General features: G+C 41.9%; 4 protein-coding genes across 5 annotated transcripts; 2 read left to right on the forward strand and 2 right to left on the reverse strand.

Moving 5' to 3' along the window:
• Positions 1–6193: 6193 nt before the first annotated feature.
• sox17 (SRY-box transcription factor 17) lies at positions 6194–9796 on the forward strand. Its single transcript, XM_084405902.1, has 2 exons — positions 6194–6635; positions 8134–9796. Exons 1-2 carry the CDS (start codon positions 6419–6421, stop codon positions 8748–8750), a joined length of 834 nt encoding a protein of 277 aa, XP_084262028.1. The 5' UTR covers positions 6194–6418; the 3' UTR covers positions 8751–9796.
• A 9284-nt stretch (positions 9797–19080) lies between these two features.
• On the forward strand, positions 19081–36083 carry LOC311287487 (uncharacterized protein; the record flags this gene model as incomplete). Its single annotated transcript, XM_084404357.1, has 4 exons — positions 19081–19206; positions 21755–22434; positions 30810–30960; positions 31297–36083. The coding sequence occupies exons 2-4, from the start codon at positions 21772–21774 to the stop codon at positions 36081–36083; spliced, it is 5601 nt and encodes a 1866-aa protein (XP_084260483.1). The 5' UTR covers positions 19081–19206; positions 21755–21771.
• A 6244-nt stretch (positions 36084–42327) lies between these two features.
• LOC311287387 (kinesin-like protein KIF20A) lies at positions 42328–54445 on the reverse strand. Of its 2 annotated transcripts, XM_084404204.1 has the most exons (18): positions 54224–54445; positions 54046–54141; positions 52614–52733; positions 51966–52104; positions 51196–51380; positions 50502–50592; positions 50244–50417; positions 49311–49422; positions 48758–48820; positions 47997–48140; positions 47762–47924; positions 46547–46723; positions 45948–46087; positions 45529–45694; positions 43849–43960; positions 43417–43487; positions 43224–43343; positions 42328–42660 (listed from the first exon to the last, which is right to left on the reverse strand). In XM_084404204.1, exons 1-18 carry the CDS (start codon positions 54326–54328, stop codon positions 42409–42411), a joined length of 2430 nt encoding a protein of 809 aa, XP_084260330.1. In that variant the 5' UTR covers positions 54329–54445; the 3' UTR covers positions 42328–42408. The 2 variants fall into 2 exon arrangements, with proteins under 2 accessions (XP_084260330.1, XP_084260329.1); XM_084404203.1 differs by having other exon boundaries at positions 47762–48140.
• A 1499-nt stretch (positions 54446–55944) lies between these two features.
• Positions 55945–60743, reverse strand: rps20 (ribosomal protein S20). The gene is made up of 4 exons (XM_084403838.1): positions 60521–60743; positions 59183–59282; positions 58929–59002; positions 55945–56157 (listed from the first exon to the last, which is right to left on the reverse strand). The coding sequence occupies exons 1-4, from the start codon at positions 60521–60523 to the stop codon at positions 55975–55977; spliced, it is 360 nt and encodes a 119-aa protein (XP_084259964.1). The 5' UTR covers positions 60524–60743; the 3' UTR covers positions 55945–55974.
• Between the last annotated feature and the right edge of the window lie 3105 nt (positions 60744–63848).

Here is a 63848-nt window from a genome sequence, read left to right on the forward strand (position 1 = left end):
GTTCTAGAAACTATGAAAAATGTTCCTCTGGTGCGAAAGCCCCTTTAGCTATTGTTTGAGTGCTAACTGCTCCTGGCTCTGTGCTTTCTGCTCCATAGTAGGAGGAGGCGGATCTGTGTAGACCCGATCAAGGCTCCACAGTAGGAGAAGGCGGATCCGTGTAGACCCAATCAAGGCTTCACTGTAGGAGAAGGCGGATCCGTGTAGACCCAATCAAGGCTTCACTGTAGGAGGAGGCGGATCCGTGTAGACCCGATCAAGGCTTCACTGTAGGAGAAGGCGGATCCGTGTAGACCCAATCAAGGCTTCACTGTAGGAGGAGGCGGATCCGTGTAGACCCGATCAAGGCTTCACTGTAGGAGAAGGCGGATCCGTGTAGACCCAATCAAGGCTTCACTGTAGGAGGAGGCGGATCCGTGTAGACCCAATCAAGGCTTCACTGTAGGAGGAGGCGGATCCGTGTAGACCCAATCAAGGCTTCACTGTAGGAGAAGGTGGATCCGTGTAGACCCGATCAAGGCTTCACTGTAGGAGAAGGCGGATCCGTGTAGACCCGATCAAGGCTTCACTGTAGGAGGAGGCGGATACGTGTAGACCCGATCAAGGCTCCACAGTAGGAGAAGGCGGATCCATGTAGACCCGATCAAGGCTCCATAGTAGGAGAAGGCGGATCCGTGTAGACCCAATCAAGGCTACACTGTAGGAGGAGGCGGATCCGTGTAGACCCGATCAAGGCTCCACAGTAGGAGGAGGCGGATCCGTGTAGACCTGATCAAGGCTTCACTGTAGGAGGAGGTGGATCCGTGTAGACCCAATCAAGGCTCCACGGAAGGATGAGGCAGATCCGTGTAGACCCAATCAAGGCTCCACGGTAGGAGGAGGCGGATCCGTGTAGACCTGATCAAGGCTTCACTGTAGGAGGAGGTGGATCCGTGTAGACCCAATCAAGGCTCCACGGAAGGATGAGGCAGATCCGTGTAGACCCAATCAAGGCTCCACGGTAGGAGGAGGCGGATCCGTGTAGACCCGATCAAGGCTTCACTGTAGGAGGAGGCGGATCCGTGTAGACCCAATCAAGGCTTCACAGTAGGAGGAGGCGGATCCGTGTAGACCCGATCAAGGTTTCACAGTAGGAGGAGGAGGCGGATCCGTGTAGACCCTATCAAGGCTCCATGGTAGGATGAGGTGGATCCGTGTAGACCCGATCAAGGCTCCACGGTAGGAGGAGGCGGATCCGTGTAGACCCGATCAAGGCTCCACGGTAGGAGGAGGTGGATCCGTGTAGACCCGATCAAGGCTCCACAGTAGGAGGAGGCGGATCTGTGTAGACCCAATCAAGGCTACACAGGAGGAGGAGGCGGATCCGTGTAGACCCAATCAAGGTTTCACAGTAGGAGCAGGCGGATCCATGTAGACCCAATCAAGGCTTCACAGTAGGAGGAGGCAGATCCGTGTAGACCCAATCAAGGCTTGGACCGTCTCGACCTGTTGACTCCTGATTCTCACAAAGCGCTGCAGTGGTTCTTGGATTTGAACTAATTTTTATCACCATTTGTTGCATAATTATATCCAGATCACTGTAATCTTGCTGGCTTCCACCTCCACAAGGACTCCCTTTCCAAGTCCTCTCAGAATAAGGTTGCTTTTTAGAGGCTGAAGGCTTGTTTCTATTCTGCACCAATTTTATTATTTACAGATCCTGAGTGGCAGCTTGTTGTGGAGGTTGATGCCTCAGAGGTTGGTATTGGGGTGATCCTTTTCCAGCGAACCCTGGGAGATGGTTAAGTGCAATCTTGTGCCTATTACTCCCTTATCTTAACGTCCAAGCTCCAAAAATCTTAAGTCAGATGCCCTGTCCCACCAGTTCACTGGCTCAGATGACAGTCGTACTCCTGAACCTATCATCTAGCCTGAATGGATGGCGTCAGCTGTCAGGACACTGGGTCAGGGAGGCGCTTCTGTCAGCTGAGGTGCCCAGGAGATGATGGAACCTATTATTTGTGCCGAAATGGATCCTGCCCTCCTGTGGAGCCACTCGTCAAGGCTTGCCATCCAGGATTGAAGAGGACACTGAAATGCCAGCAAATGTCATATGCCAGCAATTTTAGGGCCTTCCATTCAGTTTGTTACAGCCTGCTCAGTCTGTACCCAGAATAAATCGTCCAACATGCCTCCCTCATCATCCCCCTCCATCCTTGCTCCCACTTTGCCTTGGAATTTGTCAAAGGCATTCCCCTGTCCTGTGGCAATTCCTTCATCCTTTCAGTGATGGATCGCTCTTCTAAGGTGGTCCACTTTATTCCCCTCCCTAAGCTCCCCTTTGCTAAGGAGACAGCGCTGGTTGCGTAGACCACATCTTCCAGATCCATGGCCTTCCGCTGAATGTGGTCAGGGAGTCTCTTCAAGCTGAGGAACATGTCTGAGGAGAGTTGCTGTGTCCCATCCTGGGGTATTCTGGACCGGTTTCCCCGTGTCTTCGCCCTGCCCTCCTCATTTATTAGTTCCTCTTGTGTGTGCTGTTCCCTGGCGTTGTTTGCCCTTGTTCTCTCAGCATTCAGTCTGTTGCTCTGCCGGCTTGTCTGTTATTGGCTTCAGGATTTGTTGACTGTTTTCCCTGACTGGTCTTGTCAGCCTGATTATGGTCTCTGACCCGCCTTGGACCCTGAGGCCCTGTGTCCACCAAAGCGTTATTTCACGCGGCTGGCGTATTTTTCCAATTGTTTTCAATGGGAGCACTGCGTTTTTAAAACGGCATGAGTGTAATGAGGCGCTGAGTGTTTTTTAATGTTCAACTTTGGGTAAAACGCAGCGCTCATCACTGTCACTTTTTACCCATCCGTCCAATCACAGTGGAGGAGGGGCAGGGCTAATACCACACCGACCAACCGCCACATTCTGCTTGTACAACGTCACCAGATGACAACAACAAGTATAATAACGGAACAAAATAATTTAAAACAAGAGCCAGAGCAAATACTTTACATTGTATCGACATTTTTATATAGAAACAACACAGAAACAAACTATCAGTAAAATGAGATACTAGTAACACTTCCGTGGATATTCCGTATCATAGCAAAGCGTCTCAACTGGGGGGGCGGGGGAACGCTGCACTACCAAAACGCTCTCAAGCGCCCACAGCTAGGCGTTTTCAGCTAAACACGCTGTGGTGGACACGAGTTATCTACCCCTGACCTGTTTCCCTGGTTTCTCCATCTGTCAACCGCCTCTTGTGCTATCTGATCTGCCCATGCTATTGGTTTGGTGTGCACTACTGGCTCTGACCCTCAAAACAAGCCCACCCGCCTCTCCTGCGTTCGGGTCAGACCCGGCGCCAGGACACACGACTTGGGGGGCTTGCGGTTGAAATCGAGTTCTGGATGGGGTTCAGATCATCGCAGGATCACTTTTCTTGAACTCTTCCTGTCCGATTTTAGGGAAAAATCGGATCTATTGAAAACGTAGAATAGATTACTTAAGCGAGCCCAAAGCACACCACAGACAAAGTACAATCAACATGGGAAAATCTCACAGTAAAACTGGGAGCTGTGAAAAATATGATACACTGGTGTTTCGCCAGATGAGAAGTTTTCTGTGTATCATATTTTTACTCTTTTAATTCCTTTTATAATTGTATAATCTTCATGTCTCTTTTAATTTCTTTTATAACCGTTTTAATTTTCCTCGCTTTTATTTTGTGATTATTTTGATTAATTTCAAAGCACTTTGAATTACCATAGTGTATGAAATGTGCTATATAAATAAACTTGAGATCATCATATCGACGTCGAGCCTGATTTGGGTTCTCTCTCTATTACTGGCCTTCATAACACCGGGTCCCGTTATAGTGTTAACATGTTTGTAGGGCACCAGGCGGAGGGGAGACTGGGATGGAGTGAGGGGTGTGTGTACCTACTTTAACATATTTGGGGGACAAATTTGTAGCCTCCCTTTAGGGATGTCCTTATTCGAGAAAATAAATTCTCTGTCAAACGTTGTCTGGGTTATGTTTTAGTATGTACAACTAGCTGTATATAAAAACAGTAGAAGTTTATAAAATGTCCACATTTATATGTGTGTGTGTGTGTGTGTGTGTGTGTATGGGAGAGGTCTCTCACCCTTATCTTGACTATAGTGCTTCAGCCTGCATTTCCTGTCCCTCACAAACTGCTTCCTGTCCTTGGCGTTGGAGCCTTCAGACACACACACACACACACACACACACACACACACACACACACACACACACACACACACACACACACACACACACACACACACACCCTGTCCCCCATGCACAGACAGCTCTACACACAGACTCACATTTATGAATAAACGCACACACTGTCGCCAGGCAGGCCTTTGTGGGGAATTACACAATAGCACTGGCTCCTGAGTGCCGGGGGACTTTACATGAGTCAGACGGAAGCTGTATATGTGTTCGCACTCAACACACACACACACACACACACACACACATATATGGCCCACTGGTTCTTCACAAGTAAAATAGTTGATGTATTACAGTGCTAGTATGGAGGGCGTAACACGCGGAGCGGCTTATGTCTATGATGCTCTTCTAAGCCATTATAACACAAAGAGTTAGAGAGTAAAAACATTCAAATCAAGCTGACCAGAAAATAGGATGTGGTTTTGGTAAAGTTCCCAGTTGCTCCAGTAACACGGCACACGAGCCGACAGGGACATGCTAGTTCTCAAAACGTGAACATGTACCATTTGCATGCACATTTTACAGCATTCATTTAAGCAATAAGCCTCAACAAGCCTTGTATTACCCTTTACCGAGGCAACAGCAATATTATCAGACCCCAATATTCAATAAATAGTTTGTTTTTAATGTTAAAATAATTGATATTAATATTTTATACCTTGCATTAGATATGTTTAAACAAAACACTGTACAGTCTCGTTTTGTACTGTAAGTAAAGCCAGTTCAAGTTTGAAGAAGAACATCGCATTACATGACAACTATTCAGCGACTACCACTTCATTCAGAGGCATGAGAGTTCCTTCACTGAATACAATGCAACACCTTTCTCTTCATTATCAGTGTGTGACAATCCTCCTACTACTGTCTGCAAATTCAGGTTAAATCTTCTGGCAGGATATTAATCCTAAACCAAACATTTATCGCATCCGTAATGCAAACATTTAACTCTTAACACGCGACAACCAACAATTAAACGTTCGCGAATTAAAAGTCAAATCGCTTTACAATTTCACGTCCACTTAGTGATGAATATCATTTCTTGTGTGTGCTTGCGGCCAAACTCTTAATTTAGCTTCTTTAAATAATAGGCCTATGTAGAATAGCTGTGATGTAAGCCTATCTTTTAAAAGTTTAGAGAAAATAAAAGTGTTTCTAGAGCTTGAGTAAAAGTTAAAAGTTAAAGTGTTTATTTATGACTAACGCATTTTAGTCATAAATAAACACTCGCAAACAGAAGCACAAAGAGCTTTTCAACATGCACAAAACATATGCTTTGTCAGGTGATGTGATTATTCCAACACGATCTCATGAAAGTGCGAATCTATAGCACGAATTTTATTTCTCGTGCCATTTATAGGCCAAAAATAGTTTTTGCGTGCACATGACACACACCCACCCCTAATCCTACCCAAGGGGTTTACAATGCGTCTCATTTGCACGCAAAAACTATTTTTGGCGTATAAATGGCACGAGAAATAAAATTCATGCTATAGATTCGCACTTCACCTGACATGTGTGTTGTGCATGGAGAATAGTTTCATGAGATCGGGCTGATTTACTATTCACATGCTTTTACGCTCGAACTTTTTTATCATCATGACAAATAAAAAGGGTCTTAACACATACTAACACATTCGTTTTAAGCATATGCCTCCTAGAAAGAAAATAAAAGTGTGTATAATGCTTGAGTAAAAGTTAAATCACGAGCTATGCAACGCATTTTAGTCATAAACAAACGCGCAAACGGGAACCATAAGGACTTTTAACTCTGCCTAAAACATATGCTATGTCAGCTGATGTGATTATTCACATGCTTTGTATTCGTTAAATATAAAAGTGAAATGTCCCGGGGGAAGAATCGCTGTGAACGCGCAGTGTTTGTGAACGCGGATCTCTCACACCTTCCCCGGCTCGGTTCGGTCCGCCCACACGGGTCACTATTGGTGGAGTTTAAATCTGTGTGCACTTCTGACCTTACTGCTGAATATACTGTATGCGCTCAGCAAAGGGAACCTAGCAGAGGACATCCAGTGAAGGAAGTTTCCAGGCCGCACACAGTCTAGTTTATCACCAGAGATCACCAGAGAAACGCGCGCGCCGCGTGTAGGAGATGAGCAGTCCCGATGCGGGTTACGCCAGTGACGAGCCGAGCCTGACCCGAGCCTGAGCCGAGGCACGAGCTCAGTCATGATGCCCGGCGCGCTGCAGTGCGCGTGGCCGGAGGTGGACGCGCTACACGCGCTCTCGGACGCCAAAGCGAAGCGCGAGACTCCCGCGCGCGGAAAGAGCGAGGCGCGCGTCCGCAGGCCGATGAACGCGTTCATGGTTTGGGCGAAAGATGAGAGGAAGAGGCTCGCGCTGAAAAACCCGGACCTGCACAACGCAGAGCTCAGCAAAATACTCGGTGAGTAGAGACATGTCTGTTATTGGTTTTACTAAACAGAGAGAAGTTCGTTAAATCAGCAGCTGTTGTTCAAAAACACAATTATTCAAATCACATATTCAAGCTTTGTCTTCATTATTACTTCCAGGCTGGATTGTTCAAAGTCAAATTGCACATAAATACAGCTTTAAATATAGTAATGTGGGAAATATGCATCAAAATAAAACAACGCAGACTTTACCATACTCAGTTTATCATTGACCCAAGGTGAAATAAAAGTAGAATCTAATGTCATATATTAACATCATTCGACATGAATGTGTAAAGTGAGAGGCAGCCTACAGCTCGTTTCATGAGTGAAAAATGTTTAAAATATTTCATACAACAGTTTCTACACTTTGTTATAGTAGAATATTGTGTGGTATTACTTAGGCTACATTTTTACCAGAAACATTTTCATACCTTTTAAAGCTGTGAATCGATACAGCTTCGAAGTTAGTGAATAAGCAGTGCTGACAGATCAGATATTATATTTAGTTACTGTTGTTTTATAATAATGTGATTTGCATGTAGAATCAAATGATTTATCAGTAAGTGTAATAAAAGACACATTCTGGAATTGTTTTTTTATCCTGCTCTTTGTTCATGGATATTTTGCTTAATTTTCACAGTAAAAAATGATACGATCAATAATTTGATAAAATGTCATGTTTCTACGTTGCTTTAACTCACCAAAATTAGTTAAACAGTTTTCAACTTTTTAAAGATTCAAGTCATTTTTTTTTTAAGTTGATTGTACGTAAAACTTTACGGCAACTACTTTTTTTTACGTTTTATTTATTTTATTTTACATTGGAGATGTGTGCACTGTAAACTGAGATGAGTTGAGTTAACTTAAAAAAAGTGAACTTCAACTTAAACTAAATAAACTTCATGCGCAATTGAAAAAATTGAGTTATGTGGACTTGTCAACTTACATAATTGAGTTATGAGAAAAGTTTACAATTCCACATAACTTATTTTTTTCAATTACGCATGAAGTTTATTTACTTAATTTCAAGGCAATGGGTTTCCTCACTTTTTTTAAGTTAAGTCAGCTGATCACTGATGATAGAGACTCAAGCACTATTGATAACACTTTACAATAAGGTTCATTAGTTAACATGAACTAAGAATGAACAACATTTCTACAGCATTTATTAATCTTCGTTAATTTCAGCGTTTACTAATACATTAAAACCAAAGGTTGTATTTCTTAACATTAGTTACGAACACGAACAAACAATGAACAGCTGTAAACTATTTTTAATAACTAACATTAACAAATATTAATTAATACTGTAACAAATGTATTGCTCATTGTTAGTTCATGTTAGTTAATACATTAATGTTTACTAATGAACCTTACTGTAAAGTGTTATCCACTCATTTAAAAGCCTCTGAAATGCATTATTATCCGGACTCTCCTGTTATTATCCGGACTCTCCTCTTATTATCCGGACTCTCCTGTTATTTCCAGGAAAGTCGTGGAAGTCGTTGCCGATGTTGGAGAAGCGCCCGTTCGTGGAGGAGGCCGAGCGCCTGCGAGCGAAACACATGCAGGATCATCCCAACTACAAATATCGTCCCCGGCGGCGCAAACCGGTGAAACGAGTGAAGCGCCTGGACTCGGCGTTCCTGCGGTCCGGTCCGGCCGATCCGGGTTTTCCTGCGTACTTCGAGAGCCAAGCGTTCGAGACCTTTGGCTCGACTCCGATGGGATTCGCCGGACACCAGTCTTCATGCAGATACACACACTTTCAGGAGCACGGCGACACACACACCGTCTACACACACACCGATCCACAGCTCAGTCTGATGACTGACACACAGCAGCTTTATAACGAGAGTCTTTGTGTTTATAACTCTTCTTCTCATCACGCGTTCCCTTCGACTGTAGATGTGTTCTCCAAGCGTCAGTACGAGGAATCCTCACTCAAACACAACATGCCTGATCCCGATCCCGATCCTGATCCGGGTCTGATGACGGATGAGTGTCTGGTTTACGGGGTTCCTCATGTTCCTCAAGGGCCCGATCTGATCTCCTCCGCTCTGTCTGACGCCAGCAACGCTGTGTATTATTACACTCATTCCTGAGAGTTTCTGGGCTGGTTTAGAGAAAAACTGAATCCAACTTGATGAATTATTTCTAGCTTTCGATCAGTTCCCCGTAGAGCTGAAGCTTCAGAGGCCCTTCAAGTGTTTTCAAACGCCAGCAATAAAGTATAATTTGAGTTTCAAAATGTACAATCTTTCTCTTTCTGTAAAGCAGGACAAAGAAACACTAATGACAATAAAACTTATGGTGCAATGCTCTCTCGAAAGTGTCCAGCAAATTCTGGGCTCTTAAACCTGAATCCAACTTGAAGAATTATTTCTAGCTTTCGATCAATGAAAGTGTAATCCCCCGTAGAGCTGAGATCTCTGAGACCTTCAGTTGTTTTCACACTGTATAAAGTGTTGAGAGGAATTGAGGAAACCTGTTGCCTTAAGGATATAAACTTCATGCTTAATCGAAACAGTTAAGTAAAGTGGAATTGTCAAGTTCCCATAACTTAATTTTTTCAATTAAGCATTACGTTTATTTACTTAATAAATGTAAGGCAAGGGGTTTACTCAATTTTTTTAAGTTAGTGAACTGAACACTTTTACAGCCGAACCCATTCAAACGGCAGCATTAAAGCATGAGTTTCAAAATGTACAATCTTTCTCTTTCTAAAAAGCAGGACAAAAACACTAACAACAATGGAAATTCTGCTGCTCTCTCGAAAGACTTATTTTAGATTAATCATTTTTAGCTTTTGATTAATGAAAATGTAATTAGAGCTGAAATAAAAATATTAAAAAAAAAACATTTTTAAAGTTCGTTTATTATTACACTTTTAAAATGTACACTCTTTCTCTTTCGGTAAAGCAGGACACAAACACTAATGATAATCATAATTCTGCTGCAATAATGCTCTCTAAAGACCAGCAAATGTCTCATCCTGACTTTCTACTGTAAATATTGTCAGTGTAAAATGAACTGTACAGTAAAACCCTTACAGAATCAATTTTATGTTTATGTTTATTTTTTCTTTGTTTTGTTTTTGTATTTTTGAAAATTAAAAGGAAAGCATCATACTGTGTTTGTTGCTTTGTTCAAATGAATTCCTCCTGGAGTCAAACTCTATTGATCTGAACTATTCTGCTGTATTGTGTGTAAATGATGTTCGTGCTCGAGGTAAAACTTCCCGGTTCTCTCTCTCACACACACACACACACACACACTTCTCCTCTGCGCTACTTCTCCATTGTTGTCCATTCTCCAGTGTAAGCGTGTAAATAAGTTCAACTTTTAAAGAACACGTTTCTAGATCTTGCGTTTTTCCCGTTTCACTAGCCGTGTTTCCATTACCCTTTAAATTGCGCAAATTGAAATTACGAATTGAAAATACGCCCAATGGAAACACGTAATTTTCGCAAAAACTCCTATTAATCGCAAACAAGTTTTCACGCTCGCATGAGGAGGTTTTTCAGGCAATTCGAAAAAGAAATATTTCGCAAAACTGCAATGGAAACAGTTTTTGCGCATTTACAGGTCACCTGACGTAGATGACGCGGTGTGTTTGGACAGAATACGAGACAGAGTTCTTTATTAAATTCATATAAGACAAAAGAATTACAGGAATCATGGATTCTAAACCTCAAATAAATGCCACAATTAAGACCTCGAAGCAGAACTGAGGGAGAAACACCCAGAAACACCTCATATGTGCCGCTCACAAGTATAATCAGGGTCGTTCCTCGCCATTAATGCTTGGAAAACACTCATACATCTCCTTCCATTAATAATAATGCCCAGTGCAGTGGCTGGGATCTGGTAGCCGTTGCCATGGTTTTTGGAATGATTTAACTTAACGCGAGAGGAAAAAAGTTTTAGTCGCATAACATCTGTTAATGGAAACGCCGTCATTTCGCAATAGTTTTTTGTCGACATTTAGAAAAAATCGCAAAAGTTTTGCTTAAATCTGTAATGGAAACGCGCCTACTGACTCGTTCTGGCGTTTTTAACTGTTTGAGGAGGCTCTTTTGGCACACATGACTGAAATATGATCATAATCTGTGAACGCTTACTAAAAAAATATCATTATTAATGCTAGCAATAATGCGAGGAACAGATTCAAAGTACTCGAGCGCAATACACACACTCACACACACTGAGTGTAGAATGTGTAATCCTGTAAATATGTGTCTCCAGGCTTTATCAGGTTCATAAGCTCGTTCTCAATCCCAGTCCAGTTGTGCTGATGATAAATATAGACACACACACTGTATAGAAGCTCAATGACACAACCAGATATTCCTCACACTCATTTACACACTTACATCTATAAATATCTCTGACACACACGGATTCTTTTGTTACTGGTGTGTGTTAGTGGAGTAAATCTATAAATGTAACTGATTGTAACAGGAACACTGACTAAAATTAACTTATTGTAAAAGAATAAGTTTTTCTGTCTGTTTGCAACGTAACTGTGTTGATACAGATCCAGTTTGTGTGTATGTGTGTGTTTGAGTGCGTATGTGTGTGTTAGTGTGTGTTTGTGTGTGTATGAATGTGTATGTGTGTGTTTGAGTGCGTATGTGTGTGTGTGTATGTGTGTGTTTGGGTGTGTTTGTGTGCGTATGTGTGTTTGAGTGCGTATGTGTGTTTGAGTGCGTATGTGTGTGTATGTTTGTGTGCGTATGAATGTATGTTTGTGTGTTTGAGTGTGAGTGTGTGTATGTGTGTGTTTAAGTGCGTATATGTGTGTTTGTGTGTGTATGTGTGTTTGAGTGTGTATGAGTGCGTATGTGTGTGTATGAATGTGTGTTTGTGTGCGTATAATTGTATGTTTGTGTGTTTGAGTGTGTATGAATGTGTTTAAATGTGTTTCACACACACGTCCCAGAGAAGCTTCACACCGATGTTCCTGTTTATCAAACAAGTTCCACATTTGCAGCACCTCTTCTTCTTCTTCTTCTTCTTCTTCTTTTCCTTCTTCTTCTGGGTAGTCCATCGTCGTCCAATGATGACTTCTCCTATAATGTGTGGGTTCTCTGATGTATAGTCTGATGCGGGACGCACACTGTCTTTCACAGACAGGACATGTAAAAGTTTCTCCTGATGGCCTTAAGGGGGCAGGAACAAGCATGGCACACACACACTCGTACACACACTCGCACACACACACACACACACACACACACACACACACACACACACTCGCACACACACTCGCACACACCCTCGCACACACACACACACACACACTCGCACACACACACTCGCACACACACTCGCACACACACACACACACACACTCGCACACACACACTCGCACACACACACTCGCATGTCCTGCTTTCTCTGATGTCGTTTAGTCAGGCGACGTTCACTTCTGTCTTCGTAACTCTGGACTTTGGAGTGTGTGGTTCGCTGCACTGGTCTCCAGGGATGTGAGCTTCATCACACACTTCTTAAGAAAGCCCTTTAGTTGGTCTTTCAGCCTCTGTTTTTGGCCTCCTGCAGATCGGGAGCCAAGATGTAATGGACCGTACATTATCTCACGTGGAAGGCGACTTGGTGGCATTCTCACAACATGACCAAGTCATCTGAGCTGGTGGAGCGTTAGGGTTGCTTCTATACTCCAACAGTTGTTGTATTTCCAGGATCTCAATATGTGGCTCTCGATCTTGCCCTGTCACTTTGAGGATGCGCTGCATCTAATGTGGAAAGATTCCAACATTTTCAGATGTCGAGCGTAGATGGTCCATGTTTCACAGCAGGAGAGTGGTGAGGCAGATTGCCCGATAAACAGCAATCTTTGTGTGTAGACGTAAATCAGTATTGCTGAACGCTCTTTTCCTCCGTCTCCCGGATGAAGATGCAGCCGGACTGATCCTGTGTTGAATATCTACAATCACCAGATCAATAACTGCCAGGATATCTGAAGTGTGTCACGGTGGCGAGTGGGGAATCATGAAGAATAAATCCTGGAGGTTTTTGTAGGGGATCCAATGACCACTGCAACCTCATCTCTTTATACAGCAGCTTTGTAACACACAGTGAGAAGATGTTAAACAAGACAGGTGCAAGAACACAACCCTGCCTAACTCCAGTACCGACTGCAAAGTGTGCCGATTCTAGTCCACCCAATGTTACTTTGGCGGTCATCCCATCATGAAAATGAAAGCTTTAGCTTAAGTTCTGCCAGGAAGACTTAATTACTACGTCATTTATTACCTTCATTTCTATTCAATCACGTCTTTATACTTTCCGTATAAAAGATCGGTACTTACACATGTTTGAGTTCGCAGATGCCGACGCGACAACCTCCACCCTCCCCATCACCACCAGGATGGTCCTGTCCATACCTTCCAGGGGGGTCGGCTGCGCCCCTGCCTTCGTCTTCAGGCAGGAGATGCAGATCCGCTACCCTCGGATTACAAACTATGGACGGGGCCTACGCCAAAGAACTTTATAATAATGCTTGCTGCGCTGTTAATGAATGTATGCTTCGTTACATCATTTTATCTCCCGAGTTTTTCTGGTAGAACTGTAGAAAGACTGTGGTAAACTTTACAGAGCATCCAAAATGCAAACGCACTTTCCATAAGAGGTCACAATGTACAGTATCAAAAGCCTTGGAAAGATCCACAAAAGCAGTGAACAAGTTCTTATGTTGCTCACGACATTTCTCCTGCAACTCTCTCCACTGTTCTCAGACCTGCTCTGAGTCCACTGTGGGATTCTGCCAGGAGATCTTCAGAAGTGGGCATTGACAGGTCGATGGAGCATGACCTTTGCCTGACCTTTGCCTGCAGCTGAGAGAAGTGAGATCCCCCTACTGTTTTCACAGATGGACCTATCACCCTTGTTTAATATAGTGTGACAAAATTTCCCCTTCCATCGTTGGGGAATACTTTCTTGCTGCCACACTAGAGTGATGAACTGACGGATCGCCCTCGAGTCGAGGAACCCTCCTTCCTTCAGGAGCTCAGCAGGAATACAGTCCGGTCCAGGACACACACACACACACACACACACACACACACACACACACACACACACACACACACACGTCTAAAACACTTCTTTTTTCCCCTTTCGTTACGTTTGTATTAGTACAGCAGAGACACTCACAAAATCTGTTCAATTCACGTTTATTTATCACTTTATTTAATACTGATTCCTTCAAAGTAGCTTAACAGTAATACATTATAAATACTAATAAATACCCATTAGGCACTTTATTTCCCCTTTTCATAATTTTCTTAATTTTTATTTAAAATAAACTCCTCTCCGAGCTGAAGTGCGATGAGAAAAGAGAGAAAACAAAAGCCAACATCACCCGTCTTCTGTTATCAGACAGGTTTCTTCCGTCAGTTTGACCAAACACAAACCGGTGGGCGGAGTCACTGTGAACACACACCGGTGGGCGGAGTCACTGTAATCACACACCGGTGGGCGGAGTCACTGTAATCACACACCGGTGGGCGGACTCACTGTAAACACACAGTGGTGGGCAGAGTCACTGTAAACACACACCGGTGGGCGGAGTCACTGTAAAACACAGCGGTGGGCGGAGTCACTGTAAAACACAGCGGTGGGTGGAGTCACTGTAATCACACACCGGTGGGCGGAGTCACTGTAATCACACACCGGTGGGCAGAGTCACTGTAAACACACACCGGTGGGCGGAGTCACTGTAAACACACAACGGTGGGCAGAGTCACTGTAAACACACACCGGTGGGCGGAGTCACTGTAATCACACACCGGTGGGCGGAGTCACTGTAAAACACAGCGGTGGGCGGAGTCACTGTAAAACACAGCGGTGGGCGGAGTCACTGTAAAACACAGCGGTGGGCGGAGTCACTGTAAACACACACCGGTGGGCGGAGTCACTGTAAACACACACCGGTGGGCGGAGTCACTGTAAACACACACCGGTGGGCGGAGTCACTGTAAACACACACCGGTGGGCGGAGTCACTGTAAACACACACCGGTGGGCGGAGTCACTGTAATCACACACCTGTGGGCGGAGTCACTGTAATCACACAGTGGTGGGCAGAGTCACTGTAAACACACACCGGTGGGCGGAGTCACTGTAATCACACACCTGTGGGCGGAGTCACTGTAATCACACACCGGTGGGCAGAGTCACTGTAAACACACACCGGTGGGCGGAGTCACTGTAATCACACACCGGTGGGCGGAGTCACTGTAATCACACACCGGTGGGCGGACTCACTGTAAACACACAGCGGTGGGCAGAGTCACTGTAATCACACACCGGTGGGCGGAGTCACTGTAAAACACAGCGGTGGGCGGAGTCACTGTAAACACACACCGGTGGGCGGAGTCACTGTAATCACACACCGGTGGGCGGAGTCACTGTAATCACACACCGGTGGGCAGAGTCACTGTAAACACACACCGGTGGGCGGAGTCACTGTAATCACACACCGGTGGGCAGAGTCACTATAAACACACAGCGGTGGGCAGAGTCACTATAAACACACACCGGTGGGCGGAGTCACTGTAAACACACACCGGTGGGCAGGGTCACTATAAACACACAGCGGTGGGCAGAGTCACTATAAACACACAGCGGTGGGCGGAGTCACTGTAATCACACAGCGGTGGGCAGAGTCACTGTAAAACACAGCGGTGGGTGGAGTCACTGTAAACACACACCGGTGGGCGGAGTCACTGTAATCACACACCGGTGGGCGGAGTCACTGTAATCACACACCGGTGGGCAGAGTCACTATAAACACACACCGGTGGGCGGAGTCACTGTAATCACACACCGGTGGGCAGAGTCACTATAAACACACAGCGGTGGGCGGAGTCACTGTAATCACACAGCGGTGGGCAGAGTCACTATAAACACACAGCGGTGGGCAGAGTCACTGTAATCACACAGCGGTGGGCAGAGTCACTATAAACACACACCGGTGGGCGGAGTCACTGTAAACACACAGCGGTGGGCAGGGTCACTATAAACACACAGCGGTGGGCGGAGTCACTGTAATCACACACCGGTGGGCGGAGTCACTGTAAACACACAGCGGTGGGCGGAGTCACTGTAATCACACACCGGTGGGCAGAGTCACTATAAACACACAGCGGTGGGCAGGGTCACTATAAACACACACCGGTGGGCGGAGTCACTGTAATCACACACCGGTGGGCAGAGTCACTATAAACACACAGCGGTGGGCAGAGTCACTGTAATCACACAGCGGTGGGCAGAGTCACTATAAACACACACCGGTGGGCGGAGTCACTGTAAACACACACCGGTGGGCAGAGTCACTATAAACACACAGCGGTGGGCGGAGTCACTGTAATCACACAGCGGTGGGCAGAGTCGTTAGGTGTGTTGGACATCGGCTGCGGCTGGATGTAACCGATCGGCGAGAGTAGCCGCGTGCAGGCGGGGAGGAGCTGCAAACCGAGACGTGAAGTCGGACAATTTCCGGTTCCCATAGTGACCGCTAACATGGTGTTTGCATACTTTACCACAGCTGAAGTGAAATAAATGCAATATTTGCCAAATAATACACAGATGTTTCAGAGACATTTTCATTCAATACTTTATGTACTGCTTCATACAGCGCCTGTTTGAACAAGAATAAAGTTCAACATAAGCTACTATCAATGAAGTGGAGTCTACGTTTTTTAATCAGTTTAAATTTGATAAACATGACACAATATAATATAAAAATTTATTTGTGAGCTTTAGAGGAACTAAAGGTGTTCGAATAAACACGAAACACACGTGATCGTTGTCATGCGGTGAATCCGGCCAATCGTGGAACAGCTGTGTCGTCATCAGCCCTCGTGCAGCCCAGTGCAGCCGCTCTTGAGAAGCTGCGCTGGCTGAGTTCTCCGGTTACTCTCGAATCGCTCTCGCGGTACTTTGATGGCATACGTCACAGTCACGCGGCGTCGGCGCTGTATCAAGTCGGACAAAATTTCTAACCGGCATGCACTGCTTCAGGTCAGCCGCCGATCGGTCTGCGCAGAGCTGCATGAAGTCCAAGAAGCCTATTGTTTTGGTGCTTTACCAAAAATATCCACCGGGTGTCACACATTCCACTGATGTTATTATGGGTTCTCCTGTCACAAATGTATACATTTCTGTCACAATATCACTTCTTTCAGAAAAACAATGACCAAATATGGAAACCAGAGTCTCAGACCTTTCCATCGATATGCATTTTGTCAAGCTTAGAAAAGGTTTTGATTATAAAATAGTGCAGTGAGTTTTGTAAAATGAAACATGACTCCGCCCACTCGAGGAGCCGCTAAAAGTACCTCGCAATATAAAATTTCAGAATCGTTTTCTCAAAATGAATACTGAGGGTTTTAACTTTTGAATTATACCTCATTTATGATTATTAATAAAATATGTGATAGGAAAAAGGGCAATATAAAAAAAAGAGCACCAAGCGGCACTCTAGAGTTAAGGGGTTAAATAGAGCCAGAATTGTGTTGTAAATCAACATACCGGAAAAGTTGAATTATGCAATACCAAAGTTGGACAAATGTGGAGATCCAGTGTCGACAGAAACGAGATTTTAATGACATGAGCAGAGAAAAGTTATCAAACTTTACAATCCCTGTGAAACTGCTTTTAAAGAACCCGTTAAAGAAAAATCAAAATTTTTAAATACGCAGTTTTGTTTTTATTGGACCCCATTTGTTCTGCAGTGAGAGTGTCAGAAAGATCGTGTGACACAGCAAGGCTTCATGCTATCCATGCATGTACATTTGTGGGTCCACAGACATATCAAACAAATTCTATGTTTATCCCAAACATGTCTTGGATGTTTTCCCAGTATAAGCAATGCTCGCTCAGGGATCTGAAGCCGGCGCCTGGAAAACTGCAAAGGGTTAAATATAGATCCACACATTCCAGAAGAATATCTCAGCATACATGATGAGAGAAGCACAGGACATCTCTCACAGCAGATCCTGGTGTGTGTGTGTTTACCGGAGGGATTGTTGTGACTCCTTTACACACTTTATAATCTCCTCACGAGTTCTCAGCTGGTCAGAACATCATCATGTGTTCACACATAGAACGAGCAAGATTATTATCTTGACTGATTATATATTTGACTGTTATCAAATATTTACGTCATAAAACACATTTATTTTGTTTTGTTTCTGCGTGTTAACTTTTTCCCCGCCATTGACAGAGTGTTTCATCTAGTCGTGTTTCCTCTGTTATACGGTAGGGGGCGCTGTTACACATCTTCTGAAAGAGAACAGAATCTCCTGATCAAAACACACGTGGAGAAGAAAAGAGGAATCTCATATCGTTAGCCTCATAGCATAATTGCCTAAGTCATTTTTTTTTAAATATTACTTAGGCAATTATGCTATGAGGCTAACGATATGTAAGCAGATGCATGTGTAAAATGATGCGATAATCAACTTTAAACAGCATATAAATCAACGTTTCTGAATGAAATGTCGACCCATGAAGGGTTAACGACTGTGAACCTGTTGATGGACTTTCACAAAACTTAAAAAAAGAATGCATGAATTTTTTGTTTTTTGTTTGTCTAAAAGCAGAGGGTCTGTTCATGTTCAGATATTCATACAAGAAAATATCCTGGGGGCCATGAAACTTGTGAAAATGCTAAAATACGCTGGCGGTGATTAGCAACTTAAAAAAAAAATTTTTAAAAATAAACGCTGGCGGGGAAAGAGTTAAAATGGCCGTGTGAATGCTAGGCGAACCAGGGCTAAATATATGATTTTCTTTTTTGTTCCGGAGCAAAAGAACCAGGAGAACCGAACTAACACATGCAGATGATGGAAGAACATGCCACGTTTTATATACTGATTTAATCATGTTTACTGCTGAATTAATGGGGGAAACGTTTAAATTGACTTGCATGTCCTCGTTTATCATCATGAAATTGTAATGGGTTACAGTTTATGAAAATAAATAAATTTTCTTGATATTATAGTATAATGCTTTCACTGTCTATGAAGTTATAGTTCTTTAGAGATAAATACAGAATTTGATTATTTTTGACAGTCATATTTCAGTAAGAGTCATCATGAATCAAACAGAAGTTACATAAGTGTTTACACTGATATTGTGAACTTAAGAACATTTGTTTATTCACCTCATCCGTTTGTTACAGTAAAGAATATTGAATAATATTTGAAAGGCCATTGAGCAGCTGAGTTTTCTAACTTACCGTGTTATATCTTGTATTGACAAGATATTGCTATAGATCAGTGAAGTCTTTACTCTTACACAAGAGAAGGTGTGTTCGGGTGATGTGCTTAAACTAGCGTGTTCATCTCACACACACACACACACACACACACGCACACCAGCCCTGGTTGGTGAGATTACAAGCGAGAAAAGATTAAGCAAATGAAGTCTGAAGCAGTGGCCCAGAATAACTCTCGTCTCCATCAGGGCTTTTCTGTTCGGCGTATGACGGGAAAATGTTCACGTTAACTCGCTCAAAATGAGGAACACAGTGAGTATTTTACAACCTCTACGACTGTACATGTAATGTTGCGTATTTTAGACTCGTGAAGTGTTTTCTAGAGCTGTTTTGTCGTCACCGGGTAAATCTTCCACGGGTAAATCTGCATTCAGAGTATTAAGGGACATTAGTTATAGGACATAATGTTTTGCTTTCTAAACGTTGAAGAAAGAAAAGCCGATACCGTTTCCTTATAGTAACTTAATGAGAGAATGTTCATAGATTCAATCCTTCTAAGTATCAAAATTTATATTGGATTTTTTCCCCCAATGAATTTATCTTAATATAGTTTACCTTTTAAAGAATGCCTTTTCCACATAAATTCAACAGAAGTTTTGTGTAAGATTGTTGTTTCCTTTTAATAATAAAGTGATTATAATGATGTAGTGGTATTAAGTAGATAAACGGGCTGATTATTTGAGCGTGTCTCTGACTGGCACAGTTCTAGTGATGGTTTAATCCAGACCTGTTGAGCAGTAAACAACACCTGCCATTAAAGGTGATGTACAGTCTCTGATCTGCTGAACGGATCCACAAAAACAGGCTCAAGTTACAGCTTTATGGTGATTTAAAGAAAATGCAATCACAAAGCTTATTTGTAATGTGGTTGAAAACATAATCCAATATTATCTCCAGTTGTAAAAAATCTGCTGAAAATATATGTTGTGTTTGGAAGCTGTAGCAATTAAAGACATAAAATACACTTCCAACTAAAGATCACTAGGAAAAACGAACCTCTACCTACATTTTTGGCAAAACGCAAAAAAAACAACAACAAAAAAACAACCAATACATGCAAATCATTGCAGTTTCCATCTGAAATTAACAATAGAGACAGTAAAACAGCAAGAACTGAATTGTAAGGGCAGATTATTGATTAACTCTTTCCCCGCCACTGATGGATATTTCTGTGTTTTCACTGTTATACGGTAGGGGGCGCTATTACACATCTTCTGAAAGAGTACTGAATCTCCTGATCAAAACACATGTGAAGAAGATGCAGAAACATGCGATATATCACATGTGAGCAGATGCATACGAAAAATAACGCAATCATCAGTTTTAAACGACATATAAATCAAAACCGCGTAATTTTACTGAATGAAATGTCGACCCAGGAAGGGTTAATGACTGTGCAAGCGTTAGGGGTGTTGGTGGACTCGATCTCCTCCATCTGTGTTTTGATCATCGTTCTGAATCTGATCTGGATGTAGTCTTTGCCAAAAATGCTTTTTGCTGAATGTTGCTTTTTTTTAATGAAACTTGCCCACATTCAAGTGTTGAAAGAAAAAAGAATGCATGAATACAGAGGATCTGTTCTTTCTTTTGATATATAATGCATGTTTAGACATTCATACAACAAAATATTCTGGCCATGAAACCTTTGTAAAATTATCAAAAACGCTGACGGTGGCTGGCAACTTTTTTTTTTTAAACGCTGGCGGGAAAAGAGTTAAAAACGCTGGTGGGGAAAGAGTTAATAAAGACTTATTTTCACGTGGTTCCTTGCAAAATACTGTTTTATGATCTTAAAACACTTTTACCATAGTGCATGATTTGCATGTGGTTTGCATCACATAACCAGCTCTGTTTGTCTTTTCTGGCGTAGTAAACTTGCAGCAGTGCAGTCGTGATGTGAAGCGCTTGGGTACGAGAGATGGTACTAAAATGGCATGTTGCTTCAGTAAATGGGTTTTTATCCATAGGTTTTTGTTAACACTATCGGGTTTAGTGTTTAGTGTAAGTGGTGCGTTATTTTCAAACTCCATAAAGCATTAACCATTAAGCCCTACTCAATCCAGAGCTGTCGTGATACGTACAACAACATACGTAATAAAACATTCCCAGATACATCTTTTAGCGCCACCCACTGGACATTTCACTTTGACAATGTCACAAAATGTAATATCATTTTGTAGAAATGCCACTACAGGTATGTTTTTCTCAATGAGTCTGGATTATACATTTCCCTCCAACTGGTGTCTATAATATTAAAGTCCTCCTGTAGTCAATAATTTTATTCCTTTAAACTCATCTTTGATCACCAAAATTTTGAAATCCTTGAAAAAAATGTCGTCTTGCCTTAAAATATCTTGAATGTAACTCGACACCCTTGCCTCATTTAGTATTCGCGATTCTATGAATATGCAAATGAGCCCCGCCTCCACTCACTCACTCACTCAGAGATCCACTGGTTGACGATCACACGTTGATCTGATTGGTTACAAGGTAGTTTGTGACGTCAGAAACACCAGCGATTTCAAAGCGTGTTTTTGAGACTGTCTTTGGTTCACTGCAGTTTTAAGGAGAAAATACTCAGCAATGGTGTCGACTTATGAATTTACACATGGTTTGTCTTAAAGCATATTAAAAACACCAGATAGACATATAAACAACATTAAACGCTGGATTTTCACCACAGGGGCAATGCTTTGACTTGGTCAAAAGCATGATTGCATGGTTTGTTACTATTTAAGTGGCCATAATCATTCTACATTTTTGAGTTCTTTGAGTTAATTTCATGCATTCCTTCATGTAGGATGCGGTTGAATCGTGATGATGATGATGAGTGAAGCTCCGGTTGTGAGGAAGGCTATTCCACCAGCTCATTCCACCGCTAGTGGTCACACTCAGATGACCTCTCGACAGCCATACATCACGGAGAAGACCTCCTCTAAACGCGTGTGCTTTTACAAAAGTGGAGATTCCCAGTTCAGTGGTCTACCTGTGATCATCAACAACCGCACCTTTAAAACCTTCGAGTCTCTCTTGGACAGCTTATCGAAGCGTGTGCCTCTACCGTTTGGAGTTCGCACCATCACAACTCCTCGAGGTCATACGTCGGTTCGGTCCCTTGAACAGTTGCATCATGGCCACTCCTACATTTGTTCTGATCGCAGAACCGTCAAACCCATCGACCTGGAGCGCGCGAGCCGGAAGCCGCCGCCCTGGTACCACGCTCGACCCATTAGCGCCCGGCGATTAGCTTGGTACACGCACAGCCCTGCTCAACACGGAGTCTACAGTGCAAGAAGGAACGAGAGGGTCCTGCTGCATACGCCAAAACAGCTGGTGCTTTTCCGTAACGGAGAGCCAGAAGTGAAACACACACTGACGCTGCAGAGGAGGACGACATACTCATTCGAAGCACTCTTAGATCACATGTCAGAGGTCATGCACTTCCCTGTACTCAAGTTACACACACCTGAAGGAAGAAGGGTAAGGATTTTGCCACCAGATTGCATTAATTTTTAGTTGCAATATTTTATTTTTCATTCAGTTCGGTAACACTTTAAAATAAGGTTCGTTAGTTAACATGAACTAATAATGAACTGCATGTATACAGCATTTATTAATCTTTGTTAATGTTAATTTCAACATTTACTAATACTTTATTAAAATCTTAACATTAGTTAATGCAATTAACAATGAACAACTGTATTCTTATTAACTAACATTAACAAAGATTAATAAATACAATAACAAATGGATTGCTCATGTTTAGTTAATTTTAGATAATACATTAATTAATCCCCCCCATTGAACTGCCACCTTATCGTGGTGGAGGGGTTTGAGTACCCGAACGATCCTGGGAGCTATGTTGTCCGGGGCTATATGCCCCTGGTAGGGTCTCCCAAGGCAAACGGGTCCTAGGTGACGGGTCAGACTAAGAGCGGTTCATATGGCCATTATGAAGCAAATAAAAACAAGGACCGAGACGTCGCCCGCCATGGCGCAGCCGGGGCCCCACCCTGGAGCCAGACCCGGGGTTGGGGCTCGCATGCGAGCGCCTGGTGGCCGGGCCTCCGCCCATTGTGCCCGGCCGGGCTCAGCCTGGAGGAGTGAAGTGGGGCTGCCCTCCCGTGGACTCACCACCTGCAGGAGGGATCGTAGAGGGCCGGTGCATAGTGGATCGGGTGGCAGCCGAAGGCGGGGGCCCCGACGACCCGATCTCTGGACACGGAAACTGGCTTTAGGGACGTGGAACGTCACCTTGCTGGCGGGGAAGGAGCCTGAGATTGTGCGGGAGGTTGAGAGGTACCGACTAGAGATAGTCGGGATCACAGTCGGGATCACCTCCACGCACAGCTTGGGCTTTGGAACCACACTCCTTGAGAGAGGCTGGACTCTCTACCACTCTGGAGCAGGCGCGGATTTATGGGTGGGCCTGGGTGGGCACGTGCCCACCCAGATTGACCGGTGGCCCACCCAATCAGATTAATAAAAACAAATTACATTTTTAATTTTAATAATAATAATAATAAATTAATAAATAATTTCATTTCAATAGTTTCCTGAGGACATTTATGTACAGTAGCTACGAAAAATAGCTACAAAAGAAAAATATTATGTCGGCATATCACGCAACACCGCTCTCCGTGCGCGCATTGACTTAACGTTGTGATAGTCTACATGCGAGTCGCGTAACAGACAGATGAGGTTTAAAGCAGCCGGGGGCTGACTGACATGAGTACAAGGCATAGGCCTATTTAAATTCACTACCGTAGCACCGATCTGCTTCTATAGTTGACATATTTATCGTGTACAGGCGTAATTTGCCAGGGTCGATATTGTCCCCACCACTTTTTAAAACATCTCGCGGCACGAATGTACCAATTCTACAAATAAATAAAACATCTCCAGTTAACTGGCAGAGCATTCATTTCGTTCGTTTTTTAAATAAGAGACGATCTAGCGCTGAAATGTGTTTTTTTTTTTTTAAATCAAGTGATCAAAGTGCTCGTTGCCGCTGCCATCAGTGGCGCGGATACAGTGTTTTCTCGTGTGGCTCGCGCAAAGTTACGCCACTGGTCGTGTATATAAGCTTAAAAAACCGAGGCCCCTCCGTATATTCACCAGGCCCACCCATTAATGACGTTCTGTATCCACCACTGCTCTGGAGTTGTCCATGGTGAGAGGCGGCGGGCTGGTGTGGGTTTGCTTATAGCCCCCCAGCTCAGCCGCCATGTGTTGGGAGTTCACGCCGTTCGCTTCCCTACACCTTTGGCTCGGGGACAGGTCTCTCACTGTTGTGTATGCCTACGGGCCGAACGGCAGTGCAGAGTACCCAGCAGTGCAGAGTACCCGACCCGAGTCTCTGGGAGGGGTGCTGGAAAGTGCTTCGACTGGGGACTCCGTCGTTGTACTGGGGGACTTCAACGCCCACGTGGGTAGCGACAGTGACACCTGGAGGGGCGTGATGGGGAGGAATGGCCCCCCTGATCTGAACCCGAGCGGTGTTCTGTTATTGGACTTCTGTGCTAGTTACAGCTTGTCCATAAGGAACACCATGTTCAAATATAAGGGTGTCCATCAGTGCACGTGGCAACAGGACACCCTAGGCCGGAGGTCGATGATCAACTTTGTGGTCGTTTCATCCGACCTCTGGCCGTATGTCTTGGACACTCGGGTAAAGAGAGGGGCGGAGCTGTCAACAGAAACTACCTGGTGCTGAGTTGGATCCGATGGCGGGGGAGGAAGCTGGACAGACTCGGCAGACCCAAACGTACTGTGAGGGTCTGTTGGGAACGTTTGGCCGAGTCCCCTGTCAAAGAGTTCTTCAACTCCTACCTCCGGTGGAGCTTCGACCGGATCCCGAGGGAGTCTGGAGATATTGAGTCCAAGGCATGTTCTCCACCTCCATTATCGACTCGGCCGCTCTGAGCTGTGGCCTTAAGGTCTCCGGTGCCTGTCGAGGCGGCAATCCCCGAACCAGGTGGTGGACACCGGAAGTAAGGGATGCCGTACTGGAGAGGAGAATTTGGCCGATAGTAGAACCTCGGATTCAGGAGGAACAGTGCGGTTTTCGTCCCGGGCGTGGAACACTGGACCAGCTCTATTCCCTCTCCAGGGTGCTGGAGGGTTCATGGGAGTTTGCCCAACCAATCCACATGTGCTTTGTGGATTTGGAGAAGGCATTCGACTGTTCATAATTTTTATGGACAGAATTTCTAGGCGCAGCCAGGGGCCGGAGGTTGTCCCGTTTGGGGACCACACGATTTCGTCTTTGCTTTTTGCGGATGATGTTGTCATGTTGGCCCCATCAGACCAGGACCTTCAGCATACACTGGGAGCGTTTTCAAAGGCTATAACGATATGCGATATGAAACCGAAATCGCGACACTCGGATCCACGAACCTGTGTCGCGGTGTGAGAAGGCAGAATCGCGACACACCCCTTCCAACTCCCAGAGTTATCCTTCCCATCCAGATCCAATGCTACCACATCTTTAAATTACTATTAGTATTATTTGAAGATAAAATTATAAAATACATAGACCTGCACCACAAAACTAGTTGAGGATAAATTCTTTAAAATTGGGCAATTCCAGCATTATGGATGTGACATTTGCAGTCAAAACTTGAAATATAAATTCTCAGAAAATGCATTTAATACCAATATATTGAAACGTCTGTTTATATATCCATACTCCCTTAATAAAGGAGTCCAGACATTAGAAAAATATCAGTCTACACATGCGTTTTATATTTAATATGAGGGAAATACACATGCAATTTGAACGTGACAAAACATCTTTAACTTTTAAGTGGCAAAATATTTTTTTAGTAATTCTGTGAATTACACTGCACAAACCAAAAGTAATACTACCCACCGGATGAAGAAGGGTCATTTTATTTTATTTTTCTTGTTCGCATTTATGAGGAAAGAACAATGTTAAGGACGTGACCGCTCTGAAAGCGGCACAAAAAGACTCCTTTAAAACTTTCACAGAGACCTCAAACAGAAAGCACAAAGTCTTTCTTTAAAGTGAATTTCGTTTTGTATTAATTGTATCTTAATTTTAATCAATGTTTCACAAACCAATTTCCTGGATTTAATAAATAAGAAGTAAATATAGCAGACAATAGATAATCACGACACGGAGGCGCCGACACATGAACTGGAGCTCGTCTCATATATGAACTGAAACTCAGAGTATAAGGTAGCCTACTCGCCTCACAGACCTGAGAAATATATCTATAGAAAGCTTGAAATGTCTATTTTTAAACAGAACAATTCAAAACGAAAGAAAACAGACTGCTCTCTGCTTATGTAATCCGTATGAAATGTGCATTTCTCTCTGGCGCGTTCACTACTGCGAAGATCGCGAGTCAGCATCGTCAACTTCATCTTTGAAGCTGACACTGACACAGAAAACACTTGTTTATTAATAAACAATTAAAATGTCTCCTTGCTATATTTGACATATTCATAATCATTACTTTTGGTATATCGGTACAGTCCTAGAATCAGCGCATCCAAGGCAGAGGCCATGGTTCTCAGTCGGAAAAGGGTGGCTTGTCCACTTCAGGTGGGTGGAGAGTTCCTGCCTCAAGTGGAGGAGTTCAAGTATCTCGGGGTCTTGTTCACGGTGAGGAAAGGATGGAATGGGAGATTGACAGACGGATCGGTGCAGCTTCTGCAGTAATGCGGTCGATGTACCGGTCTGTCGTGGTGAAGAAAGAGCTGAGCTGCAAGGCGAAGCTCTTGATTTACCGGTCAATCTACGTTCCTACTCTCACCTATGGTCATGAGCTGTGGATCATGACCAAATATGTTACGTCCCCTGTTTGTCTAGGGGTAGCAGGAGAGTAACATATTGTTATAAAAGACAATGTCCACACGGAATAACAACAAAAAAGTGAAAGAACGAGAGAGAGAGTTGGTTCTGTCTGCAATCCCAGCACTCAACACACACACACAGGGTATCTCTTTTAGATTTTTTTTTAATTATCAGTAAAAATCTCTTTTACAGCAGTTAGGAGTAAGGTAAGGAATTAAATACAACTCAAATAAGTACCAGAAGACGCCACATACCTCAGGAGGGGGTTAAAGCCAAAACAACAAACAAAACTAGAAAACTACCTGGGAGTTAGAAAGTCTAATTAACCTATAAAACCAAAAGAATCAAATAAACAACATCTCTCTTACCTGACTTCCTGACTATCCCAAAAACAGGAGAAAATAAGGGGTTAGTAAAAACAAAAGAGGCACCCACCTCCCTACTGCGTCAGCAAGCAACAACAAAAATGGGGCACACCAAGTTTTCTATCACTACAGAAAACACAACAGACTTTCAAGAAGCTTTAAAACACAAACAAGGTCTTTCAACGTTCAACACAGTCTGGGAAAGCGGACAGGCCACACTCTCAATAAAATGAATCCACAATGAGCTGTGGATCATGACCGAAAGGACAAGATCCCGGATACAGGCAGCCGAAATGAGCTTTCTCCGCAGGGTGGCTGGGGGATCCCTTAGAGATAGGATGAGGAGCTCGGTCACTCGGGAGGAGCTCAGAGTAGAGCCGCTGCTCCTCCACATCCAGAGGGGCCAGCTGAGGTGGCTCAGGCATCTGTTCCGGATGCCTCCTGGACGCCTTCCCGGGCACGTCCCACCGGGAGGAGACCCCGGGGAAGAACACTGGAGGGTATATGTCTCCCGGCTGGCATGGGAATGCCTCGGTGTCCCCCCGTAAGAGCTGAAGGAAGTGTTTGGGGAGAGGGAAGTCTGGGCATCTCTACTTAGACTGCTGCCCCCCCGACCCGGCCCCGGATAAGCGGAAGAAGATGGATGGATGAATGGATGGACGTTCATTAATGTTAACTAATGAACCTTATTGTAAAGTGTTAACTTCAGTTCTTTAAATCTATTATTTAAATTGGGTTTTCGATTTAAAGGATTAGTTTACTTCAGAATTACAATTTCCTGATAAATTTACTCTTCCCCCCACGTCATCCAAGATGTTCATGTCTTTCTTTCTTCAGTGGAAAAGAAATGAAGGTTTTTGAGGAAAACATTCCAGGATTTTTCTCCATATAGTGACTTCAATGGGGTCCAACGGGTTGAAGGTCCAAATGTGAGTTTCTGTGCAGCTTCAAAGTCTCGACACGATCCCAGCCGAGGAATAAGAGTCTTATCTAGACAAACCATCTGCTATTTTATAACAAAATAAACATTTATATACTTTTTAACCACAAATGCTGGTCTTGCAATAGCTGTGATGCACCACGCATTACGTAATCACGTTGAAAGGTCACGTAGGTGGAAGAACCGATCCAGTGTTTACAAAGCGAATGTGCAAAGACTAAGTCAAATGCCATTTACAAAAAAATGTAAATAACTAAAAGGTAAAACAATGATGTCGGACAATTTTGAAGTTGAAGTTCATGAACTCATGAAGAAAATGAGTTCTTTGCCCTTCCCTACATTTTCCGCCTATGTCAGTCAGGTTACTGCCTGACCTTTCCAACCTGATTACCTAATGTGTGAAGTCATGGATGTGCAAGACGAGCATTTGTGTTTAAAACGTTTTTTATGTTTATTTTATTTTAGAAAATGACAATGGTTTGGCTAGATAAGAGCCTTATATCTAGGCTGGGATCGTGTAGAGCCTTTAAAGCTGCAATTTGGACCTTCAACCCGTTGGACCCCATTGAAGTCCACTATATTTAATAACATTTATCTTAATTTCTTTTCGACTGAAGAAAGTAAGTCATGAACATCTTGGATGATGTGGGGGAGAGTAAATTATCAGGAAATTTTAATTCTGAAGTGAACTAATCCTTTAATTTGGTCCCTTGACCTGAAAGGATTAAATGTGTTTGTTTTTTTGCACCACTACAGGCATCAAACAGAACTCCAAAAATAACGTTTCTCGACAGGTTTCACAAACACCCCTCCCCTTATTCTCATTAACTTACATTATTACTGTGCCACAATTTAAATGTAAAACAGGACGCGACACCAAGCTACAAAAATACATGCACGCTTGTTTTGACACATCGAAACAAAAAGAAACTATGACTCTATTTCCAGAGTGTTTTATTTGATTAGAGTGGTGACCATGTCAGTTGTGGCTCTGGTGCAAGTAAGCTGGCCCAGTCATAAATAGCATTTACAGACAAGGAAGACCTGCAACCCAGTGATGCTAATCCTCTTTACAATTTCATCCTATTATACTCTGCAATCTGGGATAGAACACAGAAGGGAATAAGAGGCATGGCATTTAGACCACCAAACCAGCTTTATTAATAATGCTAACCTTAAGTGTTCTTCAGAGCATGATTGCTATTTATGGTTATTATTGGCGTACACGTATTATTGAAGTACACATTCAATAGAGTAACCTATATATATATATATATATTCTCAACACTTGGGCAGGACCCCTTGGGCAGGACTTGTTAACGTTATTTTTCCACTTGCAGGTACTTTCAATGAGAAACATTTGGTGTCACACACAGATGCGATGGGAATTGCAAATGTATCGTCATGATGACATTATATATTGGGGTATAATTTTGCCATTATGACATATATGTTGGGGTGTGATTTTCAATCATTATTGTGATTTTCAGCATTATTTTATTTACATTTAATTTATTTAAACCATTTAGAAATGTTTGAGCAGGTAACCCAACCTCTACCCCCTAAATATACCCATTTGTGTATTAGATAATATAAAACACAGGATATAACCAGCAGATTCGACTAGTCAAAATTTATTAAAAAAGTACAAATATTCCAAGTGTTCAGAGGCCAGATGAGTGACTTGTGTGTGAAACAGACCCAAAAACGATCGCCCTCTCCATCCGCCGTGAAGCTCAGATCATGTGCACGTTCAAACATTAGCTGCGAAGTTTAGCATTATGTCAGCTCTGATTGTGAAAAGCCATTGGCTCTCGTGTCCGATCGTGTGGCGGGTGCCGGCGTTTCGCATGCATTCGGCCAAACATTGTACACTTACGTCACTGTTAAAGTTCCTGTTGTGCCATGTTATACTCCACTCTGAAGTAGGAGCTAATTTAGTCCCCTCAAAACGGCGTCATGTGGTGCGAACACCAAAAAGTGTTTACTTACAATAATAGTTATAAGAACTATGATGACGTTTCTGCGGTGTGAAAGCCCCTATAGCTGCCGCCTCTGTGTAACAAGCATGATAAGCACATACTATAACATCTAACCCTGATAAGCAGATGTTAGCCCTTTATTCAAATTTCTCTATAAAATCCAATAACAACTAGGCCTATATTGAGCTGAAGCCCAAAAGGAAGCCATGCTCCTCGTAGAATGAGCCCTAACACCCATTGGTGATATCAATCCACGGACCTCATAGGTGCACAAAATTGCTTTCACCAACTACTGGAATGGCCTTTTGGTAATGGCTACACCCTTGTTTCAATCCCCGAAACAAATAAACAGCTGCTCAAACTCATGCCAATGGCTAGTGCCGTCAATGTAAATCTGCAATCCTCTTACACAACATACACATCCTCTCATCCTCGCCCAAGTCTGTACTCGTTTACTCACCCTTATGTCATTCCAAACCTGTACAACTTTCTTTCTTCTGTGGAACACAAAAGAAGATATTTATTTGTCCATACAATGAGTCTAATAATGACATCGGACCCCACTGGCTTTTATTGAAGCCACACTCTGCTTGAATTTGACTTTGTTAATAACTCCTAACTTTAATAAATGACCTAATCTGACAATTATGAAGTGCACTGTATTCTAGAATGACTACTAACCACACTAATATTTTATCTCCGCTTTGTTGACAAATGATAAAGATGTTTTCACATTATCATAGGTGGACGGGCTTCCAGCATTGATCTTATGCTCTGGGGTATTGGTGGCCACTGGCCGAGAACCCTTCAAAAAAAGCAACTATGATGTCCAGAAGTCATCTCCACCAAAGTGGCTACCGGCTAAAAGACTGGTTCGGCAGCGTCCAATAACCAGTAAGTTTATTCATTCTACTTTTATTCCAGTACAGAGCTCAACTGCTATAATAATGAGAATGTAACTTTGCAGATATTCAATACTTTAAAACATGTGTATTATGTGTTACACTGCATGTCAAGATAATCTATTACTGAGACTGTCTTGAAGCAAGTGCTGAGGCATTCATATCTACTGTAATACCTACCGCGACCTACTTTCTTCAATATGGATTATGGCATACATGCTCCATCTCTAATCTGTGTTCCTATTTTTCCTCACTTGCATTGCTTTCCTGGTGTCCTGACTTGATCAAACAACTCTTCATCTGTCAACATATCACCAACTTTCTAAAGGAAAAAAGAAATCCCGCAGCGCCAAATCTCGTCCCTTCTCCCTATCTTCAGAAAGCTACATTGTGAATCAAATACAAAGCAGTTTGCCTGGAAGTATGTGTGATTTTCCAAGCAACCCAAATGGCTCTGTGGAAGCCGCTCCTGGATATCATCTTGAGTCTGTTTCTGAAACAGAAATAATCACCAGTCTGGATGGTGAGAGAGAGGATGACTCATTCATGCCCTGTGATGATGACATTGAGAAATCCTTTCGAGTCAATCAAGATGGAAGTATGACTGTTGAAATGAAGGTACGCCTCACTATTAAAGAGGAGGAAACAATACATTGGACCACCACAGTCAGTCGTTCCAATGTGTGCAATCAATTTATAGCAGCCACTCTTCCCTGTCCTGACCTGGATGCTAATTTACCTGATAGCTTACCCACTCAAAATGATCCTGCTGCCTTTGAGGTCAGTGAGAGTGAACCCAATGATAGCAGACGGTCCTGCCCTGAGGAAGACTGTAAGGTAAATCAACAGAGTGAGATCAATGGAGGTGCAGCAAGCATGGAATTAGAGCAGCTTTCTTCACCACTTGCTCACAAACAAGGATCCATCGAGAGCATCATAACTGCTAATGATACAGAAATTAATAAGAACTCTTCATACTCTTACATGGAAGATCTAGACAATGGAGAAGTGAAGCAGATCCCTGTTCCCAAGCCTCGATGCACTCTGCCCTCTGATACGAACACCACCACACCGATACAGTCAAGTGACTACAGATCTTCAGAGGTCCTCCAGTTCCAGGACTATCAGAAAAAAACGGTGTTACACATCTGTGAAGAGCAGATTTGTCAAGAGAACTTCTCAGGCAATACGCAACATGGCTATATAGCATCTACTGACACAGTATCCTCAGATAAAACATTCCATTACTTTAATGAAGATATGAGATCTGAGACCTTGGCAACTATCAAATGTCCGTCAATTGGGAAAAAAGATAAACCATATGCTTCCACTTACAAAACAAACACCTCCTCAACACAAAGGGCCATAGTGTCAGTAACACCAGTTACTGCATCCTCAGAAGCCTCGGTATCTAGAGGAGTTATTACTGTTGATACAACCACAAAGAGGAAGTCAGTGAGAGTAATAGTGAAAAAGAATCACTTGTTTAGGTCTGCTTATCCAGAAAGAAAGCAGAGAGATAAAAAAGATGACATCCTGAAAGAAATAAAGAAAATAAGAGCTGAAATATTGAGCCAGAAAGGAGCCATTAAACATTTCAGAGCAAAAGCTGCTCAAAAACTTCTGAAAAGGAGAAATAATAGTGGGAATGGACTAAAGCCTCAAACAGAGTGTGTTCAACTGAGTACAGACGACCCAAGCCCACAATGGGTTGAAAAAGAACAAAACATCCTACAAGTGCAAGCTGATAGTTTCACTCTGCCGAAGGAAAACCTGCATAATGCATCACTCAGCAAAGGTACAATGACACAGCAAACATCAGAATATGTTGAACTCTGGCTACAATCTCAACAGATTCCAGCACAGTCCTGTTTAGAAGCTATACCCAAAAATAACACAATGGTAAAAGCATCACTGTTCAATTATCAATCTTCTAAGACAATACAACCATCAACAAAGGACACATTTGATGAGAAAGGAATCCATGTATATTCGCCAAACACCAAAAAGCCAGTACTTTCAGACAAAGAACAAAGTGATCACTTAACAAAAACAAATGGAAATCAACAGATTTCTGAGCTATTAAGTAAGACCTCCTCGTATGACACAGAAAATACTTTGAGGAGACCAGTTAATATCCAAACAAAGCCTCTAACAGAACTGATAGATCTGCAAGCACAAAAATACTATACAGTTAAAATGGCTGTAAGGCCCGATATGAAGCCAGTACTTGATCAGCTTTGCAATTCCATTCAGTCACTTTGTGAGATCACACAACAAAAGCGGTCATTATGTTTGAAAACATCCAAATGTCTGCCAGATTTTTCTTCATCCTTGGCATCTACGTTTAGCTCTTCCTCCAGGGTACTCCTTGCCTTTCTTTCTATCATGACTTTAAAAGATGGCTTAAGCCATTTAAATACATGTTGTCAAACTGAGGCCAACCTAAGCAGTTCTGAGGCAATTCTCATGCTGCAGTCTCTAAAGGAACTGGCTATAATAGAGGATGCAGAACATCTAAGGATAAGTCTGTCTGACCTCTACAACTCAGCATCTGTTCAGCTGCTTCAGAACTGGAAGGGCTTTCAAGTACTGAGCAATAAAGCAAGAAGTAGCAGTGGGAGTGAGTCCCATCACAGGTCAAGTATAGAGGAGGAAGAACATTCAATCCAAGTGCTGATGGAACATCTAGGTGTTCCTGAGAGGGTTCGAGAGGAGCTGGCAGCCCTCAACCATGCAGATGTAGAGTACATGATTTGCAATCAGATGGAAGACACTGACACAGTAAGTGATTCACTCCCAGAGATGAATATGAATAGCGTTTCAGAGCACGGCTCTAAAGAGCAGATGGTTAGTTTCTCAGAGTTTGTGCTGGAAGATTATGTGAGCATCTATGTTAATTCAGTTATTGATAGAGCTATAAATGCACACCTCACAGCAGGCTCACAGGCAAGACCTGGTATGGACAATCTGGTGATCACTGATAGAGACCAACAAGATTTGAGAAATAAAATATTTTCCAACATTAAGAGAACTTTTCAAAGTGATGCAATACCTGACTCAGATATCTGCGAGGATATGTCATCTAGTGAATCTAGCTTTGGGGCAGAAATGTGCCGAGAAATGGGGTTAAAGAGAACAGGATTGCAAGGAATGGAGAGAGTAAGACGCAAGCGACAAGAAGAAGAAGAGACTGTCAAGAAACATCAAGAAAAGGAAGAAAGACAATGGGAAACTGATGAGGGAAGAGGTACATGGGAAGAAAGTAGTTCTGAAGTAGAGAAGACATTATTAAAAACAGAAGAGGTCATAGGAAAAGCGGTAAATGATATTGAAAAAGACATAGACACTGTTGAAGAGGAAGGAACTCAATTATCAGAGGAGTCACTTATTACCTGTACAGGAAAACTAAACTTCTCTGTGAAAGAAAAGGTCTGCCAAGAGCAGGAGAACGAGAGTGAGATCTTTCCTAAGGAAAGGACTTTCAATGAAGAAGAGAATCTTAGTGTGAAAAGTCCTGAGCCGAAAAATGTAGATGTCTCAACAGAGAAGATATCAGGACATTGGAACAATGAGATTGAGACCATTCAAACTCAAGATCAGGTACACAATAAAACAGAGAGGACTGAGAGGGATGTTGCATTACCTGAGGTGCAAGGTATTTCTCATTTCGTTCATATTGAATCAAATATAGAAGTGGATGAAATACAACATCAAGACTTGTGTATGGAAAGTGGGACTTATTCAGAAGAGGAACAAGTCATCCTAGAAGCGCCAGAATGCTACACCATCTACCAGGAGGACTTTGAGGAGATGTCTAATGAAGCCATAGAGTGTGAAGAAAATGAGATTCATTTTAAGGAAGAAATAGCAAGCAGTGTTGCAAAGCTTATCTGCAGTCTACAAGACCAGGACAAATCAGTGTGTAAGAGACCTTATAATACAGCACAAACATTTGGCAAACAGCTCTTAAACCACATCAGTGAACCAAATCTAGAGTCAGCGGAGATTACCAGAACCACAGATAGGGCATCAATGGATTCAGTCTCTTCCTCATTAGCATTCAGCTATGATTCCAAACACAGTGCTCTGGCAAAAGATTCAGAGGTACACATTCAGGCCAACAAAGTGAAATCCATCAGAGACATGTTTCTTGCTAAGAACACTACAGACACACAGCCGAGACAGACACAGCCGAGAAGCCCAAGCTCTGATTCGGCAGAATACCAATTTGAATCTTCTGACAAAAAAGAACACCAAACCTCAGAGGCATCGAGAGAAGAGGAAGATCCATGCAAGTTGTCCATTGCCAAAGGTTATGTAAAAAGGACTATTGAGCGGCTTTATGGACAAGGCTCTAAAGGATCTAGTTCTGATGAGAAGAGATCTTCTTCAGCACACAAAGTCAAGAAAAGAGAAGGCCTTAAAGGTACAAATTCCCCCAGGCTGCCCTCAATCAATGAGGCTCACACAAACGCCATACAGGATTTGTCATACTTTAATGCCACAAGCACAAGAGACGGCTTCAATGAGCCAACGCACTGCGTTACTCTGAATGCCAGGGTGGGACCAAATGATGCAGTCCTAATTGATAAGGGTCGCTGGTTATGTTGGGAAAACCAAACGAGTCCAAAATCTTGTCCAGAGAATAAAGACACATCCAAGCATTTAAAGTCAGAGCAGGATTCTGGGAAAGAAGACATTCCATATTCCCTATTTGGCCATTCTGGTATAATCCCTGACAAGGATTCGTCTCTCACAGAACAAGGGGAAAATACTGGGTGCCTAGGGAGAACGTTCACCTACTTTCACCTTCCAAATGCCAATGATTCAGAGATACAGCCAGATGAGGAAAAAACTGACACTCCAGAGGGGAAAACAGAGATCGAGGAGAGTCCTTTTACAGAGCCTCCTAAACGTTGGGCTGAACAACACAGCATTGTATCTGTCTTGACACCGTCCTCTAACAAGGTGCATCCAATGACAGATACTACACCTCCCGTAGTTACCCAGCCAACCAAAGGACAAAGCACTGAAGTCACAAGACGCTCTGCAGAACCTGATGTACTGGAGATTGTATATATGTTTTGTGGACAACACTGCCCTATACTCTAAACTTGCTTCAGATTGTGGAATAAATATCATCATTAGTCCTCACCTCGACATTGGCAATGACCACCAACATGAACTCAAACTGAGAAGAACAAATGCTAGCCTGGCTTTGGGCAAGCTTTCAGGTTACTTAAAGAATCTGTCAAACAAAGTTTGGTGGGCAGAACTTTGAAAAAGAAGTGAATGAGTGAGTCTCTTCATTTTTTAAATCTGTGGGTAATCTTACCTTTGCCATGTATGTTCCGAGACAGAATGTTTCTCAATCCCACTAGTTTTGGGCTGGGCATCTCTGGCCCTCGAGATCCACTTTCCTGCAGAGTTTTGCTCTAACCCTGATCAAACTCAGAGCCAAACTCTGCAGGACTGTGGATCTCGAGGGTCAGAGATGCCCAGCCCTGGTCTAGTCTGTCTGTCCCTGATGGAAAGCAGTGGCCGCTGTGCTGGCCGTGGATTAGCGTTTAGGGAAGATTGATTCGCACAGAACGAACTATGACGAGCTGAATGGGCGAAGAGACCATTTACACAGAACGCTTTGAATAAATGCAAGACGCAATGCATTGGAATGGAAAAATGTGCAAGATCTCAAGATGCCTTTTTAAAAGTTGAATTTCTTGGCACACCAATTTTACTCCAGAATAAGACAATTAATGAATGGCATCAATAAGTTTTTATCATGACTCCTCTAGCACGTTATAAACACAGATTATGCTCAAAACCCCCTGGGCTAGGGTTAGGGTTAGGGCTAGGGTTAGGGTAACAGCTCTCCAGCCTTCATTCGCATGACGAGCTCTTTCACGAATTGTGCATTCTTGTTTCCTTTTCCATCAACTAGGATGCAAGGAAGGAAAAATAGGATAGAGAAATCAACGTATTTGTTTATTGAAATATTCATGACCACTTGAGCGCTTTAAGTGTTATCAGCTGCACTCAAGTGATCTGCCCTTATGCTGTTGAGGTTTGGTTATTTAAGAATTTCATAAGAAATATGAATAAAGCAAGATACCCTTTTGAAATATGGTTTATTTAAAGGGCATATCTAGTGGAAATACAGCATATTTAATATTGCGTGTCACGCCTCCCCCAACTAAAACATCACAAACACAGCACTTGTCAGGTAAAATTAGGCTAATTTCAATAAATGTACATATTAGGAATACTTTCAGCTGTGTTGTTATGTGTGATGAGTAAGCAATAGAATTAGCTAACCTTGTCTAGAGTATCTGTACACTGTATCTGCACTGGGCTCATTTCTTGACATGACACGACAACTGTTTGAGTCAAAGTAAACTCTATAAACGGGTACATTTCTCTTTCTGGACGGGTGCATGATTAGTATTGTAGGTGTTGTATTGTAGAGCGTTGCATGCCTTGTTTGCGTTGACGTGTTCAAGACCTTTTTTTAATCTTTGAAGCTCTAAATGCAGCTTGCACTCCTTTAACCAACACTGAATGTCTTTTTCAATGTAAGGTATCAGTCCTGGTCCCACAGAAGCTAAACACCCTCTGGCTCCACAGTTCATGCATTTTTATGCCCAAAGCACAGAACACATTCATGTGATTTCTGTTCATCTAACAGTGTATGTTGTGTGACCACGCTGCCTGTGACCACGAAGGGAAAGTTGGAGATATCACATTTATTTTAAACAATTATAAGTTTGAGTTTGTAAATTGTATTTATTTATTTATTTATTTGTAAATGCAAGGCTTTTTAGAAATGTCGAGAAAACGGTAGATTTGTACAAACTTGTGTTGTTATTTTGGTAGCCGTTATATCTCATGCACTCTTAAAAATAAAAAGGGGGTTTTCACAGCAATGCATTAGCAGACTGTTAGGGTTCAGGTTAGTATACGTTGACATGTAGTTGAAAAGTTACTTATAGTCAGTAAAATGTCTGAAGTGGACCATCGAAATAAAGTGTCACCACCTTTATATATATATATATATATATATATATATATATATATACATATATATATATATATATATATATATATATATATAACCTATACTGCAAGGTTCTTCATAGAACCATAGATGCCAATTAAGAACCTTTATTTTCAAAAGTCTATTTATGAAATATGAGTGTGAAGAAGCTCAATACAGTAAGACTGTGTTGTGTACGGTACAATACGCACAGAAAACTTGTACTGTTTTGTCAAAATGACACTCCTCAATCAATGGCAGCTGATGTGTATTAATAATTTTTAAAACAGAATGTAATAATTTGTTCAGTTAAACATATGTGTTTATTATGTCCTCTTTTTCATGAACTTGGATCTTTCTTTCTCTGCCATAGACTGTAAATACACTCAGTGGCAGCAGAAGTTTCCATAAAATTTTGACATTAAAAATGTTGAATTATTGATTGAGTCCTGTTTCTGTCTTTGTCTGGGATTTTTGTTTTGTTCACATCAGTCTAATTGATACCCACCCATACACGATAACACCAACTAAATTAAATGTGCATAATTATTAATTATTCTTTTAAAGTTTTTTTCTTTATATGCAAGCATTTTAATCAGTGAAGAGGTTGTGTGTAATATTCACACGTTTTATTTGAGATTAGACGGCATGACTATTTAAAGTGGTCTTGTTGAAGGGGAAAAGGGTAATTAGAATATCTAACATTTTAAATAAATGTAAATTAGAATTAGTGGGACATTTAAGCTTCTTCATCATATCCATATGAATGGCTGATCTTCAATTAAGGAAAATTAGATGAATCTGGTTAATAAAAAAGTAAAAGTTCACTTAATGGTAAAAACATTTTTATTTTGTGTTTTATGTGTATTAGTGTATCAAACAATATAAAGCAATTCAAAATAATTGTTACATAACTCTCCCATAACAGCAAAGTGGAACAGGATGATTTAAACTAGTTGGGACAGAATATAAAGTCATTTACAGAGTGACGACACTAAGGTAAGAAACATATCTGTAATTTAGATCCTAATTAAAAGTGTAAGGAAAAGTCAATTTTAAATTGTACCACTTCACCATATCCATATCTCAGGTTATGTCAATTACATAAATTCATATTTATTTTGGCGTACACATAGGCCTGTATAATAATATCACGTCATTTTTCAGAAATTGTGAATTCAGGTCTACAGTTTAATACGCATTATAGAGACACTTCATATTTAGTGTTATCAGATGATTTGTTAATTGCATTTAATAGATGACAGCTTCAATAAAACTGTAGCTGGTTTGTAAGCTGTTTTTCTGCATGTTTTGACTGAGTTGTCGCTGCATTTACACTGTTTGGCCAGCAGGGGTCGCCAGCGTGTGGCGCCAAACAGTGAATCATTCTGTCAAGCAGTTTCAGTTTATTCAAGTTTCGAAACTCGTTTCTCCTGTCACTAAACAGGACTGAAAACAACAAACTAAACAACCACAAAATACTGATCCTGAACCAGGGAAACACAACCGCTGCGTCACACTTCGCCTATGCTACTTAAAGTACAGTTTTGTGAAGAGTATACTTTTGAATGATGAGTAGCATAAGATTTGGCACACACTACATCATAATTGCGTCTTGCACCTGACCTGTCAATCATCTTGTCAAAGTTAAAATCCTCAGCGTTCAATTTGATTTAATTTCCTACCGTTTCGGAGAGAAATGCAGCCGTTGTTGTTGATCTGCCAGTCGTGGGTCTTTCGGAGACTCTCCTCGTGTAATGATGCATTTAATAAAGACCAGCCGTATATTAATTCAAGTTCACAATACTGTTGCAGATAAAATATATTGTAAATAACATTAAATAAATATCCTTTCGTCAGGTCAGATACTGTCACTCAAACCTCTCTACTTTTAACAGGCAGATCCGCCATGTTTGTAGTTCGAATCGAACCCTCGTCTAACGTGCAATGGGTCGTGGGAAACTTTAGTCGACCGGAAACTGTAAACCATATTTAGAATGATCATTGCAACATACCACTATTCGAAACACTAATTCTAATTTCGAATTATATTAAAGGGATACTCCACTTGCTCATTTTACAACTCCCCCAGAGTTAAACAGATGAGTTTTACCGTTTTAGAATCCATTCAGCCGAACTCCGGGTCTGACGGTACCACTTTTAGCATAGCTTAGCACAGATCATTGATTCAGACGAGTCCAGTAGCATTTCTTTCAAAATGACCAAAGAGTTTCAATATTTTTCCTATTTAAAACTTGACTCTTCTGTAGTTAAACCGTGTACTAAGATCGACGATAAATGAAAGGTTGCGATTTTCTAAGCCTATATGGCTAGGAACTACTCTCATTCCGGCGTAATAATCAAGAAACTTTGCTGCCGTACCATGGGTGCAGCAGGCGTAATGATATGACGCAGCGCCTGAAAATAGGTCTAATAGGTTAGACAAACTTAGTCCCGGTCACGTTGGAAGAAGTTACCGAGCTGGGGACTATTTTTAGGCGCTGCGTCATATCACTACGCCTGCTGCACTCATGGTACAGCCGCACAGTTCCTTGATTATTACGCCGGAATGAGAGTAGTTCCTAGCCATATACGCTGATTTCACGCAGCCGCCATTTTGAAATCGAAAGTGAGGCTCCGGTGGGAAAAACCCCGGAAGTAAAGATAAACAACAATGCCTTTGGACTACCAACCTGAAGCTGCTGTCGCGATTTACACTTTTGGATGTTAATATCCAATATAGGATATGTATATAGTTCATTCCTGCTTCTTTTTTTACTTTCTGAATTATATAAAAAAAATATTTTATTTATAAATGAATTTCACTGTATATAGTCTAAAGTATGAAAGAAATGTATGTACAGTTTTAGAATTGACACAACATCATTAAACACAACAATACGCCATCGCATTCACGACTCTCCTATGATTAAAGGCGACACTTCCGGTTTTCTTCCCACCGGAGCCTTGCTTTCGATTTCAAAATAACGGCTGCGTGAAATCAGCGTATAGGCTTAGAAAATCGCAACTTTTCATTTATCGTCGATCTTAGTACACGGTTTAACTACAGAACAGTCAAGTTTTAAATAGGAAAAATATTGAAACTCTTTGGTCATTTTGAAAGAAATGCTACTGGACTCGTCTGAATCAATGATCTATGCTAAGCTATGCTAAAAGTGGTACCGTCAGACCCGGAGTTCGGCTGAATGGATTCTAAAACGGTAAAACTCATCTGTTTAACTCTGGGGGAGATGTAAAATGAGCATATTTCCGAAAAAAGTGGAGTATCCCTTTAAGGGTGGATAGCATGTGAATTGGGACGCAGTAAAAGACTTTAATTCAGACAGGGATGAAAAGCAAACACGCAGAAAACTACAAACCGACTACAATCTTAACAGGAAATTGGAACAAAAACAGAACAAAAGTCCTGAGCAGGGATTGTAACATTAGCATAAACAGCAGTTTGAGGGACTTATTGTATGGCCCCCAAATCTCTTTTACTTTACAGCAGTGGCGTGCGGTCCATATAAGCTCTGCATACCCAAGCCTGATTAACACTATAAATTACTATAAATACCCTTGAATGAGGTGTACCATAAAGCTTACATGATATAATGTTAGTAATATGTAACAGGCAGATTTGAAGAAAATTACTGTCGTTTAACAAATAAATGCCACTCACTGATAGTTCCGGTAAGCAGATCCATAGCAGGGTTTGCTCAGTTGTGTTACTGTCCTGCTGTGAGTGAGTGGAGGCGGGGCTCATTTGCATACTAAATGAGGTAGTTACATTCAAGCTATTTTAAGGAAATTTAAGGAAAAAACATTTAAATAAGTAATTTTGGTGATCAAAGATGAGTTTTAAGGGATAAAATAATTGACTACAGGGGGTATTTAAAACGTACTAAAGTTTTGAACATTCTTAGGTAGTGGTTAATTCCATAGGGGGTGGTGTGGCGCAATGGATAAGACACATGCCTTTGGTGTGAGAGACCCGGGTTCGAATCCACTGTGAGACACCAATGTGTCCCTGAGCAAGACACTTAACCCCTAGTTGCTCCAGAGGCGTGCGACCTCTGACATATATAGCAATTGTAAGTCGCTTTGGATAAAAGCGTCAGCTAAATGAATAAATGTAAACGTAAATGTAATTCTCATCTGATTTCTTGAACAAACCATTTTCAAGACATGTTGCAATCCCAAAGCCAAAATCACATCAGAACACGTTTGAACAGCTGGGCCCTGTTGATCACTCTTACAGAATCACTAATATAAGTTGGAAAGAGTCAAAAAGAGATAATAAATAAATAAAATAAGTGGAAAAAGATTTTAAAATACTTTTATTACACAAATTAAAACCCTTAGTAGAAACGTTGAACAAACACACAGCGCTCCAGCTCATGATCAGCTGGGCTTCTTCCTCAGAGTCGTGGCTCTCACAGACTTCCTGATGGTGCGGCAGAGACTCCCAGTGGACGGAGGAGTCATGGACTCTTTAATGTTGAGCAGAAGACCACACCGCGGACGAGACGCGACACACACACTCGCCCGAGACGACCCGACAGACGCACTCGCACGCTTCACCTCCTCACGCAGACGCCCGATCTCCTGCTCTCGAGCGCTGGCGTTGCTCTCCAAACACTCCGCTTTCTGCTCCTGTCAACACACACACACAGCTCTCAGAACGAGCGGAAACCTTCCCGTCTCTCAACACGGAAGAGACTGAAACTGCAGTTCATCCACTGGCCACTAGAGGCCGGCTGCAGAAGAGACTCAATCCCATAAACCCCCATGTTAAAATGCCCAACTTTACAGCAGAATAAAACATGTTTACAGCCTGGTACAAAAAGTGGTTTTGGTCTATAAAGCTCATTTTGTCCTTCAAGACAACTGAGGCGGATGAATATTTGTATAACTCATCCATTTAAATATTAAGCCTTAAAGTTCTGCATAATTAAGGGCGTGGCCACTTGAGTGACAGGCGGATTGTCGCAGATGTCACTACTAGCCGTTTGTCTGCTGTGTTAGCGTCACCTCAGCTAATTAGCCTTTTTGCCCGTTTCGGTTTCTCCGGGAGTGACGCGCTGCCAAGATGGCGACGGCCGGCTCCGCCCACTTTGGGTTTCACAAATGCTCTTCAGAAACACTACGGGTGACGTCACACCCATATGTTTGTACGGTCTATGGTCAGCGCATAGGTCTCATCTAAGTGTTCTAACCTGATTGGAGAGTCTGTTTTGTAGAGTTTGGACCTCGGCAAGTTTCTCCATATAGCTCTCGCCGGCTTCCTGAAGAGTCTCGTTCAGCTCGCTGATGCGCCGCTCGAGAGACACGATCAGCTAAAACACAAAGCAGGAACTCAGAGGTTTCTGTGGCAGTTTCAGGATTTCTTCATCTCTGTTGTGCGTTTACCTCTTGCTTCTCCACACACAGGTTCTCCACCGCACACTTTTCCTTGTACAGCATCTTATACCTTTCAGCATCTGCACAGTTAATTGAGCATATATAGAGAATCGTTTTTATACTGTACAAGCTGTATATTAGATCTTTACCCCTAAACAATCGTCACAGAACTTTCTGCAGTTTTACATTTAAAAAAAAAAAAACCCATCAAGTATGATTTATAAGCAGTTTTCCTCATGGGGGCCACACAAAAAGAAAAAAATAGAAAAAGTTAAGGACAAAAAGGGTCAGGATTACACACACACCTGAGGAGACACAGGCTGATACACACACCTGAGGAGACACAGGCTGATACACACACCTGAGGAGACACAGGCTGATACACACACCTGAGACACAGGCTGATACACACACCTGAGACACAGGCTGACACACACACACCTGGGTCTATGGACGGCAGTGGGCTTGTCTGCATGGAGTTGTCCTGTTTGAGGGGTTGAGGACCAGAACATCGGCATTTCTGTTCCAACTCAAATACACGTTTCTCAAGCGCCTACAAGTAAAATGATAGTGATTAAACCACTGCAAGCAGTCATTGAGAGGCCAAGCAGACAGAAACGAGAACACATACAAGCATGGCTGAAACATCAGACCGACTGCAACGAGCAATTAAAGACATTAAGATGATTTTAGGCTAAATTCCTGAACAATTATAAATAGTCATTAGTAATGATTTAATGGTTTATCACTTTCGACCAATAGGTGGCGCTGTGACCAAATTGAGAGTGAAGTGACAATGACAAAGTTTGGTGTCAGTATGCCAAAGCATTGCATGAGATAAAGCCTCAGCCGTTTGGGCACCATGCCTTACATTTGTTGTTGTCGAATACAAAAACGGTTTAGTCGATCAACACGAAATCCATAACTGTGTCGGCATGGTCTGGAGATGATACAGTTTCATTGTGAAAATCGGCGTTTGAAAAAGTAGGTTTTTAAAGAATCAAAATGGCGGAAAGTAAGTTTGGCACACTACGGCAGATTGGTATGTGTTCTCGGTATGACCCAAGGAAACTATTAAGACCAGTTTCTTTACAATAGGCAAAAATCCAAAGCTATTAGCATATTTAGAAATTTCATTATAACATTTGACAAGGTAGCACTGCCGCGAAACGTTTTGATTAGCCTCAGGGCATGGTGACGAACAAAGTTTCACAACGATATGGTAATGCGTTCGTAAAAGATTGCTTTTAAGAGAAAATACAAAAAAGGTAGATGCCCAAAATGGCCAATATGGTATTGTTTGATCACTGAATCTAGAGAGACCAGTTTAGTGATTTTTGGCTGAACCGCTCAGAAGTTAAGCAAAAAGAGCATATCTCCTGACCACTAGGTGGCACTGTGCCGAAACTGTGCAGGTGACCTCATGTCATGGCTGTTGTAACACACACCAAGTTTGGCCAGAATACGCTAAAGCGTTGCAGAGATCTAGCCTCACGTCCATTTCGGCGTGCTCCATTTCGAATTCGTTCGCGCATCATTCAGAAACAGTTTGACAAATCAACTGGACTTCCAGAACTTTGGTGGCGTGATCTGGTTAAATTTTCGTGAAAACCGGAACAACAGTCTAGGAGTTTGAAAAAGTAGTGTTTTAGGAAAATTCAAGTGGCGAAAACTGACGTCATGCGGTGCAATCGAGTCGTGAAACGAGGAATCAGAGCCTTAGATTTAAAAAGTTAACAAACATAAGTGACAATTTGTACAGTTGGTGGCGCTAGAGGGATCAAGTTAGAGACTCCAAAATTGCTGTGGTTAAAGTTCACACTGTCCTCTATCGATGTGCCAAATTTCATCGTTTTCCATCAAGCCTTTCTATGGGCTGCCATAGACTTCCAGAGTGGAAGAACACTAGTACCTTTGGTGCTTCGACATCATTAATAAACAAGATTTGTCAATTCATTAATGCCACTAGATTGTTACTGTCGAAAACGCACAAGCATTTAATAGAAATCCCTCCTTCAAAGCGAATCGGTGTAATTTTACCTGCGCAAACACACACAAGCCCACCTCTGCTCAAACATTCCCATCAAGCACTGGGGTTTAGATGTAAAGGTGTGTGTGTGCCTTAGCTCGCTCTTGCTCTTCGCTGTACTCGTCTATCGGGATGTAATCCTCCTCCAGTCTCTCCAGAGCGCACTGGTACGCGTGCTCTTTCAACGCCTCTTTATACATCTCAAACGTGCTGTCCATCTTCTCCTCGTAGCTCTCCTTCAGGTCCTCCAGCTGACGACTGAAAACAGGTCAAGTCTCCATTTATACAGCGCTTTAACAATATAGATGTTTCACAGCAGCTTTACAGTGATAACAGGAGATTACAGTAACATTGTTTAGGCTTTACAGCCGCTCTAGAATAAAGTTATTGTCCAGATAAAGTTAGTTTTGATTGAAACTATCTGGCCTTAATTCATAATACAGTATGGCTGGAAGGTTCCTTCTTCAGGTGAAGCCTCCAGGTGTCCCGGTGACGCGCTGGGGTTGGTCACCTGTGCAGCTCCTCCGCCTCCGTGATCTGCTGCAGCATCGCGTCGCCCATCTCCTTTCGGATCTGGATCTCCTGAAGAAGATTCTTCCTGCGCTCGGCCATCAGCTTCGACCGCAAGCTCTCCACCAAGTTCAGCAACTCCTGCGAAACGACAAACATGGCAGAGCTCTCCATCTCTGCACTGCAGAAAACACTTTTCTTACTTAGCATTGTTGTCTAGTTTCCAGTCCAAATATAAAAAAATATAAAAAAATTCTTAAAGATGTCTTTACTAAAGTATTAAAACTCCATACGATATTGTCTTGTTCTCTGGGAATATAAATTAAAATAAGTGATTTGTTGCTTAAAACAAGCAAAATGATCTGCCAATGGGGTAAGAGAAATCATCTTGTTTCGGTTTACATTAAGATTATTTTTCTTACCCCATTGGCAGATAATTTTGCCTTTTTAAAGAAACAAAATCACTTAATTTTGATTTATATACCCAGAAAACAAGACATATCGTATTTGTAGATAGATATCTGGACTAGAAACAAGACAAAAATACCAAGTAGTGTTTTTGCAGCATGAGCACTGAGTCACGTTGAAGTGCTCCAGCACCTCTTGGGGTAATATGGACACGTCGGCCTCGTCTCCGTCCAGCAACTCTTCCTCTGACAGATATTCATCCACAGCCTGGTCATCAATCACTCCGTTTCTCAGCAACGGCTTCCCATCCAGACCCACCAGACGAGGTGCGAGAGACTCGATTGACCTCTGAGGTATGACCTGTAACACCTGACACACACACACCAGATGGGAGAAATGAGGGCAATGGGAGAAATGAGGCTTTGAAACTTTGAATCATTTTGCCAAAGCAATTCAGAATGATTCACTGATGGAAGCGCCACTCGCTGGCGACCCCTGCTGGTCAAACAGTGTAAATGCAGTAGTCAAAACATGCAGAAAAACAGCTTTTACAAACCAGCTGCAGTTTCATTGAAGCGGTCATCTATTAAATGCAGTTAACAAATCATCTAATACCACTAAATATGAAGTCTATAATAAGTTTTATTTTATTCATTGTAGAGCTTATTGTAAATGAAGAGCTTGGTTAATCAGACCAGTAAGAGACTTAACTACAACTTTATGCCATTAAATGTCTACAAATGTATAAAACTGATCTGAGATCAGGTGAAAATCATATAGACACTGGTTCATGGGTTCACAGAGATCATCGCCCTCTAGCGGCGAATCAATGACATTTGGAAACCGTTAGGTTGCTGACTATTTTCAATGGAAAGTAGCTAAAGCTGAAAGCCGCTAGATGGCGTAATGCGCTAACTGTCGACAGTTTACATCCATTTTCTCTCCTAGTCCGTGCTCACACACTGTAATTTTAATATAGCCGAATGTCCAATAAAGCTGTTTTTGATTTAGTGACTGACTGTTAACCAGCAATCCAAACCATGGCTAGTTGCTTTAAAAAATAAAATAAATAACAAAAATAAACGCTAAATGGGTCTGAGAAGTCGCTAATCTAGGTGACAAAAGTCTGTAAATTGGCAACGCTGGTTATGACGTAACGAAGCATCGTTTACTGAAATCACATGACTTTGGTAGTTTGATACACACTCTGAATCACTGGCTCCAAATAAGTGATTGGAAAAGGTTCAGAAGCTTCGAAATCGACCATCACTAGTTGACGTGGTCAATTTGCTTAAACTGTCTTTAAACTTATGAATCTGTCCAACAAATAAATATTTAGTAGCCAAATTGGCCGGTGAGTGAAAGTTAAGTTTCAAACCCTGGTTATGTCAGTAATCGACCCCAAACCTGCTTGGCCACCGCAGAGAACTTCATCACGTGGAGGGTTTCGTCATAAGTCGAGGCGCACTGGTTGATGTTGACGATCATGCACGCCCGTCCTCGCCCGCAGAACATGCCCTGGAAGAGCCGGGTCAGCTTGCTCTCGCGAAACGGCACGTAACTCTTCATCCTTCGAGGATCAGACACGGTTGTGAGAACAGAAGCGTGTAAACTGCGGTTCTCCGTCTGCGATCGCCAGTACCTGTGGCTCTGGTTCCTCAGCGCTGCGATGCACTTGCCCAGAATCAGCAGCGAATTGTTGATGTTTCCAGCTTCTTTCAGACGCTCCCCAAACGTTTTGGTTTTGTTGCATCTCTCGGAGCCGGCCAAGTCACAAAGTGAAAGACTTCATGCGAGGAAAGAAAGACATTAAAAATTCAGTGAAGCAAATGCTTTGAAAGTGTAAAGTACAATAAACTTGGATTTTCAAGTTATTTCTACTTAAATTAGTTGAATCTTGTATAACAAATGTTGAAAATTGCTTAAAGTCCCCCTGTGGTGATAATCCAGCGTTTAATGTTTATATGTCTATGTGGTGTTTTTAATATGAATTTACACATGGTTTGTCTTAAACTCATAAGTCGACACCATTGCTGAGTATTTCCTCCTTAAAACTGCAGTGAACCAAAGACAGTCTCAAACACACACTTTGAAATCGCTGGTGTTTCTGACGTCACAAACTACCTTGTAACCAATCAGATCAACGTGTGATCGTCAACCAGTGGATCTCTGAGCTGAGTGAGTGGAGGCGGGGCTCATTTGCATATTCATACTACAGGGGGACTTTAAATTTAAGTATAATCAACTTGGATGTTTAAGTCATTTCAACTTAAATTACATTAAACTGACTTTGTATAACTTATCAAAATAAGTCAAGCAATTTTTCAACATTTCTTATGAGATATAGCAATGTAAAAATATGTTTTCATAACTTCTTGATCATATGTTTTACAGTTCACTTACTCCGACAGTCCCTGAACGTCTGCTCCGTCGAGGCGTATCAGTTTGATGGTGAAGATACTGTGACTGTAAAACAGACCAAAGGTTTTGCTTTTGCATGGAAATATATATTCAGTACTAATCAGACTCATGGATCGGGATACCAGACTCATGGATCGGGATACCAGACTCATGGATCGGGATACCAGACTCATGGATCGGGATACCAGACTCATGGATCGGGATACCAGACTCATGGATCGGGATACCAGACTCATGGATCGGGATACCAGACTCATGGATCGGGATACCAGACTCATGGATCGGGATACCAGACTCATGGATCGGGATACCAGACTCATGGATCGGGATACCAGACTCATGGATCGGGATACCAGACTCATGGATCGGGATACCAGACTCATGGATCGGGATACCAGACTCATGGATCGGGATACCAGACTCATGGATCGGGATACCAGACTCATGGATCGGGATACCAGACTCATGGATCGGGATACCAGACTCATGGATCGGGATACCAGACTCATGGATCGGGATACCAGACTGGACTGACCTTCTGCTGGACGATTGGTTCATCTTGGTCGCGGCTGCGCTTCTGTTCTTATTGCCCACGCGTAACACTTTACTGGCCTCCTCAGCGTTCTGCACATTAACCCATCGCAGATCTACAACGAGACACACTTCAGAGTCTTTTAACCCTCTGGTGCTCTTCGTCATTTCTGACTAAATTTTAACATTTGTTTTTGTTCGTTTTTTTTTTTTTTTTTTTCATCAGTACGGTACGAAACTTGAAGGATTTGGCACTTGCTGTGAACAAAACAATCATGGACATGATTCGAACAGGTTAAATGGTCCTGTAAACAATAGTCACTTGTGCTCCTCGGTCAAAAATGAGCGCATTCGGAAGACGAGTTTCCTCTAGTGGAAGCGTTTGGTACTGCAGCCGAACATCATCTCACTGAAAGATCATTTGAGATATCAACCTCAAATTTGTGTTTAGATGTAGAAACTTTCGATTTATGGCTTTGGTTTTTTCAGTTTTAGAGTAAAACATGTTTTTGAAAATATATATTTCACAAAGAGTTATATAAAAATTAATATTTTTGCACATTTTCATAAACGTAAAATTCGGTCATTTTTTTACGTTCACTTTAAAACTTCTCACTTCAGCAATAATCTGCCAAGTGTCGTCTTGGAAAAGTGATCGAACTTCAGTCTGTCGCTCTAAAGCATTCAAGAATTATGAAAGTTGGAAATTTTATTTTCAGGTCTATGCTCAAAGAGAATAAATGGATTATAAATACAGTGAAAATATAATTTAGTACCATAAATCCCCTAAAAAATACAAAATATTAAATAAATAAAAACATGATTGAACTAAAATAGTACATTAATTGAAAAAAAAAACAAAAAAAAAAACACGGTTATTTGTGACGACATGCGGAGATCAGAGGTTACAGGCACACACACTCCTGAACGGACGCACCTCTGATGTAGGAGCTCCCGGTGCTGTCCTCACACACTCTCAGCGCGGGCCGTCTCCTGGTTCTGCTGGCGGGGCCCGGCTGGAGCAGGTCGTACACGTGTTCGTTGTAGATCTCGTAAAACGCCACCCAGACACAGTACAGGCCTTCATCAGCCATGACGTCGCCACTGTCCACTGGGAGACGCACGAGAGATTAAACACACGCTCACACACACACACACACACACACACACGTTTAGCCGTCGCAACCGCTTATACCTGTATGGTCATACGAAACACTGGAGAACGACAAACTGTTGACGGAGGAGTTTGAGCTTCTGCTTCGACTGGATCGTGTGGGTTCAGGATCCTGAGGAGAGAGAAGCCACACAGTGATTAAGCTTTAACACGAGTTTAAGAACCAGTTCATTAGTAGTGATGGAGGAACGTTGTAGGATTACTATATCGAGAAACATTACAACCGGTGCAATTAAACCTGGCCAGTGTCTTCTAGTTAGCCAAGCATTAAAGAACCATCTTTTAATAGAGTACATGTCTCAAACTAGCTTGGACGTTCCCTGCAGGTTATTTTTAGGTTTCATTTTATAACCATATGTTATGCAGAAATGGGTAACAAATTAGGCCTATATTTTGCAACCGTTCATTACAACCTGGATTGGATCAGTAAAAAAAAACATTATAATTTCAGATAAATCCAATTGTATAGCTAAAAATGTTGTGGTATGGAAAGCATACAGATCACAAATATACGTGGGTTTGTAACTTTACTGCGCGCCCATCAATAAATATGAAGAAAAGGTTAATAGGACGTTACGGGAACGTTCTGCAAAACAAAACAACAAAACAAAAAGTTCCCATTTCCATAACGAAAAGCGTTCCTGGCTAACTAAAAACAAATGTTACAAATGCATGTTTTGGGAAAGCAAAAATCGGCTGGTTTAGAAGCTCGCACCTCTTTGAGTAAACTGAAGAGTGCTGCCTTGGCGCTCTTCTCCACTTTGACTTGTTCCGAGTCCAGTTTCTGCACATCCGAGCTCAGGAACGGCTTCAGGTCCGCGTGCTCGTACTGGCGGCCCGCCACGTGCCGGAACACCACATCCAGCGCGCGCGGCAGGATCCCCGGGTCCTTCTGGGAACCTTCAACCGGACCGTTTCACAGGCGATGACGTCAAAGAGTACATGCGTCAAATGGTATGGAAGGACAAAAGGGTCAAAAGGTGCGTGTTTACGCAACAGTTTCACATGTTTTGGCCCTTTTGACCTTCCATAAAATGGTGCATTCAAGTCATGTCGTAAAGATTGCCTCCACAATGTCGTAAACGCGAGTGGGGAGCTCGGGATTTTCCTTAAGCCCCGATCTTTACGTGTCAGTGAGAAACATGGTGGAATACCACAATACTTAAAGGTATTTAGCCGTGATGTTGCTAGAATTTACAACGAAGTAAGCTGATTGCCTGCACAGGACATGATAGTTTAACAATAATTAATTTAACAATATAATGTAACAGTTTACAGTGTCTTCAATTAATTAAAAACAAAAAAAGACACTTGATGCACATTCCTTCATGTTCTAGAAGTAGATTAAGAACCTTGCTGTATTTGTGTGTAATTAAGAGAAAGTACTCCATCTTACTCCGATGAAAGTGACATGACCTTGTAAATACAATCTCAGGAGGACTTGAACACATCAGAAGAATGAGTGTTTATTAAGGTTCAGTTCACCTTGTATGGTGTATGTTTTCCCAGCATTGGTCACTCCGTAACTGAACACCAATGCGTTTTTGCCATGAAGGAACTCGTGCACCTGTGAGCTGATGGTGCCTTCAAAAAACTCGGTCTGGGAGCACTTCGGCCCAAAGATCTGCATTTCGTAAAAAAAAAAAAACACCTTCGTTCACTCAACTCGTTCACCTGCGCGAAGCTCGACTCGTTCACCTGGGCGGCCAAGCTCGACTCGTTCACCTGGGCGGCCAAGCTCGACTCGTTCACCTGCGTGATGAACCTCAACTCGTTCACCTGTGTGAAGCTCAACTCGTTCACCTGCACGAAGCTCAACTCGTTCACCTGCACGAAGCTCAACTCGTTCACCTGCACGATGAACCTTGACTCGTTCACCTGTGTGAAGCTCAACTCGTTCACCTGCACGATGAACCTCAACTCGTTCACCTGTGTGAAGCTCAACTCGTTCACCTGCACGAAGCTCAACTCGTTCACCTGCACGATGAACCTTGACTCGTTCACCTGCGCGGCCAAGCTCGACTCGTTCACCTGCGCGGCCAAGCTCGACTCGTTCACCTGCGCGGCCAAGCTCGACTCGTTCACCTGTGTAAAGCTCAACTCGTTCACCTGTGCGGAGCTCGACTGGCTCACCTGTGTGAAGCTGAACTTGTAGACCTGTTGACCGATTCCCTTCTCGCTGCTCTTCATGCTGGCGGATCCTTTAGGAGCGTGAAGAGAGATGTTCTCCGAGTCCTCCAACACAACACAGCCCTGAGAGGAGAGAAAGCAGTGGTTAATTATGATTTCACTTTTATAACTTTAGTTAGTGTGTGCAGATGTTTATGCTCAAACAGCGACTTTAAAGTTACGACACTCAGTTCAAAGGGAGATATTTTCCTTTACAGAAACAAACAGCTGGCAGGAACTACAACGAGCTTCTTCACGGGTTAGTGACATCACAAACCCTAACATTCACATAATCTATAATTCGTGTTCGGGGGGCAGGGTTATCATGACAGAATATTCAGTAACACTTTAGAATAATGGTCCGTCATTAATAAGTAACTATACAGGATTAATTAGTACTACATTAACACTTCAGCCACTACTATTAACTACTATAGAAACAATAGTAACTAATAATCAGCAAGTAATATTGAATTTATCATTAGGATAAAAATCAGGTAATCATTAAGAACTTTAGTAATTCTTTAATTTGTTATAATTACCATTTATCACAACATTAACATGTCTGAAACGTGAGCAATTGTCTTTTACTCAACATGATCATAAAATGCATCACTAATTACTCAAGTGTTAATCACTATAAGGAATGACTATATTCAGAGTAAAAGTGATGGCTGATTATGTCTCAGACACACGATAATGTTCTTTATAATTTGTCAGGTAGTTAATAGTAATTAATAAGGTTAATATCATTCAGTAATTATTGATTACCTAATAAAGGAACCATCTCCTAAATTTGATATTAGTTTTAGCTTGTTTCTTTATTAGTAGTAGCTGAAGTGTTTATGCAGGAATTAGTAGTGCTACATTATTACTTAATAACGGACTATCAAGCTAAAGTGTTACTAAATATGCTAATCAATGACTAGAAGACAGTTAACTCCACATCAGCTTCATAAATTCATCAACTAACCATTCAGAAATGTCCTGTTGCTTCTACATGTTGTCACTTCTTTTTTAATTTCTCCATCATTGTCCGACGTTTATACATAAAAGGCTAAAACTTTTTGAAATGTTCAGTGTGTGAGGTAATCGGAGCTGCTAAAAAGCTCACACACACGCGCGTGCTCGTGAAGCTCCGCCCTCTGTGTCGGGAGCAGCAGCTCATTTGCATTTAAAGGGACACACACGAAAATTGCATGTTTTTGCTCACCCTTAAAAGTGACCATTTTAACATGCTATAAACACATATCTGTGGAGTAAGTTGAGCTAAAACTTCACATACACACTCTGGGGACATCAGAGACGATATTCTTCTGAAAAGGGCATAGAGGACCACTTTAAAGTCCTACGTTTCCAAAGGCAAACATCATCATTGGATTGAGCTTAACCATACCTGTTCTTCATTGCTTCTCAGCTCTTCTTCACTGAAAGGCCGAACTTTTAAGTAAACTCGAAGCTGCTGTTGCTCAGAGATCTCAGCGCTCTCGCTCTGCACACAAACACCACACAGCGCTACATATAAACATAAAGACGGACATTATGTGTTATAAACGGATTTGCAATCTTACAACCTGTGATGTTATGGAGGAAACTCCGGAAAGTTCTGGAAGAGCCGCATGATGAGGTTCACAAGCCGTCGACTCCATTGCCAACACGGTGTCTTCATTCATATCCATAACCGTCGCCAAGATTATACTGTCCTATAACAGTTATGTTCTTAAGTTTCACAAACTTGACTCATGTGTGTGTCAGTGTCTTAGAGGAGATTAAACGTTTGAAACCGTTTCAGACATGAAAACGAGCTTTAATAGCTCAGGTGAGATCTTACCCAGAATGCATTAGCCACACCTGCTCATCAATCAGCTCTTAAGACATTCAGCACACCTGTAAGTTCATTAGGGTGCAGATTCACTTCAAATCACAGGTGCATTCTGTGCTTTCGTGACTAAAAGTTGTCGATATATTTAGCTTTAAATGTGTGTAATATAATAATAGGATGGTAGGGTTTCCTGAACCTCAAATATTGGCAACACTTTACAATAAAGTTCATTAGTTAATGTATTAACTATCATGAACTAACCGTGAGCAACACACTCGTTACAGTATTTATTAATCTTTGTGAATGTTAGTTAATAAAAATACTGTTGTTCATTGTTAGTTCACAGTGCATTAACTAATGTTAACAAATACAATCCTTGATTTGAATAATGTATTAATAAATGTTGCAATTAATATGAAATGTTTAATAAATGCTGTAGAAGTATTGTTCATTCTTAGTTCATGTTAACTAAAGTAACTAATGAACCTTATTGTAAAGTGTTAACGAAATATTTATATTTTTATAAATTCACATTTTAGGTTTTGTGAGTGCTGCACATTTATTCCTCATATTATTAAACGTTCTGCTTTTTAAGTTAACATGAATATGCAAAACTACTTTGTTAATGCATTAATGTTAAATGTATTATGAATTGATACGTCATACTAATAGACAAAGCAATTTAATTTTACAGCATTACTCTTTAATAAAAACATTCATATTTAGTAAACTTACTTCTGATCATAAATGTATTAAATATCACAATTAACATTATCCTAGATCAATAAGCGATGAAGTATTGCTCATTGTTAGTTCATGTTAATATCATGGTTACTAATATTTCTAGTGTATATATCATTTCACCAGGGAAAGACATTTAGCTTCAGTTACGGGGCTTGAGAAGGTCTTTTCATTCCATTCACACTGTTTATCTTCTGCTTCTGGGCAGTTTAACCTCTTGTGTTTATAATAAATAAATAAAAAGCCCATATTATGCATTATTCCTTTTAAGTTTCAAAGAAAATGAGCATAGATCTTCAGTTATGGTGCTTGAAAAGGTCTATATTAACTTCCCTTTCACACATTTATCTTTGCTTTTTGTCGGTTTACACTTATTTGTTTAGAATCATAAAAATCTAGAAAAAAAAAATAACTCTCTGCCAATCTCATACATCAACACTCATCTTTCAGTGTTTCATTGAATCACATGTTTGGCACTACAGTAGTCCACATTTGAAGTGGATCAAAAGTTCAGTTGTCCTGAGACAAGAACAGGTATTGTTCAAAATTCATGTATGACTTTAATGAGGTTTTAAACCACTTGAAATGTTGACTAGTGTAGTTTCTACTTCAGAACAAGATGAGAATTAGTATTGCAACTTTAGGTTTGTGTTCTGAAGACCAAAACCCATAGATCTTCACGAGTAATGAAGCGGATCGTGTGTGTGTGAATAAACACAGCAGAGATGGAGATGCGAGAAGTAGTTTTATTGTTCCGACAGCTCAGGCGTCTGCGATGGTGACCTCGACCTCGACGCCGGGCTCGATGCTGATGCTGGTGATCTGCTTCACGATCTCAGAGGGGCTGTGCAGGTCGATGAGGCGCTTGTGGATCCGCATCTGGAAGCGGTCCCAGGTCTTGGAGCCTTCACCACACGGGGTCTTACGGGTCGTGATGCGCAGGGTCTTGATGAGAGGAGAGAAGAGCCAGAGGAACACTTTACTCACACGATCAACACAGGACAGATACACCGTGTCCTCACTAACGCCAGAACGTGCCTCTCCACGTTAAGAGTTCGTCCTAACCAGCCGTGATCCTATTGTAGATAACGGTTTCTATGTTTCTGCGACGTCGCGCTGGAACAACGGCGATGATGATCTCAGGTGCTGTTTATGTGCTTTATTTAATGTTAAAAGCGTGTCATGTGACTCTGAACATCATTTAGTGCTCCAGCTTTGTAGCTGTAAAAGCAACAGTGGATAATTCACCTCAGATCCCGAAATTAAATGGAAACACGAACGTTCAAACTGTGAACAAACAAGTGTATTTGACAAAGAACATTTTAGTAACTCAGAAGCAAATGCATTAATATTTAAATGGTGTAATATTTGTGAATTTGATTATGTAGCGACTTATACATGTTCTTGCGAGTGCCGTCAGGATTGGTCTCTGGTGCCGCGAGACTCCGCCCACACGCTAATCTGGGGCACGTTCAAGGTCAAAACGGCGCGCAACGTTTTGCTACGGTTTCCGGGTTGAACGTCATGTTTCCTGGAGACGGCGTGCACCGGTGTGCAACGGGGTTTGAGTACGTTTTCTCTTGTTTGGTGGGTGTGTCAGAACTGCAGTCCAATCAGCAGCAACATGTATATAAAGCACGCGGTATTAAAGTGAACTCGCACAACGGGTTCAAGGAAAGTAATTTACAAATGTGTTCGATGCAGCTCGGTATACACAACAACTGAGGATATTAGAAGACATGTTTGGCGAAAGTTTTATTGTAAAAATATAGGATATCAACATAATGATGTAGTTGTTTATATTTTTAGCTTCATTGCAAGTGTATGACATTTGGTATAGAAATAAACAATGGTAATTAAGTGCTTTTCCTAAAAATGAGAAAGAAAATACAGGGTATTAAAACAGTATGACCTACAAATAAAGTCAGTATGTGAGGCTAAATAGATGTGCTTTAGTCTGAATTAGATAAGATGTGTGCTTCAGTTTCAGTTTCCACAAATCCCTTCACTCGACTGGGATGTTCTCTTTTGTTCTGGGCGGCAAGTGCAGTAACTGTAACATCGGGCATATTTTGTAGTATTAAACACATATTTATACCGACTTCATCGGGCTCAGAAAATTCTTCACAAAGAACACAAAGAATGGCCTTCTCAGCTGCCATAGTTGCAACTCTTGCGTCATCAGAACAGTGTGTTCAACACATCACCGTTTCTGTTTAAAAAACACTGTGCAACGTTTTGTCGGGGCTGAACGCAGCCCTGATTGGCTGACCCTGCCCACACGCTGTTCTGATTGGCTGTGGGTTTAGATTGATTTTGACGCATCTCGCAGTCGCGTCTAGTGTGGACCGACAAAATCTTTGTCGCTGGAATCTTATCGCGTCTGGTTAGGACACGGTGTTACAGGTCATGCGTTACAAGTAACTCCAGTTACGCAATCAGATCACTTACAAGTAATGAGTAACAAATCAACTTAAATTTACGTCAATATCAGTAACTTTTTAAATAAGTAACAAGTTACACTGATTCCCCATTTATTGCCCTCTACTGTCCAGACTGAGGCTCATCCAGGTCACTTCTGCAGTGAAAGAGCCTTTACACTGGCAAAAAAATGGTCTGTTATTAAAACACAAAGCCAGTAAGACCAGCCCTGGTGCGAAAAAAGTAACGTAATAATACTTTTCATAAAAAGTAACGCCATATTGTAACACTACTTTTAAAAGTACCTTCCCCCGCACCGTCACAAGGCATCGGCAGGGCTCTCACCCGCACAAATATTATTAAAACCACACGGGAAGGGCAGAGCAACGTCTATGTGACCAATCATAAAACGACTGTACGATTTAAACCACAGTTCAAACAAGCTGACAAAAAAAAAAAGTTTGATAAAATGATAAGCCTCACATTTCAGCCTTTAAATCTTTTTAAAAAAGGGGTCAAAATAAGACATTTGCTTTTCGATTCCCAAGTTAACCATGTTTGTTTCGCAAAATATCACTTCCTTTTTGCTTAGATTTTTCCACTCTGCCAGTAGGTGGCGCTCACTGAAAAGCAGAGATAACGGTTACCCTGGTAAAGCCGGTTTATTAATAACGGTGTATTTTTCTGAAAGGTGTTGAGCAACAGCGGCACGTTTACTGTGACACAAGCAGCACTTCATTAAACCAGCGCCTTATGAAGTTTAATAATCACAATCCATGCAACAATTCCTGCTTTCAGTCACAAAATGTAAGACCTTTGTAATGATGATTAACTTTTCTTAGACCATTTAAAACTTGCGTACGTTTTGTGTACATTAAGAGCCGTGTGCGTGCGCGAGAGAGCCGTGCGTGTGCGGGCGCGAGAAAGAGCCGTGTGCGTGCGGGCGCGAGAGAGAGCCGTGTGTGTGTACGAGAGCCGTGTGCGTGCGCGAGAGAGCCGTGCGTGTGCGGGCGCGAGAAAGAGCCGTGTGCGTGCGGGCGCGAGAGAGAGCCGTGTGTGTGTACGAGAGCCGTGTGTGTGCGCGAGAGAGCCGTGTGTGTGCGCGAGAGAGCCGTGCGTGTGCGGGCGCGAGAAAGAGCCGTGTGCGTGCGGGCGCGAGAGAGAGCCGTGTGTGTGCGCGAGAGAGCCGTGTGCGGGCGCGAGAGAGCCGTGTGTGTGTACGAGAGCCGTGTGCGGGCGCGAGAGAGCCGTGTGTGTGTACGAGAGCCGTGTGTGTGCACGAGAACGGGTCTCACCTTGGTGGGCATCCGCACGGGGCCCTTGACCTTCAGGCTCTTCTCTTTCGCACCTCGGATCAAATCAGCACAAACTGCAGAGAAAACATGATTAATGAAGACCCACCCGACACACACACACACACACACACGAGTGTTCAGGGGAAAAGGGCTCAGAATAGCGTATATTATAACTCATGCTGAAGTCGTTCACATGTTATCCTCCTCATTGCCGTGTTTAGCACAGACAGGTTATGGTAAACACACACACACACCTTTCTCCAGAGACTTGACGTTACGGCTGGTCAGTGTGATGCGGATCCGGTGGATCGCGACCTCGGCCTCGACCGGGGCTTTACCGGTGTCTTTAAACGCCTGTAAACACACACGTGCTGTTATTAAACATCCACACACACTCTCACCTATAACACACACACACTAAACTGAAGACCAGCACAAATACTACCTTTATTCAGAATATACACAAGCTCGGGATTGGTAAGATTTACTAATGTTTTTAAAAGAAGTCTCTTCAGCTCAGCAAGACTGCACTTATCTGTAAATAAATAGTCTTAAAACTTAGTAATATTGTGAGATTTCAAATAACTTTATTATGTGAATATATAGTAAAGTGTAATTTATTGCTGTGATCAAAGCGGTTCAGCATCATTACTCCAGTCTTCAGTGTCACATGATCCTTCACACACTCTAATATGAGGATTTGATGATCAAGAAACATTATTGAACAGTAATATGTAAAAATAATATTCTTTGAATGGAATTTGTTTATTTTATTTCTTTCCAAAAAATAAATTCTTTCTGACCCCAAACTTTTGAATGAATGTTTCTTGATCATCAGATCCTCATATTAGAGTGATTTCTGGAGGATCATGTGACACTGAACACTGGAGTAATGATGCTGAACATCAGCTTTGATCACAGGAATAAATTACACTTTACTGTATATTCACATAGAAAACAGTCATCTTAAACTGTAATATTTGACAATATGACTGTTTTTTTTATTAACTAAATGCAGCCTTGGTGAGCATAAAACTTTAACATTAAAAATCTTACTGATCCCAAACTTTTTTGGGCACTGAAACTGGATTTATTCACAACCGCCTAGTCTTAGTTAAAGTAGTGCATATTTACATATAAACATCTAGATAGCGCGGGAAGTGTATGAATGAGACGCGAAATATCATTTAGGCTTTAATAAGACTTGCCCAAAATATATAAGCAGGAATAAACCTGTCGTCCTCCGTCATTCCGGAACTTCACAACAAAGCGCCGCCGAGCTCGGAAACTCGACTTTACAAGCGGGAAGTCGGACATGTACGACAGCACGTGAAGCTAGCATGTGCACAAATACTTTTGTTTTCTTCCAACCTTAAATTTAAGTTAAACCTAAAACAACATTAAATAGAAAAACAAGCAAAGGCTTGGCATAAAACGGTTTAAAACAATATTTGCCCGCGAATCTCCCAGAAACCGCGAGCCCTCAGAAAGATCAACAGCGCCGCGTGTTTTACTCCGATGCACAAACAGACCTAAACACAAACACAACCCGCGACGAAAACACGTATGATATTAGTATAACTTTAAATTACCATGATTATTAATTCCTGACCGACTTATTCGTATCAAAGGTTGAGAAGAACAGCGGTGAGTCAGGAAGAGGAACGGGATCAAGACGCGATCCTTCACAAAAGGGCGGAAAAACGGCCTGCTTCAGCTTTTATACGCAGCATACGGGCACTGCGTGACGTCAGAGCCTCGTCGGCACTTCCGCCGGAACAAGAGCATTTAGTGGTTTTTTATTTTTCGCTGAGTGAGATCACTGAGGATGATGGCCATTATAACGAATAAATGAACATGACTTCAATACATTTAAATTAATTAAATAAATAAATAAATAAAAAATAATGAAACTGAACAGACATTTTAACATTGTAATTCATAAAACAGATTTTGTGTGTGTGTGGGATCACTGAGGATGATGGCCATTATAACGAATAAATGAACATGGCTTCAATGAAAAAAAAAAAAAAATCTATTTAAAAAATAATAAAACTGAACAGACATTTTAACACTGTAATTCATAAAACAGATTTTTTTTTTTTACTTTTTTTTTTTTACAATTTATGTAATTCATAAAACAAAATACACATTAATTGTAATTTTTTTCTCAACCTGAATATACTTTCCACACACACACACACACACAAAGAAACTCTTGGTAAAGTGAGTCCTTCTCGTGTTTATTGATCATTCAGTACTGTGGACAGTATTAACACTGGACCAAATCTCTCCTCTCCTCACATAGCAGCAAAGGTCGTCTGAACACACACAGAAACACACACACCTCTCATCAGAAACACACACTACTTCTCATCAGAAACACACACACAGCTGCCAACAGCCTGCCTTCCTTCACACACACACCTGACACGGCTAGTCAGCGAATAAATAACGTTCTCTTTGGATGATGTTATCAGTATGAGACTCGTCAGCTGTGGCAGCAGGTTCCCACAACACACACATTCACACACATAGATATATATATTTATATATATATATATATATGGGATTCTGTCTTAGGCTATACATGTACAACAGTAGTTTGTAAAATACATTAAAGTAAAATATGCATGATTAGCAATAGCAGGCCATTATCACAGAATGGCATTACAGATACATAAAAAAAAAAAACACATAATTATGGCTGGAATGCTATTTCATCTATCCATATCTTCCATCCTCTAAATGATATATATATGCACCATATTACAAATACATTAACAATATGGCTCACATAACCCCAAAACACACACACACACACACACACACACACAGTTTGAAATGTTCTGAAAGCGAGGAGAGGGTCTGTCGCAGCACCAGGGCTTTACACTGTCCTTTAGCAGCATATCCATCAGATTATTGCAGAGCGTCACTCATAAACACTCGGTGTTGTGATTGTACCAATGAACAGGAGAGTTCGTGGCTCCCAATGATAAAGTAATCCTACACACACACACGTCCACGATTCAGCAGCAATAAATGAACGCCTTCACTCGTTTAGATGACCTCCTGGAAGCGGGTCACCAGGCCACAGATCTACACGGTTCCTGAAGCTAGCAGACACTTACAGGTTCAGTTTCAGTCTGCTTTACAATCGCTCGGACACATTTCTTAATGTCTTGGGAGTCATTTTGAACTGCGATGTAAACATGCATCATGTGACATGAACTCTAAACATGTTATACTGAAGAAATCATTGTGTAATGCTGTTATAAAGTGTTGCTGGTGTTATAGAAGAATGACTTTTTGAGGCACGTTTTTTTGTGCATTTTGGATGTGAAATTTGTGTGAGGAGTAAAAATTTAATGAAAAATGTGCCGTAGCGATTGTAAAACGCTGTAAATGCAGTATGTACTTGCTAAAGTGATTTTGCTTGAATTGACCTTTTTTTGGCTGAAGCCTCAGTTTCTGAGACACTGACAGTTTGATATTTTGTGCAATAAAGCAAAACAACAACAACAATAAAAACAACAAATCAACACTGTATGAAGTGTACCTGTAAAAAATATCACACATGTAAGCATTGTGTATGTATGCTTAAAATCTTCTAAAGGCTAATTATGATAGCTAAACTAATTTATGACAGTTACTTTCACAAAATAAAGGGCATATTATTTTTTTCTGAAAGTGCTATTATGAAACATACGCCCCAAACGGAGGTTCTCTGAATGTTTAAGCTTTTAACAACCGTCAGCTTCCGACGAACTAAATCAAAAGGACATTTACAGACTCTGTCCAAACACCTACACACACACACACACACACACACACACACACGTGTCTCTAGCAGTGTTGGGGAAAGTTACTTTTAAAAGTAACGTGTTACAATATTGTGTTACTCCCTAAAAAGTAACTAATTGCGTTCCTTATTTACTCTTTATGGAAAGTTGTGTGTCACGTTACTTTTGCGTAACTCTTTCTCACCTGGGCTGATGGGCTTGCTGGTTTACTTTTTTAATAACAAGCATTTTCACAGCAAAAGTGAATTGAATAAGCCTCAGGCTGAAGGAAATGCAAATTCACGGTTGTACAGTAGAGGTCAATAAATGGGGAGTAACTTGTAACTCTGAGGGCCCTATTTTAACGATCTAAGCGCGTGGTCTAAAGCGCACGGCACAAGCGCAGTTTAACGACGGGAAAAATGGTCGGCGCTCCCGGTGCATGGTCTAAAATCTCTTAATGAGTAATGGGTGTGTTTTGGGCGTAACGTGCAATAAACCAATCAGAGTCTCGTCTCCCATTCCCTTTAAAAGCCAGTTGCGCTCTTCTCTAGCGAAGAAACGGATCTGCTCGTGCGCGAGATTAAAGCTGTGTGTGTGTGTGTGAGGTTAAAGCGTGCAAGCACACCATCTACGGGACAAAGTGAGTGTAATAAGCAGAGTGTGTGTATAATAAGCAGAGTGTGTGTGTGTAATAAGCAGTGTGTGTGTGTAATAAGCAGAGTGTACTCGCGTTGTGGATAGGCTATAGGCTCACATTACTAACGCGCTCTTTAAATAACAAAAAAAAAAATACTGCGCTATTGACTTTAGTCCAGGTTTCAGTCGGTCAACGGCTCAGTCTATTTCAGTTCCTCAAAACAGCAACGCTCCATCAACGCTCCTGAACACACACTCGTTCTCAGACCAGCAGCCCATGGGCCACAGATGAGCACTAATGCATTTGCTATTTAAATAACGTGGCGCAGGACGTGAAAATGAAAACCGCGTCGGGCTGAAACTAGCTAAACACACTTGCGTCACGCCTGGCGCCGGGTGCATGATAGGGCCCAGAGAGTTTTAAATTTTAAAGTAATGCGCTACTTTACTCGTTACTTTAAAAAAGTAATCTGATTACGCAACTCAAGTTACTTTACCC

This window comes from Rutilus rutilus (assembly GCF_951802725.1).
Source record: "Rutilus rutilus genome assembly, chromosome: 3".
Taxonomy (NCBI): Eukaryota; Metazoa; Chordata; class Actinopteri; order Cypriniformes; family Leuciscidae; genus Rutilus; species Rutilus rutilus.

What these genes read in the sequence shown, in the direction of transcription:
- sox17 (XM_084405902.1), top strand. Translation starts at nt 6,419, where the DNA reads ATGATGCCCGGCGCGCTGCAGTGCGCGTGGCCGGAGGTGGACGCGCTA. An exon ending in AGAGCTCAGCAAAATACTCG is followed by an intron (nt 6,636 to 8,133) that starts GTGAGTAGAGAC and finishes TGTTATTTCCAG; the next exon opens with GAAAGTCGTGGAAGTCGTTG.
- LOC311287387 (XM_084404203.1), bottom strand. Translation starts at nt 54,328, where the DNA reads ATGGATATGAATGAAGACACCGTGTTGGCAATGGAGTCGACGGCTTGT. An exon ending in TGTTTCGTATGACCATACAG is followed by an intron (nt 50,418 to 50,501) that starts GTATAAGCGGTT and finishes TGCGTCTCCCAG; the next exon opens with TGGACAGTGGCGACGTCATG. An exon ending in GAGGCGGAGGAGCTGCACAG is followed by an intron (nt 45,695 to 45,947) that starts GTGACCAACCCC and finishes ACCTGTTTTCAG; the next exon opens with TCGTCAGCTGGAGGACCTGA.
- rps20 (XM_084403838.1), bottom strand. An exon ending in CGTCAAGTCTCTGGAGAAAG is followed by an intron (nt 59,003 to 59,182) that starts GTGTGTGTGTGT and finishes TTTTCTCTGCAG; the next exon opens with TTTGTGCTGATTTGATCCGA. An exon ending in CCGTGCGGATGCCCACCAAG is followed by an intron (nt 56,158 to 58,928) that starts GTGAGACCCGTT and finishes CCTCTCATCAAG; the next exon opens with ACCCTGCGCATCACGACCCG.